The sequence below is a fragment of the Neltuma alba genome, unplaced genomic scaffold (assembly GCF_004799145.2).
Source record: "Neltuma alba isolate B1F8T4 unplaced genomic scaffold, ASM479914v2 tig00002800_pilon, whole genome shotgun sequence".
Taxonomy (NCBI): domain Eukaryota; kingdom Viridiplantae; phylum Streptophyta; class Magnoliopsida; order Fabales; family Fabaceae; genus Neltuma; species Neltuma alba.
The window spans coordinates 1-51,987 of record NW_021633017.1 but is presented as its reverse complement, the minus strand read 5'-3'; the positions used below and the strand labels follow the sequence as shown (position 1 = coordinate 51,987).

At 35.0% G+C, this 51,987-nt stretch overlaps 4 protein-coding genes and 2 pseudogenes across 5 annotated transcripts; 2 read left to right on the top strand and 4 right to left on the bottom strand.

Moving 5' to 3' along the window:
- Positions 1–6: 6 nt before the first annotated feature.
- On the bottom strand, positions 7–4,301 carry LOC114737812 (U-box domain-containing protein 5; the record flags this gene model as incomplete). Its single annotated transcript, XM_028925795.1, has 7 exons — positions 4,181–4,301; positions 3,613–3,857; positions 2,923–2,997; positions 2,344–2,529; positions 1,951–2,058; positions 536–1,707; positions 7–205 (listed from the first exon to the last, which is right to left on the bottom strand). Coding segments are annotated over exons 3-7 (1,722 nt in total), but the record flags the coding sequence as incomplete, so codon positions are not given.
- Positions 4,302–21,700: 17,399 nt separating this feature from the next.
- On the top strand, positions 21,701–23,454 carry LOC114737820 (late embryogenesis abundant protein 19). Of its 2 annotated transcripts, XM_028925814.1 has the most exons (4): positions 21,701–21,910; positions 22,114–22,202; positions 22,380–22,762; positions 22,850–23,454. In XM_028925814.1, the coding sequence occupies exons 1-4, from the start codon at positions 21,714–21,716 to the stop codon at positions 23,108–23,110; spliced, it is 930 nt and encodes a 309-aa protein (XP_028781647.1). In that variant the 5' UTR covers positions 21,701–21,713; the 3' UTR covers positions 23,111–23,454. The 2 variants fall into 2 exon arrangements, with proteins under 2 accessions (XP_028781647.1, XP_028781640.1); XM_028925807.1 differs by having other exon boundaries at positions 22,380–23,454.
- Positions 23,455–25,531: 2,077 nt separating this feature from the next.
- On the bottom strand, positions 25,532–26,703 carry LOC114737806 (zinc-finger homeodomain protein 5-like; annotated as a pseudogene).
- Positions 26,704–35,458: 8,755 nt separating this feature from the next.
- Positions 35,459–40,478, top strand: LOC114737788 (sugar transporter ERD6-like 6). The gene is made up of 18 exons (XM_028925765.1): positions 35,459–35,757; positions 35,842–35,904; positions 35,988–36,077; positions 36,162–36,221; positions 36,336–36,401; positions 36,497–36,562; positions 36,658–36,733; positions 37,267–37,331; positions 37,475–37,567; positions 37,706–37,786; positions 37,905–37,989; positions 38,421–38,467; positions 38,560–38,622; positions 38,707–38,766; positions 38,850–38,915; positions 39,004–39,063; positions 40,003–40,117; positions 40,200–40,478. The coding sequence occupies exons 1-18, from the start codon at positions 35,572–35,574 to the stop codon at positions 40,310–40,312; spliced, it is 1,455 nt and encodes a 484-aa protein (XP_028781598.1). The 5' UTR covers positions 35,459–35,571; the 3' UTR covers positions 40,313–40,478.
- A 1,289-nt stretch (positions 40,479–41,767) lies between these two features.
- On the bottom strand, positions 41,768–44,947 carry LOC114737797 (putative aminoacrylate hydrolase RutD; annotated as a pseudogene).
- A 4,229-nt stretch (positions 44,948–49,176) lies between these two features.
- On the bottom strand, positions 49,177–50,678 carry LOC114737838 (GATA transcription factor 19-like). Its single transcript, XM_028925825.1, has 2 exons — positions 49,976–50,678; positions 49,177–49,858 (listed from the first exon to the last, which is right to left on the bottom strand). Exons 1-2 carry the CDS (start codon positions 50,396–50,398, stop codon positions 49,565–49,567), a joined length of 717 nt encoding a protein of 238 aa, XP_028781658.1. The 5' UTR covers positions 50,399–50,678; the 3' UTR covers positions 49,177–49,564.
- Between the last annotated feature and the right edge of the window lie 1,309 nt (positions 50,679–51,987).

Genomic DNA, 51,987 nt, shown 5'->3' with positions numbered 1-51,987 from the left:
GATAGCTTGTTCTTGGAACCCTCTGCTGTCAGAGTCCAGGATCTTTAAGATGGAAGTGAGCACACTGGACGTTGCACTTGTAGCTTTGCTGTGCTGACTTGCAGATAGTTTTTCCATTATAGAAAGAGCTTCACCTATCACTTCTAAATCAAGGAAACTTCCCAACATGCCAAATGTACCTTCTCTTAAATAAGATAGATCCTTTCTGCATGAAAAAACACAAACTTATTCAGTTGGACAGCAAATTCATGTCTCCAAATAAAGCAACGATAGCAGCTTTAAGTCAGAAAGATGCTCTGAAGGAATATGAAAGTAATATAGCAATGTCATAAACTAAGCTCATCAAATACGTTAATGCATTGTTTACAAGGAATATAATAAAGTTCTAAACACGAGTTTTTAAAGGAAAATAAATATAATCATTTTATGGATTAAGAATTGTCAATCAATTGGGTTTTACCGTATAATCATAGAAATGAACCAAATTAAATTAATTAGCAATGTAGCAAGCACCACAATGACGGGAAATTCATACCCGCAGTTATTCACAAATTCCATTAACAACTGAGTTCCAGTTCTAAGAGCTTTCACATCTTGACGTTCATATGCACTGCTCAAAAATCTGTTGAGAAATTCAATAAAACGTTCAGAAGACACAGAACAAGAACTTTGGCAATTGCATTTCAAACGATCTTTCAGATCTTCAATGGCCTGGCATTGAGAATCCCATTCAAGGCCATGGGATTCAGACAAAATTATCAGATCAGTGTCATGCACATGCACATTAAGTTGATGACTCCAAGAATTGTCATTGACCTTCTTCGACATCAAATTTAAGTCGTTAGAGTTCCGAGCATGTGAGGAATCAGAACCTTGACTATAATCTAATGATCCAAGTGACATGTTGCTAAGATCTACTGGTAAGTGCAGATCATCCATGGAACTGCCAAAACTCCTAATGGAAATTGAAGAAACCTCCCATGAGTGAAATTCTTTTGCTTGCTGTTGTGGTTCAGCAAGTATAACTCCATTATTTCTGCACCACTTGGATATTAAGTCCTTCATAACAGTGTTTGGAGTCAATGACATATGGGCCAGTCTCTTCTCGGTTTTTGGACATGTATCATTGCCCTCGTCAAACCACTTTTGTATCCACATTCTTTCATATGTTGCTCCAGAAGCAATAACAACAGGATCATACATTAATCTTGAAGATATTGGACATTTGTATTCCTCGGGCGGTTCTACTCTACCCATCTCACTGTTGCGAGTTTCATACTGATCATGATTAAGGCATCTTTCTGATTCAATATTATGGATATGTCGAGAATGATGACTGCAGTTCTCAGGTACAATCGATCCTTCACTATAAGGATAGATCATTTCCATCTGTTCTCCTGTGATATACTTTCCATACTTCTTCAACAGATACAAGAGATATCTCAAGATCGTCTTTTTTGTCTGATCATTTGGCCCAACTTTATCTAACAACTTCTTAATAGATCGTTTCTCTATTAAGATGGCCTTCGGGGATGAGATATTAAGTCTTGCGGCCGCAAACTGAAGAGCTTTAATCTCAGAATTTTCAACAGAGTCTGCGGTTGAAGCACCTTGCTGAAGTAATTCCTTTACAACCCTCCCAGCCTCTTCTTCAGCTGAATCCAGTACAATAGTCATGCATGCAAGATTATCAATTATTTGAGAAATCTGCAAAGAGAAAACAAGGAGTGTTAGAGCATGAAATAAGGTTCCAAGTTGTAACCAAACACAGATCAAAATAAGGAGAATTGTACAGGACTAGTTATTGTGTCAACTCAATTCCATAATAGTAAACTTCAGCTTCGTAGAGAAATGAAAATAAATGAGACACAACTAGGTCAGAGTCAGTTTAAAAAAGAACTTCAGGATGGTGTACAAACGAAAATAAACAGGCAAGGTAATTTGACAAACCTCCGCAGCCAACATAACTGGAACAATGCTCTGAACTTGACCTAAGCTTTGCTCCAATGATTTTCTTGCCTTTAGGAATCTTGAGAGCACAGTATCTCCCGTCACCGCCTGAGAGTAATAGTAAACCCAATTAAATAATCGTGCAATCAGCTAGAATAATCCATTGGTAAAATTTACATTTTTGGTAGCTCAATTTTTTTCCAATGCAAACTTTTCGACTCTTGACATAGCTTTGGTATAATAGAAAAAAGATAACCTACATCCAAAGTTCAAAGTTCAAACTTTCATAAAGAAACGATTTTCCAATTTTTCTTAGTTGCATGAGGTTTTATTATTCTAGATTACAGTAATCTATACCAACAGAATAACTTAAAAAATAAACAACCTACATACCAGGTAGAGTTTGCTAGACTCGCAGCAATGCTGCAGGAGAAGTTTGGCTTTGTCAACTGCACTGTTTAGCAAGCACAGAGATTGTATTCCTGATGAGCATCGAGGACGTGCTGCCTCAATATCTGGGAATATCCTAGAGATTCTATCAACTAATTTCATTAGCTCTATGCACATTTTTCGATGGACCTGTCATCATGAAGAGCAATCAATTGAACATTTGATTTTAATATGCCAAACTAGTTGGAAGAAGATTAAAAGACAATCTAATGAAATATGAAAAATAAGAACCATACTGCTCAATTGCAATTTTAACTCAAAATGATGAGTATTAATTATCGTGACATGCTGGGAACAATTCCCCTATGGTAGGCTTCAAGATAAAACTTCATACACTATGAAATCAATGTTCAGGCCCATCTATTTCTTTCTATTTTTCCTTTTCTTAGCTACTTGCACCATAAGGGTAGCAGATCAGATTAGATGTATCTATAATTTATGCCCCGTAATATTTTGGTACTGCATATACAGTCAACTAAAATCCTAAAACACAAATTGTGGGATTCCATTATTTTTGCGTACCTTAAAGGAGCGGACATTTGGTAGTGGCTCCACTACTTCACCACGATCAGTTCCCATTCAGGAAGTGTCCTGAAGCTGTAGATTAGAAGACAACAGAACATGATTTTCCTTAACTCACTTGCATAAAAAAAATGCATACTGATATCTTGAAAGAAAATGGTAACCCAGTCTGCTAGATGCGGAGCTATATGCAATGAAGCTATGAAGCTTATTAAGCAGAATTCATCTCATAACATACCAACACAAAAGAAAGCATAAATATGCCATACAAGATCTAGACTGGTCTCTATCTCACAAGATTTGAAAACTATCCCCTTGCCGCAGACCGCCAGAACCCCTCAGGGAACTTCCAGGTCATAAGTGGGTATAGAAAAAAAACATATTTGCCTAATATTTCCTCAGTAAGCTTCAAATATGAGAAATTGTTATTTTATCGCTCTGTTTCTGTAACAGTCGAACGAAGGCCAGATTTCCAGAGCAGAAGAGCAAAGGAACAATCCTTTCTAAGAAATGAAAGAAATTCCGTATAACAGGCATGCATGGATGGTTCAATCATACATCAAGGTTGAACCTAACATGACAATAGAGAAGGCTAATATTTAAACTAAGCATACTAATTAGACAATAGCTAACAAATGACACATAATCAACATGTATGCAGTAAACAGAACGATGATTAGAAGTAAACACCTCGGCTTAAGGCGACAATAATTACAACAGAACCAAGTGTCTTTTTCTCCGTTCAAACGATGATACTGTGAATATGTCAAAGCAGCCGTCAGTCTGAGTAGTTGCAAACAGAATTTGGAGCTTCACAGCGTTCCCCACGGAGCTGTCCCGTAAATTAGCAAGGCCAATAGGAAGCGACGGATCCAGACAATCTTGAATAAGGAAAAGGACCAAATACCAGGGCTCATAATCCAACCCCCTATATCCTACACCACATGAACACTCAGCGCCTGAGAATGAAAAAGGACAGAGGGATACAGAAAACCCCAAGCCAAACGTGATGGAAGAAGAAAAAGAGGAAGCGGCACACACAAAAACTATAGTTAGCTTCAAAGTCTCTCAGAAGACATTATTACAGTTACCCCCCAGATGGTCGAAGATTTGTTCAGTGAAAGCAAAGCAAAGCCATTAAGAAAGGAAAAGAAAAGAAAAAAGGCAGTTTTTCTCAAAACAAAAGCCTTGGCCTTTAGTAACCATTAATGAGTTTTCAAGGAGGAGGAAGAAAATATCCGTCAAACCGAATATTTACCTTGAGAAAATTATTGGTAATTCGTTGACGATATGGAGGGTCGGGACTCGGCGGACGAAGGAGGGAAGAAATAGCTTGGCAATCCCGGTGGCTTTTGTTCGAGGGAATATGACAAAGCAGCTGAAGCACAGTGAGCAGTCATCATTTTAGAGTAACGTGCCTGTGAAGTCTGTGATCATTGTGCACCGTTCTTTCCAAGGAACAAAGCATACTCTGTGGGACCCATGTTTGGATCTACCGGTGATTGAGGCGTCTGTGAGTCTGAGAGGTGTTTGCCCGTTGTTGTTGACTGCAACAGCCGATGTTTCCACTTTCAACTCGCAGACTATATTGAACCGAAGGGGCAGTACCGTAAATTGGCGGGGGAGAAGTCAAAAGGCAGAAATATTAAAGAGAAAAAAAGTATCCACAGTGGTACGTGAAATAAAACATGACCAAAACGGAGAAGGATAAGGACAAACGAAGCCCCCTGCCGCTCCGTCCCTGTTTGGCCCCAAAATATTGTTTAAAAAAAACAAAAAAGGTGTCACTGTCAACTTTATTTATAAATTAATGAGAAAACCATATTGAAAGTATCTATACTTTCTCTCAATTTTTAATTTGGTACTTATGCATTTTTTTTCTTTAATTAAACATTTAATTTTATCTTTTTAGCAACATTAGCTCTTATAACTTTGTTCTATTGATATTTTTAGTCTCTAGATAAGGATTAATGATGTTAATAGAGGAAAAATAAAGATTTAGTTAATAACAAAAAACACATAGGTACCAAATTGAAAATTAAAAAAAAGTATAAGTACCTCCAATATGGTTTTCCTTAAATTAATTTCTAATTTGTTTCTGGTGGATAATTTATGAATATTTCGTGACTCTTTCAGCGTCAACGGTAAGCAGCTTCCATCGTGATATGTATTATTTGTTGCCTAAACCCATCAACGATACAATTAATCAAACACTAACTTTACATTGACATGGTGGAAATGGCCCAGACAAAAACATTTACATGGTGAATTATTGGTAGTTGCATTAAAAAAAAAACAGAGATAAAAGATTTCCACGTTTTTGAATAAAAAAAAGCCATTTTTTCTGATCAAATTAATTGGACTGTGTCTACAGTCCACACGCACACAAAGAGGTCATCTTATATGTGACTTTAATGAAAATTATTTAAATTGAAACTGTTACTATTTGTATATACGAAACATACATCAGTTTTGTATGATGCATAGGTCGAGGTCTGATTTAAATGTGGTGAAAATATTAGTGGACAGGACATGGTTTATTAGGTCCTTCAAACATTAGTTCATATTACATTATCATGCCACTAAGTTATGAAAAATATGCTATTACCTCCGGTCCTAATTATAAGAGCTAGTTGACTAATTTGAAAATATTAAGAAAAGAAGTTAAGTTAGTTATTTGTCATAAATAGGTGTTGTCTTTCTTAAAATATCCTTGCTAATTAAGTATATTAGCTAAAACTAGCATTATTAGAATGACTATCTTGAAAAAAATACATAAATATTAGCGACAAATTGGATTGGAGTCTTATATTTATTATCAAAATAAAAATCAAATGAGATCATATGTTAAGAATCAGAGGCAGGATGTAAAATATGTAGGGAATTGAAAGACGACGCGCAGCGGAAAAATTTTAAAACTTTCAATCCCTTTCCGGATCTACCGTTCGCGTTTAAGTCAGGTAGTAAGAAGCATTACCTTTAGGCGTTCGATTCCCTGGTGACTTGATGATTCGGCCGTTCAGGATGCTTCTGCTCGCCTCCTGTGTCGTTCGAAGTCGACAACTCCGGTCGGCTTCCTCTACCGGTATCCACACGAGTAGCCCTCAACCTCGAACGGCGTGCCAGCGCCTCTGTCCGTCTAGGGTTTTAGGAATCCGTCCTCTCTCCTCTCTTTGCCGTCTCTTAGGTGTTGGTTCTCTCTTAGTTAAACCCTAGCTCCTCATATCAAATATATAGGATGCTATATAGGTTTAATTAATAATATTTAATTTCGAAATTAACTCTAAATTAATTCTGAAATTAATACAATATCAAATATTGCCTAATCAGATAAGAGAACAATTAAATAAATATAGTTTAAATTAAACCCGTCTCACAGATTTAATTCACTTATTTATTTAATAAAGAGATGACGGAATTAATTTGTATATATTTAATTTATCCTTATAAATTAAATCTAACAATTAATACCTTTTATATTTATATATATATATACGAATTTATATATATATATACACACGTCCACCCTATATTATTCATTGAATCTGGACATATCTTAGATTCAATGAATCTGGACATCATAACTCGTGTCGGGCTATTTTGTGTGCGACCCTGTAGGCCCATATGAAGTTGGCAGTGGGCCATTAACTATAATGACCCACAAGTCGTAAGCGGTCTCTAGCAAGACATCACGACTACCCAAAACATATGAGGATCATTGAACGATGCAACCTTTCATACAACCATATCACGTCCCTTTTGTCACACGACATTTTGGTCATGGATGAGGCATGGAGAATGTCATCCTCCTATTCATGACCGTTACTTTCTCGATCCCTGAGTAGTCTGAGTATAGAAACGGAACTACCTTTCCATTATAGTATGGCCATACATTTCTCAGACTCACTCATCGAGGGGCCCAGTAATGTCTCTCTACGAATGTGAGGGACAAATTCCATCTTGACCATTCACATTCCTCCGCATGAAAAACCACTAAGCCTGAACACAGTCTTTATGATCACTCGGTCAAAAGTGACTTTTGACTAGGTCAAAGCTAAGCGTTTCTCATGTAGGAATCCATGATGATCTCAGGTCAAAGGGCATAGTGACGTGGTTTGTATATGAGAGAAGCTTATGACTTAACCCATGCAGCTCTCTCATAGCGGGTCGGTCCAACACCTTGTACTCTTACATGTGCCTATGACTTTAATTTATATCTCTATATATCTTTAAAGTCATACTGGTCTTATTTCATCTTTGCTCCCACATAGATGACCGACCAGGGACATTTAGGATAAACCATGAGTTATCCAAGGATAGTTACCACAAAACATGCAAATAATATGATAACGTAATTGATAAATTCATAAATTAACAATGTTCAAAACATAATGATTGGCCCCTAGGGCACAATTTCCAACAAAAATATGCTCAAGACTTGCATTTATATAGATATGTGAGAGTTTGAAATTATTTATAAGAGTAAGTATTTAAATGTACACTAAACGTTACTCTTCTTTTCTTTTATTGTTTCCTTTTGGCCTCGTACGTTTACTTTTCAAACCACGGAACCATCAAGCATACAATTAAGGGGTCAATATACTACTATTTGATTTGGTCTGATATTAAAATGTCTTAAACCGTGGCATAATAAAGCCCTTGATTTTTTTTTTATATTGCAATTTAAGTATTAGGCGTAATTGAGAGTAACTCTCTTTGAGGAAAGAAGAATGTGTCCACTTGCATTCCTCTTCACTTTCTCTCCACTTGTCACAACTTTCATGATTGACTTGTAATATATTATAACGATATTATTATAATATTTTTTTTACCAGCAATATTATTATAATATTAAATAATAAAAATAAATGTAAGTAAATTTATTCTCTAGATTTTTAATTTAAACATGTCAATTCTCTAGATTTTTATTAAAATATTTCATAATTTTTTTAGGTCAAGTTAAATTTATATATATATATTAATTTGATTGGAAACAGCCGCTTTAAATATATTTAGCATTTATATTTTAAAGATCTCATGCTTGCTTCTGAATTTATCCAATACTCCTCTACTTTTATTTATAAGTCATTTTTAACATGTTTTACAGAGGTCAATAAAAATTTTAAACTCCGTTAACTCTTATTTAAAATTCAACAATTTTTTATTTTTATCCCTATTTAATATATAATATACCACATAAGAATTAAGTCAACACAATAATAAATAAAAGAATAAAATTCATATGAAATTGTTTCTCCCTACCTTATAAATAGCACTAGAGAAGTAACTTATTTGTTGTTGTAACAATTCAAGCTAAGGCTTGAAAAATGATTTAGGCGGCAGGCAGAAGGTATAACTACAGCTAAAAAGAAAAATTGTATGCTTATTATTTACTCCTCGTTTTGTAAGTTTTTTTAATTATTGTTATTGATGATGAAATACACACAGCCTAACACTGCCCCTTATGATCGCTTTATAGGAGTTTAAATTCGTTTAAAAAAATTTTTACGCATATTAAGAGAATTTTTTTTTATTTTTTACTGCGGTCTTCATAAAATCAAGGTAATCCAAACCTCCTGTTAAAAATTTTTTTTATCTAAACTGAGACAAAAAATTTTTATACATATATCTCATATGCTGTAAATTATTTTTTAAAAACTTAATTTAAATAGCCCTGAATATGCATGGTTCATTCACGTGACCTACTATGCCAAGAAAAGCATTTTAGGATTAGCGAGGTGTCGTTATACAACATGGCGATGGTAGTCGATATTGTACTTGAGCAAATAAAAAAAATGGAAGCAAATACAAAACAAACACACATTAATAAATCTAGTGAAAACAATATTACAATTAGAATATCTGCATGTGTGCAGTGTATCAAATGCTGCGAGCCTGAGACACATTATAAATAAATTTCTATTTCCGGCAATCCGAGAAAGCAACGGATGCCCCTCGTATTGATATATCAACTATTAAATTGGGGATAATCGTAATAAAAAATATATATTTGGTAATTATAATCAAATATATGCGAAGGCAAAAAAAAAAATCAAATACGTTGCGGCAAAATATAAATTCTCTCGTGTAATGCACATCAATAGATAATAGCTTTAAGAAAATTTATCCCGATTTTTAATTTGAAATTATTTAATTAATTTAGATAAATTAAAGAATTGAATAACTTTATTAACTATGACAAATGTGACATAATTTCTTAAAGATATTCTATACAACATTAAATTATATATTAGTTCATAGGTTAGATAAATCATTTTACCAAAAAAAATATAATAAACAAAGTAGAATAAATACTTTTCCTTCTAAAATTTAAATTTTATTGAAATGTGTCGAGATAAAAAGTTGTATGAAGTTGAATAAAACATATGGATTGAATTTAGTAGTATATTGGTATTAGTTTTTTTTTCTAGCTTGGAAGTTTTGCCCGTGATTCCTTAAAGATTAATTAAAATAGATGATTGTTGGAGAAGTCTGATTATGTGCTCCCCGTCTGCGCATGAGGTTGATAGCAGCCGTGCCATCAAGGTAATGTCATCCCTCACCATCTTGCAAACTAATAATGCCAATTAAATGTTCAGCGCGTCCCACAAACTTCATTAATTTTCTTGTACTTTTTGTACATTATGATTGGTCATATAATTCTTATTACTTATATTGTAGGGCCAGAATCTTATATAAATATAAAATAAATCATACTATTTTCAGTCTTAAATATAAGACCTATTTTAAACTGTAAACAAGATCTTATATTTAAAGGTAATATTGTTTACCACTTATTAATATTATAACTTCTATACAATTTTTTGCCAATCAAACTTTTTCATCAATTTTATATGATATACAAATATATATATATAATTAAAATTACTATCCCATTTTTAATATAATATCTAGTTAAACATTAAATTTGATTCTGAACATAAGTCTTCATTCTAGTACGTGTCCCAATTTTCTAATACATTCTTTAAAATATTTTTATTGATTACATATAATAAGAGAGTTTCCATTTAAAGGTAGCCATGATTAAAAATTAAAATGATGTTTTAAGAAAATAATTCATTATTATAAATAACTAATTTAATTAACAAATTAGTCAAATAAGTCTTATATTAAGAATTATTAGTACTCTTTAGTCCTAATATAAAACCCTTATATTTAGGACCGGGGAGTATATTATACAGAATTTATGAATAGTTTGATCTAGTATAAATTTGGTAACTACAGCTAAAAAGAAAAATTGTATGTTTATTATTGGAAAAATCCCCAAAAAAAAAAACCCTTAGAATATAAGAAATTCTTGATTGGGTCATGGAATTGTGTAAATGACAGAAAGGATCAATGACCCAATCTGTCATTTGTAAAATCAAGAGAAATTGACAACTTTACCCTCGCTAAGCAAAAGTGAGTAGTTATTCTCTAAATGAATATAGATAATGCTTACACTATTCTAGTGATTATATGATTAGCTGTAGTTAATAACAAGACACCTTCTCATGGGGCATTCCTGACTACGAAAAAATGAATAGCTATTCTCTACACGAATCTAAATAACGTCTAAACCCTTATAGTGATTTCTAAATTATTGTAGTGCATGGATACAAATGAGAGTAATTTGTCAATTTCTCTTGATTTTATAAATGACAGATTGAGTCATTGACCCTTTCTGTTATTTACACAATTTTAGGACCCAATCAGAGATTCATTATATTTCAAGAGTTTTTTTTTTGGGATTTTCCCCATTATTTTTACTTCTCGTTTGTAAGTATTTATTATTATTATATATTGATGATGAAATACACGCAGCCTAACACAACCCCTTATAATCGCCTTATAGGAGTTTAAATTCGTTAAAAAAAAATATTTTTACGCATATTAAGAGAATTGTTTTTATTTTTACTTCGAACTTCATAAAATCAAGCTAATTCAAACCTCCTGTTAAAAAATTTTTTATATAAATTGAGACAAAAAAATTTTATACATATATTTTATATGCTGTAAAATTATTTTTTAAAACTTAATTTAAATAGCCCTGAATATGTTCATTCACGTGACCTGCTATGCCAAGAAAAAGGATTTTAGGATTAGCGAGGTGTCGTTATAGCAACATGTCGATGGTAGTCGATATTGTACTTGAGCAAATAAAAAAAAATGGAAGCAAATACAAAACAAACACACATTAATAAATCTAGTGAAAACAATATTACATTAGAATATCTACATGGGTGCAGGGTATCAAATGCTGCGAGCCTGAGACACATTATAAATAAATTTCTATTTCTAGCAATCCGAGAAAGCAACGGATGCCCCTCATATTGATATATCAGCTATTAAATTGGGGGGTAATCATAATAAAAAAAAAATATTTGGTAATTATAATCAAATATATTGCGAAGGCCAAAAAAAAAATCAAATACGTTGCGGCAAAAATATAAATTCTCTCGTGTAATGCACATCCCAAATAGATAATAGCTTTAAGAAAATTTATCCCGATTTTTAATTTAAAAATTATTTTATTAATTTAGATAAATTAAAGAATTGAATAACTTTATTAACTATGACAAATGTGACATAGTTTCTTTAAGATATTTTATACAACATTAAATTATATATATTAGTTCATAAGTTAGATAAATCATTTTTAAAAAAAATAAATAAATAAACAAAGTAGAAAGAAATACCTTTCCTTCTAAAATTTAAATTTTATCGAAATGTGTCGAGATAAAAAGTTGTATGAAGTTGAATAAAACATATGAATAGAATTTAGTAGTATATTGGTATTAATTCTTTTTTTCTAGCTTGGAAGTTTTGCCCGGTGATTCCTTAAAGATGAATTAAAATAGATGATTGATGAAGAAGTCTGATTATGTGCCGCCGCCTGCTCATGAGGCTAAAGGTAGCCGTGCATCAAGGCAATGTCATCCCTCACCATGTTGCAAACTAATAATGCCAATTAAATGTTCACCGTTCCCACAAACGACATTAATTTTCTTGTACTTTTTGTGCATTATGATTGGTCATATGGTTCTTATTACTTATATTGTAGGTCCAGAATCTTATATAAAATATAAAATAAATCATACTATTTTTAATTTTAAATATAAGGCCTATTTTTAAACTGTAAACAGGATCTTTATTTAGAAGTAATATTGTTTTGCCACTTATTAATATATCCTCTAAATATAAACAGGATCTTACATTTAGAGTAACTTCTTTACAATTTTTTGCCAATCAAACTTTTTCATCAATTTTATATGATATGCAAAATATAATTAAAATTACTATCCCATTTTTAATATAATATCTAGTTAAACATTAAATTTGATTCTGAACATAAGTCTTCATTCTAGTATGTCTCCCAAATTTCTAATACATTCTTTAAATATTTTTATTGATTACATATAATAAGAGAGTTTCCATTTAAAGGTAGCCATGATTAAAAATTAAAATGATGCTTTAAGAAAATAATTCATTTATTATAAATGACTAATTTAATTAACAAATTAGTCAAATAAGTCTTATATTAAGAATTATTAGTATATTACACAGAATTTATGAATAGTTTGATCTAGTATAAATTTGGTATTACTGGTGATGTTGATGGGAAAGGATGTTCAACATTAAATTAAAATGGACTCTGTTTCACCGTAAGGCATAAGTTTGCGCGTGTAAATGTGAATGGGTGATTTCGTTTTTGTTTTTTAAAGAGGGATGAATAGGTGATTGATGGCCACATACAGACCGACGGCTTGACTAAGGAGCAAGTGTCTCCCACTGCAAGTAGAAAATCCGCTATGATGACATCACTGCTTCTACCATATCTAATATAATTTTCCAAAACATCCTATTTCTTTGAATTTGATCATCTCGTCCTTGAAATTAACCCACGTCTCAGTGCCAAACGCAAATCCCCACTTTCACTCACTAAAAACGGACCCTTGTGGACCTCATCATCATGGCCAGTGCCAATAAGGCTCCTGCACAAGCTTGTGGCCGAGAGAATGCGACGTTTCCACATCTCTTTGAAATTTGTGACCCTAAAAATCTCAAGGAAAGGTCCAGACAGAAGCATGCGTCTGGATTTTGGGAATAGCGTGATTGAGACAGAGTGCGACCGTGGGCTTCTTTACCTTCTCGAACGCACAGTACAGTGTTTATACTTGTAACTCGGGACGAGGCGGCAGTAACTACACGACACAAACTTCTAGTCCCTCCTTCAAAATGGGGAATGAATAAGCGAGTGAAGAGTTTGGGAGCCCAAATTTCAAGTTAGGTTTAATGAGAGGGGGGCTACCGTTTATTTCAAAATCCTTTTGCACGAAAAATTACAAATATCTAGGACCAAGATTGAAGTGTTTTTCGGGGGACAGAGGAAACATTTCGTTCTCTTCTCTTCTCCCTTCCGGGCAGCCATTTGTCCCTCTTTTTTTTTGGCTAATGAACAGAGAACTTCATAACATCAATTAATCAGCGTGACAACACAATGGAAAAAAACCTATCCGAAAATAATGAAATAGTGGGAAAACGGTGGGACTTTCTTGAGTGACATTCCCACAAAACTCCTCATATTTATAACAATTGAACTGTTAGGGTTGAGCCCACACTGCCATCACAAGGCCAAAAACATGCATGAACCATAAGAAATAGTGACCGGTTCGTTTACCAGGAAGGAACGTTAAAAAACAATGACTGGCTCATAAATATGGTAATAAAATCGGATTTGAAGAGTGGCTGGGGCACACGTAAGTTGTATTTATAGCTATATCCTTTTTTTTGGGACAAAATATAGCTATATCTCTAATTAAGAAGAATGGGACTCATACGTCAAAAAGTTCACTGATGAGTGATACAGAACAAACCCCGCTAATTTAAGGGTTCCAAATTATAAAATTGGAAGAAATATATAAATTAATGAAGACAGTGTCTGTTAAATCGCTCGCCACACGACAGAGGATATTTTGGAACAGCAAGGCTCCGAGGGAATGAACTGAAGTGAAAAACAACTGTTTTTTTTTTTGGGCCACCGAAGTTCAATGAGTGTGAAATGCATATAGAAGCCATGTAATTAAAAGCTGCATGTGTTTACCGGGGGGGGGGGGGGAAGATGCATGTGGAAAAGGAAAAAGGCTGTATTGATGAAAACAAATTTAAAAGGACCTGTTGTCATTCTTATTTCTGCAAACATAGTATCTTTACGCGCCATCCTGTAAGTGTCGCCTCTACTCCTTGCCAGTATTTACATCTCCCAAAACCAAGTTCTCCTTCTTCTTTTCGTAGATTGATACGTCATATGGTCACAACTCGATTATGATCACCTTACTTGAAACCGTCTATAATTTTCATAATCAAGTCTCTTGCTAGTTTGACGTCGAGCGAAAAAGAAGAAAGAAAAAGAAAAAGTTAGATTCTTTAATTCATAAAGTATCTTTATTAAAAGAGAATGGGCCCCCGGGGGGCGTTTACTTGTCATCTCAGAAGCATACATCAAGGTTCTACAGAATATCTGCCCTGACCACTCCATATATTCAAACTTCAAAAAGATTCCTTTCCTGATGTTAGGGCTGTAAACCGGTCGACTTGGGGCCATGACTCCCTGTATTTTTTCCCCCCCAATTATGTTAGGGCCCAGGGCAGGCTGAAAGGCGAAATGCAATGTGATGGGAGCCCGAATGCTTGGGAATTGTACTATTCTATTCGGGTCACTGTGGATGCCCTCGATCTCACGGAATTCAGGGAAGATTTGCAAGATCACATCACATCTTATAATGGGGGAAAGTCATGGAATCCATTGGGCCTTATTTTTTGGTTATTGGAAGGGGACGTAAGGCGATAAGGATTCCATTCTCGAGTTTTGGACAATATCGTGCAACAACAATCACCACTCACTCAAGATTCCCCACATATTTCCCAAGTCTCTCTCACCCAATCATGATTCTGTCCTCCGCCCACCACCCAACCCGCTGGATTGAGCCCCAAATCTAATCTTATTTTAGGATCAGCATCAGCATTAGCACAGAAACAGTGCACAAGAATATGCGTATGACGTGCTCGCGTCATGCATATGCGTGAAATAGAGCACAAGTAACAGAAAATTTTCGGGCCAGCTTGTGTCTTCATTGCTTTCAAATTTGAGAATTTGAGGTGTGACAATGGCATATTAGGAGACGGTTTTTATTTCCCAGCCTTAAGTTTCTTACTTGACCCAAAAAGCATTCTCCTAATTCCCAAGATCAGTGCACAAATATGCCAAAAATCCACTTGTGAAGTGGCAGTCCCCACAACCACAACCTAAGTTGTTAGCATGTAATTGTTCTTTTGGTATATAGCAACGTAATATCTCTAAATAAATTACTCAAGCCCACTAACTAGGATAATATCTTCCGGAATTTCGGTTAAAAAAAGTTGCTAGTGGAAGAATCAAACGACAAGGAATATATTTATATCACTTACTCTTTTCTTACCTGAAATAGATAGATAGTAGAGACATACGATGACATCGTACCTTTACCCTGCCGCATTTACCAGCGAAATCACGACCACGAGAAAAAATTGTTCCCGTTCTACGCGTCCAGTTACTATTATCCACATACTGCTTTCCATTTACACTGTCGGACGTTGTAATTTTGGCACTTATTGGGGAAGTACAAGTTACCAGGGACAAAATGAAAAGAGAATATTACATTATGGCGATGATGAGAGGCATGTCCCTTGATCCTGATTCTCTTCCACTTGCTGTCCCTTGTCTGAATTCATATTGTGGTTCCCTAAGGGAACGGATCTCTTTATCTTGTGTCCTTTTGAAAGATATATTCGCCCAACAGGCTTAAAACCCACCAACACTTTTCCTCCTACTTATAAGGACCTAGCTTGGTCATCTCTTCCCCATACAATTCCTTGCTTCTTCACTCCCACTGTCATCCGCTATCCCTTGGTACATGCTAATATCTCCATTGCTCCAAACAGCTCCTTAATCCATAACCCCTGCCTTCAGATGGCTTCATCATCTTGGACACCGAGGCAAAACAAACTATTTGAACGAGCTCTGGCTTTATACGATAGGGAAACCCCTGACAGGTGGCAGAATGTTGCCAGAGAGGTGGGAAATCTGTGGAGGAGGTCAAAAGGCATTATGAAATCCTCAAAGAAGATGTCAAACGCATAGAGCATGGTCAAGTCCCCTACCCCCACTACAATAATAACACGTAAGGCTTCCCAAACAAACAGCGCAGGTATTGCTCCACTTTCTCCCTCGTTCCTCACTAATTAACCAGTCTTTGAAATTTGGACCTCCTTTTCACTAATTCCAAGGACGAGCAAGAATTTTGGAGTAAAAACACATTATTAGTTAGGTCTGAAGTACTGTCGGACGTTGTAATTTGGAACTTATTGGGGAAGTACAAGTTACCAGGGACAAAATGAAAGAGAATATTACATTATGGCGATGAGAAGCATGTCCCTTGATCCTGATTCTCTTCCACTTGCTGTCCCTTGTCTGAATTCATATTGTGGTTCCCTAAGGGAACGGATCTCTTTATCTTGTGTCCTTTGAAAGATATATTCGCCCAACAGGCTTAACCCCCAACACTTTTCCTCCTACTTATAAGGACCTAGCTTGGTCATCTCTTCCCCATACAATTCCTTGCTTCTCACTCCCACTGTCATCCGCTATCCCTTGGTACATGCTAATATCTCCATTGCTCCAAACAGCTCCTTAATCCATAACCCCTGCCTTCAGATGGCTTCATCATCTTGGACACCGAGGCAAAACAAACTATTTGAACGAGCTCTGGCTTTATACGATAGGGAAACCCCTGACAGGTGGCAGAATGTTGCCAGAGAGGTGGGAAAATCTGTGGAGGAGGTCAAAAGGCATTATGAAATCCTCAAAGAAGATGTCAAACGCATAGAGCATGGTCAAGTCCCCTACCCCCACTACAATAATAACACGTAAGGCTTCCCAAACAAACAGCGCAGGTATCGCTCCACTTTCTCCCTCGTTCCTCACTAATTAACCAGTCTTTGAAATTTTCACTAAAACGTGTTTAATCATTTACACGATTCCTTTAGATATTATATGCATAATTAAATCACCATCTAAGAAGAAATAAAAAGTATTCCATTCCCTGTTTCATAAGAGTTAGAAGCATAAACGGTTGGGGTACTACTGGTTGTCTACTTAACAGTGATTCAAGTTTTCCTAAGCGAATTTCATTTTTATTTCGAGAAGCCTTTGTCCAGCGGTACTTGAAAGGACTAATCGTAGTGGGGTCAATGGAATAATATAGCGAAGCGTGATTTGACAGCCTTGAAATGCCAGTTCATATGGTCCACAGATTCCTCTGCCAATAGGCAAATATCATGCATGGGCATCAAACTTGTTGTTCACATGTTATGCATGTCCTCCTCCGACTTCGTCCATGGTTCTAAGTCTGTTCTGCCCATTCAAGATAATTTATTAACCATCCTATGCCACATGCTTCAAACTATATCCAATGGTAGTGAAGCAAGCCACAACGTTTATTCCTTTTTCATGTGTCCATGAAGATTCTGTACCATCCTCAATAAGCTATTATCGTTCATCAATTTATCTATTAGTCTACAGTCTAGACCATCTATTCTCAAGGGTATCTGAATATATTTTCGTTCCCTGTAGTTTTTGAGTTTTAATGTTTAAACCTTTCTGGATGCATTTAATACTAGATTACTGACATATGTTCTTTTCTCTGTGCGTGGCAGGCTCTTAAGCGTCCTAACTCCAACTTAAGAAGCTGCAGCATGTTACTGATGATTATTAAATAAAGTTAAATAAACGAAAGTATCGTCAAACAACACTGTACAAGAGTCCAACTGCACGCTGCCATGTGATTATTATGGTCTTCTAGCCTGTTTTTCTTCCTTTCCTTGTAAAACAATATCTGTCCACGTTGAGGTCTTGTCCAATTACTCTATGTATGTAAATCAATATTATTCTTTGTCCGTAACTCCGTATTAATTAATGAAGAGCTTATATCCCTACCTACGAATAAATGCTATCCATCAAAAGGTGTCGACCGTACAAGATTCCTATCTTGGCGTGGTTTTCAACAGTAACAGTAAGGTGATCCGTGAACTCAAAACATGAATGGTGAATTACATAATGATTGTTTAAGCAAAGACCGCATTGAAACAGCAGATTATTGAACAGCATATCTTCTGAAAACCAAACAAACTACTCATTATTACTATAGATAAGAAAGCGAAACGCTACTGAGCTTGTGAGAGATTTTGAAGCGCATTATCACAACAGTCACAAAGAAGCTATGATAATGAAGTGATAGCAGCAATCAGGGCAAATAACCACATAAGAAAAGAAATATAGCAAGGAAGAAATAATGGCGTCGATTGAAGTTTAATGCAGCATTAAAAGACAGCAACTGATATGAACCTGAAGAGTGAAGCGCAATTGCCTCTCAAGAAGTTTCCGACGAAACCGTTTGGCGCATCTGAAACCAAGGATGAAGATTTGTGTTATGCAGTGGGAATGGAGTAAATGAAAATCATGGTGCTGAATCGTCGAGGTCCATCGCGACGATGGGAGAAAAGAAACGAAAGAAATAGAAACAGATGGAACATGAAAATTCGAAATGGTTTTGAGAAGTAAAAATGATAAAAATGTGAGCATTCGAGTGCGCATAGGCGGTGATATTTCCCGGCACCGGGCAGTATGATTGGCTTTTTATAAATCTTTTCTTTCTTTTAAATTAATTAAGGCTCATGGTCTAAATAAACTTGTAATAAAAGTGTACCCACCACTATAATTTTTTAGTACAAAAATACTTATAAACTTGTAAAATCAGAATAAAAATAACACTACAGTTAAATTTGACTAGCGACAATTACTTTTGCAGTGAGGCTCATGCTAGTGTTATGAAAGCACCAAAATGCCATTAACTCAGGGAAAAAAAAGGGGCAAAGATACAAAAATACTTATAAACTTTTAGTTAAAATTCAACAAATACCATGAGTTTTTTTCTCAGGTAAAAAGTACCACTTACCATGCAAATAAATTAATACTTTCAGTTTTAGTAACAAAAAAAAACACTATTAAATTTTATTATACTATTATAATACTAATAATTTTATGGTTAATATATATGTTTGGTCTTCTAAATTTACATCAAGTTTTAATTTAACCCCTTAAATTTATAAAGTGTATTTTTTGTTCCCTTAATGTTAACCTTGTTAGTTTCTTTAATTTAAAATTTGTAAATTGAAAAATATTTTTAAAAAAACTAATAAAGATGTGGTTTGATTTTTAACACCAACAACCCATCGCTCAATATATAAAAACATTAATGGACTAAAAATAAACTTTATAATTTTAAGAAATTAAATTAAAACTCGACGCAAATTTATAGGTCTTAAAGTATAATAGTATAATACTTAAAAAAAATAAAATAATCAATTTATTTTCACATTCATGACACTTCTTAATAAGGCCAATAGTGTTAATATTTATTACTGAAAATATATTTTATATATTTGAGAAACTGAATTAAAACTTCCTGAATTTAGAGAACCAAATGTACAAATTAATCATAAAATTATTTGTATTATACTAGTATGATAAAACTTAATAGATTTTTTTGCTAAAACTTAAAGGATTAATTTATCTGCATGGTCATTAGTATTTTTGCAGTTGTAAAAAAATATATGGTATTTGACGTACTTTGGCTAAAAATTTATAGATATTTATGCACCTTCATCCTCTTTTTGTTTCTTTTAATTAGGGACATTTTAGTACTTTCATAATATTAGCATGACTCAACCGTAAAAAGTAACGGTCGTTAGTCAAATTTAAAGGAAATGTCATTTTTGCTCTAATTTTATAAGTTTATGAGTATTTTTGCATTTCAGAAGAAGCTTACAGTGATAGATGCACTTTTGATATAATATTACCTCTCATCCCCTGCCATGCTCTATAAATATGTCGTTACAGTTCATAGAGTCATTCAACTTGGGAGCGCAAACCAGCAGGTTCTGCTTATACCTAGAGTGGCCTCGTGATGCCAGGGGGAAAAAAAAAAAAAAACCTTTGTGTTGCACAAAAGGACAAGCGAAGGGGCATAAAGTGTCGGTTTGTTAACGATATAAAAGGATCGGGGATGTTCATTCGTTGGGATAGATTGGATTCTCCACTCGCTCGTTTGATCTGGTATGATATGATATGATATGAATCATCTTTACTGGCACTCACCGCATGAAAAGTTTCTTTTAGAGAAAAGAACATAGCAAGAGATATTTTTATGGTATTAATATATAACAAAACACTAGTTTTACTGGAAGAAGTCAAAAATATTTTCTTCTGATAGAGATTGCAACGATATACAATCTAGACAATTCAAAATCTAATATAGATAATTTAAATTTAAAATTTTTAATGTACAATTTTTTTTAATAATACATTTATTTTTTAAGAGATGTGTTTGTTATAAGATTATCTTTATTTTAAATTATTTATGTATTAAAATAAAAAATTATTTAAAATGTATAAAAAATTTGAATTCAAGACCATCCAAAATTGAGTTGAATAGCCTAAATTGCCATAGACACTACATGCTTATTATTGTGATGAGCATAAAATGTGCTCCTTTATTTTTCTTTTTCTTTTTTTTTTTAAATTTCCTACCTATACTAAAACGACTCCTCAATAAATAAATAGTAGTAAATAGCTTTTTGCTCCATTACATGTGGATATGTTCCAAAAACATTTAATCTTGGGAGAATTATTATTTAAACAATGCAAATTTAGAAGCAAAAAATGGGTATTTCCAATTATAATTAGCGGTCTTTAAAAATAAATAATTGATAAATTTTGTCCTTAAGCATAATCCTTTCCGTTGATTATTCATACGCAGCTCACACTTTAAACCAGATTTTTTTTTTTGGGTAAGAATGATTCTCAAGTTCAAATAAAACAATTTATTTATCAAACTTTGTGTGATGCATGGGTAAATATGTCTAGTTTTAATTCAAATTACTCTTTTTTTCAATACAAAAGGCTAAAGTGAAATTGGGATCTGAATATTAGAGTTAGAGGCCTAGGGCAACCCTTAAGGCTAAAAAAAAACGCTAGCATTAATATTCATACTTTGCCCAGCAAATCACAACCATTTTACTTGCTTCGTTAGTTTATAAAAATGTTTATGCGTGCGTTGGATTAAACTAGGCTGAAGAAGGAATACTACTAAATGAACCAGAAACAACCTAGCCAGCTCATGCGCGCGGGGTGGGATTGGGTTCATAGCTTGGAAATATTTGACGGCATACATCAAATAATATGTAAATTAGATGTCAGGCATATTTATACAGTATTGAAAAGGTATTAGCATCAAAAAATTTACTAGATACTATCTCTGTGTAGCTTGATGGGCGAAGAGATGTATGCGTGTCAAAAACTCCCACCCCCCCCAAAAAAAATGACACTCTTAATATCGGTAATAATATGTTTTTTACCAAAAAAATGAATGGAGATACTAAAAAAATTGAACGCTAGCAGTGACACGACAAGGGGGGCTATGGTGGTGATGAATTTGAGGTTGGGGAGCAAGACCGGTGAAGGCGCGTGAAAAGCGGCGACATTCGATGCCTTTTGGAACACTTGTCAAAAAATCAAGGTTTCCACTTGGTCCACGTGGACCCCTCCCCCGGGGGGAAATCTTATTATAATAACACGAAACGGAGCAGAAAGCAGAAGCAGGAGGAAGAGGAGGAGGAAGAAGAGGAAGAAAAAGATGGGAAACGCAAAGGTGTTGCTGGTGATGTTGGTGATTGCAGTGAGCGCAGGAACGTGCAGGTGTGGAGTTGAAGAGGTAGCTGACGCAGCCCAACAGAAAGCAGAGGAGGCCCAGCAGGCGGCCCCAGCCGTTGTCGAGGATGCCAAGGAAACCACCGAGACATGGGCTAATTGGGCTTATGACAAGTTCTCCGAGTAATTTCTCATTTTTATATCCTCTAATCAAACCCCTCTTAGTATCCAAAAAGAAAAAAAGCAAAAGAAAAATCTAACACCCCTTACTAAGACCTTTTTGTTCTGCTTCACAAGTATTCATCATGCGGATTCATCATGAGTTACTCATTTTAGGCGAAACTGTATGACTTTGTTTATTGATTCACACATCGTTCTTGTGCCAGAACTATCGGCTTGAAGAAGGAGGAAGGAGATCAACAAGTGGCTCAAACCCAGAAAATTTCTACCGATGATACTACAAACAAGATCCAAGGTAATTAATCGGGGGTTTTCTCATCCATTGTCATTCCAGCAACATTCTAGAATGTCAGATAAGATATATATATATATATATATATATATATATATATATAGCTGAACGGACAATGAAATAGAGAACAAGATTAATGGCAGAAGAGATTAATGTCTGTGTGCATTCTTGCTTCCACAGACGCAGCGACCGAAGCCTACAACAAAGCTGGTGAGCAGATGCAGACGGCGAAGGCGAAAGCTTCAGAAATGGCGCAAAATGCCAAGGAACAAGCAACCAATGTGATGGACAAGGCATCCGAAACGGCTTCTGACGCAAAAGAAGGCGTCAAAGGCAAAGTATCACGGGCTACAGAAAACGTGGGTGAGGCAGCCAAGATGGCCAAGGACACCGTCATTGAAAAGGCCCAATCTGCGGATGTAAAAGGCAAAGTATCACAGGCTACAGAAAACGCCGGTGAAGCAGCCAAGGCGGTCAAGGACACCGTCATTGAAAAGGCCGGATCTGCGGACGTGAAAGGCAAAGTATCACGGGCTACAGAAAACGCCGGTGAGGCAGCCAAGGTGGTCAAGGACACCGTCATTGACAAGTCTGCAGACGTGAAAGGCAAAGTATCACAGGCTACAGAAAACGCCGGCGAGGCGGGCAAGGTGGCCAAGGACACCGTCATTGAAAAGGCCCAATCTGCAGACATGAAGGGCAAGGTATCACGAGCGACAGAAAACGTGGGTGAGTCAGCCAAGGTGGCCAAGGACACCGTCATTGAAAAGGCAGATTCTATGGACATGAGAGGCAAAGTATCACAAGCCACAGAGACCGTGGGTGGGACTGCCAAGATCGCCAAGGACACCGTCACTGAAAAAGCCGAGTCTTTCAAACAAACGATGTCGCAGCCCGCGGCCAATCTCTGAGCTGGGTAAAGAGTTATGAATTGAAGGTGCATGTGACAATCTTGATGCTTAGTGCTTGCTATAGTATTTAGTTTTTTTGTCGGTGGTGCGTCTAGTGTTGTTTGATTGAGATATAGATGCAACACAGCATGTCATGTTACGTTAGAAGGCCTTTTCATTTCGCTTCCTGTGCCCTATGGTGCTGGGAGCTCACGGTCTTTGTACGTTATGGTTTGTGTATTGTCAAGTTCTACATATATATCCTTATTCGGCCATGTTCAAAGTGGCCAGTAATTTTCCTTTTAATATTTAATGTACTGAGAAAGGCATTATGATTTGAAAGCGGGATTGTTTAATAGGTTTAAGTTGCTTCCCGGTGAATTACTGGTATGTTTTCTGTTATTGGATTAATTAATTCTCTTATTTTCATTTCATGTGATTTGGTGATCTAATTGCAAGGCCAAGTGCTATTTTTTAGACAGCAACTTGGATGATTTGTTCATACGTACGGATGAAGAGAATATACAGCGGAATAACTGTTAATTAGAAGCATTGTAGTCATATGTCGTCCCTCTCACAACGGGTTGGGCAAACCAACGATAACATTTTCCCAACCAATTAAACAAAGACTACTCGATCAATTATGGCGAGGTGGTGAGCTGCGAATTCTTTTCTACCCTGGGACGATTCTAGTCTGTTTCCAAAAGAAAATCCTAATTTTAATATAGGTTGAATAATTCCTTCCTCTTCCCAGTTTCCATGCCGCAACGTGAAACTTGTTTGAAATGTGATTTCTAAAGTTTATAGAACATTGCAATACTTATCCTTTTGCTAAAAAGTATTTTTAATTTCTGGGGAAAAGTGAGTGTTTCATCGCTTCAGGATGAGGGAGACTCATTTAATTTGCTTGGTTTCCCAACTTTAATTTATTAGAGACATTAGGGTTTGTTTTAATTATCTTCTTCCCTCAAATTTAATCTTTTACTTTTGATCTGTTTGATAGCATTTAATAGCAGATAGATGCAGCAACCCACAAAGATTGTACTACCTCCGATCCTAATAATAAGACCTCGTTTATAGACTACAAATAAGTTCTTATAATTAAAACCGAAGATAGTATTTTACTTTGTATTAATGTTTAAGCTATATATAGATATATGATCAAGCAATAAAAAATGACTTGGAACAAAAAGAAAATCATTTTCTCTGGGGGTGTTCATAATTCATATATGTTGATTCAGGGTTCTATTCATGGGTCTGTCATCTGTGTGGCCTTCGCGGGGCACCAATTGGAGAGGTTGGACAGGCTTCTATATTGTGCCACACAAAAGTTACCACGCAGCTATTTAATTTCCTAGGGCATTGTGACTACCAAGATTATTTTGAGTCAATTTTCTGTGGATGATTTGAAAGGATAACTAGTTCTTTTTCTGTAAAGGACGAGGAAAATCATGGTTCATTAACATTGGTAAAATGATGGGGGGTTTTCTCTTTTGGTTCATAGAATAAAATTTTAAATTCGTTAATTAGATTGATATATAAGAGAATAATTCCTGAAATTATTCAAGTGAAAATGCAGTTTAGAGAAATCTAAAGATATCTGACAAGTAATTAACAACAAACAAATCCTTAAGAAATAAAAACCTCCCCTATAAAACCATTTGCATTTTGTTGAGTTCAACTTCAATGAATAAAATTTTAACCATTGCCCTAAATTATTACACAGTCGGAAATAACAACATATATGTACAACCTTTTGACTTTAGGGAATTGAATTGGCTTGTTGTTCTTTGAGTCTGCCAGTGCTATGGATTTTTCAAATTTCTATCTCTAGCCCTTATACTCTTTCCCTGAGCAACTAAACGTGCGAATGTCTTCTAAGGTTTTGTCCCTGGCTCGTTTGGGTACACAAGACACAATATACACAACCTCATACAAATCAGAAAGACAACATGAGATAAAAGCGGGCTACGATGTCCGCTAATTCATGTGTCGGTGTCCCTATTAGAGGACCAGATAGCATGGTTGGGTGGGATTTCTTTGTCCCAAAAATCTGCAAGAAAGTGTATGGGTTTACAGTGGAACCCAGTTTTCCATGATTAAAGGGTTCATAAGACATGACAAGGAAAGGCCTTCTAAGGAGATTACTGTCACTGCTTAGCTTTTGCTGATAACAAGGTCTTCTAAGGAGATTAATTTCCTAAGTAGCTTTTCACCCAACAACAAAAGTCCAAAGTAGCTAGTTGTGAAAATTGTCCACACACACACATATATATGTATATATTGTTTTGTTAAATCCTTGGTCAGATGGGGAGGAGAAGGAAATGCATATTTCTATTACCGTCTATTTTTAGTCAAAGAACACGAGTTATTTCAAAGAAGACAACTGTAAACTAATTCTTCACTCAGAAATTCTGATATTGTTGTTGTTATTTTTTTTTTTTCCAAACAGCATTATTAATTTGGGAGATTGAGGGTTCTTGGCTTACACTTGCTGCTGCTTCGTCCTTTGCTTATTGTTGTGCATCCAAACCTTGAAAACCTGCCTGTTCACTCCAACCTGAGAACAGAATTGCCGTACTTCTTGTTCATCATTTTCTGGATCTTCCACCCAAGCTTCTCAGCATATTCCATCATCCTCCTCTTCTGTTCTTGTGTAAACTTGGTCCGAAACCTCTTCGTCTTCGAGAGTGATGCCTGCACTGCCAGCTGCCCTCCGCTATTAGGCCGCAGAACATGGAGATCTTCGCCGGAGGACTCCACTGGCACCCCTCCGAAGGCCACCATCATTGGTGGAATCAATCTGTTATGTTGCTGATGAAGAGAAGAAGGGACTAAAGGAGAAGCAATTCTATGTCGTTGATCGTTGCTTTTGTTGGAATAATAGCTGTAATAATCAGAAATATGTTGTACTTCTGGCTTACCTTCTGTTTCTTTCCGATGAAAATTCCGGTGGCATCCACAAGCAGCACATCTTAAAGATTCCGTGGCGTCTTCTTCTCCGCTTGGCATGAACTCTCCACATCCATCCACAACATGGCTCCCCATGCTCGCTGCGTGGTTCTTCAAACATTCTCTGTACTTAACGATCGTCAAGCTTGGATATGGATCACCTTGTAGATGATTCGATGGAGGAGGAAAATAAAGATGATGGTGTTCTGAAGAATTCCTTTTGGGGTGATCGTCATCATAAATCGGAGTGGTTGTCATCTCTATTTTCTTATCTTGGTCACTGAGTTCTCCCATCTAATTAAGCTGTGTATTTCTAAGCTCTAAACCTTGATCATTTTCTTCATGATCTTGCTCTAATTAGAGCTATTGTGGCTGTGGATCCTCCTGTGTGAGCAGCTCGACCCTAATGAAATGCATCCCATCTTATGGAAGAGAAATCTTTAATTAATCAAAGATATAATTACTAGCTAGCAGACACAGTGCACACCTACTATTATTCTTTTCTTTCCTTATTCTGATATTGACGTTCTGGGTGCTAAACCCACCAACTGATTTTACTAATCAACCCTACTCCCAGAGACATAAGTGAGTGATTATACTGTTTTATGTAGAAAAAAGTAGTTTAATTTCACTAAAGCAAAAAAGATAACTTCGCACAAGAGACCAAAAACCAAAAAGAGAAAGGGTTCAACCTGGCATAGTAATTTATTGAAATACAAGCCTAGGAGCTGGGTCCCTAGAGAACCTAAAGAAGAGCCTGAAGAGCAGAAAAGCTTGATTGCACCTGCAAAAGCTGGGGAGAGAGAAAGAAAGAGCAAAAAGATAGAATACAGAGAATAACTGGAAAGATTTGTTAAGATAACGATTAAGATTTAAAGGAGAAACCTCGGATCTTAATATTAAATTGAGAGAGAAAAGGGCTACGAGAAAGAAGATTCCAAGGTGGGAGGGAGGGCCAAGAGTGTAATGTTTCCTACCAGCCATCCATCCCCACGGAAACCAACTATAGAAGGAACAGGATACGGTGGTTTACACTCAGAAATCAGAATGAGTTTGTCTTGCAGAACAACCGACAAGCTCATGTTAGTCCTCTGCCACACCCTCCAACTTGGTCCTGTTGTTAATAATTGTCCCTTCTCAGACCCCTCTTGAATCCTAGGGCAACACTTGTCTGACAAAAATGAGCAAATATTTCTTTATAAGGAAGAGACTAGGGAGCTAAGGATTGATGTTGATTATTGATCACGCTTATCACCTCTCCTAATTATATTTTAGCTCTGAAAGTAAATGAAGCCATGCTATAATTAGTATCAATAGAGAATGGAGAGATCAGATGACCATAACGGGTGAAAATCTGAATTAAGAGGTTCTGGAAGGGAGGCCTTTCGATCGAGTTAGCTAGTTATCAGATGGTTAGGAATTCAGGGTAATTAAATTTCAAGGTTTACAAAGTAATTTTTGAAGTAGGAAGAATAATGTACAATGGTTGGGGCCACTGTAAGCAAACAGAAAATATGGTGTTACTGCTACTGTTACTGTCAGGTTCTTTAGACATTAACATTATTGTGCGGCTGCATTATGATTTAGGTGCATGCAATCCCCATCCTCCTTTCCGCTTTCTCCTGAGGCTAAATAACTTCTTTAATTTTACGGCACCCTTCTCTTCTAACAAACAATAAGCATCACTTCACCGAAAAAAAACACACACACATTTAATGTACGAGCACACACTCTTGGGTATGTACATATGCACTGCGTGTATACATCAGGATCTTCCTCCCAAATGATGTCAGATTACCATGCCTGTTGCAATAAAACATGACTTGTTCATATGTACCGGTTTATTAACTTCTAAGACAAGGTACTAGTACCACTCAGGCCGGTATTTCCTTAAAGTGATGTTTATGATATTTTGTAAATTATTTGAAACTTTATTATGCCATTTTTTTTTCCGAAAAAAAGAACCATCTGGTTACTTGATATTTAACATGGCACACGGTCGAAAACCTAGATACTAATGATCCACCTCACTCTCACATAATATAAAATTAGTTTGGCTTGCTAATCGTATGTACAATTTTCTCACGCTTTGGTACACTTACCCTCAATCGCACATGCACTTTAATTTCTTGCTCTCTATGTCCTATAACCTAATGTCCTGCCATCTGCCAGACAACATATGGGGAACAAAATATTTTGTGGCGCCCATAATCAATGAATGCAATATCGGATAGGACCTAGAGACCTAGCCGCTTGTTCAATCCAGTTCATTGCCTGAACCGGAAAGATTTGACCTGATATGAGCCGGTCTAATTAAGTAGTGTGACTTGGGCATAATCAAGTTATGAATTTTGTTTTTGGGCTTAAGTAGAATAAAATGACATGGTTTTACTTTTTTGTAATGAAAATAAAAAGAAAAATACCAACGAGAGTTAGTCCAAGTGGTAAGCGGTTTGGTACCGCTTAAGTGAAGTCTCTAGTTCGAGCTTCAGGGTATGCAGAAATCCCTGTTGAGAGACTCAACCACTACAGCCAAGTGCACGACGCGAGTCGGATCCAGATGTAGTCGAAACAAAATTCCAGTAAATTGGGTTGGGCAAAAAAAAAAAAAAAGGAAAAATCATGACTTCACTCATCTAACTCCGTAAGTCATCTATGCTCTTCACTTCGTTCTTCGCTCCTGCTCTCCTCACCCTGTAGTGCTCTAGATTTCTAAACTCCCAGATCCGAATTCGGAATTCCCAAATCCAACTTCATATATGCTCATGCTTGTGACTTCGCCTTCACTTGTGGCTCTGTCATTGTTGTGCTCTGAATTCCTAAACCTTGTCGTATTCGTCTCAATCAACTGTACAACCGTTCCCCGATCACAATTTGATTTTTTGTTCAATTATATTACTTTTACTTCTTAGTATAAAAACTAACTTGACATTCATGAGATTCAATTTGTTTTTAAATATAATATTTTAATTCATTTTATCTTTTATTTTTATTTATTTTTTTAAGATAGTTCTTATAGTAATTGCACATGCTAAATATTTTATCAAATAGTGACTCTAGCTAAACAATTTCTATCTATTACCAAATAACTAACTTAACTATTTTAATTTACTCAAATTAATTAACTAGTTCTTATATTAATAAGTGGAAGTAGTAGTTTCTATCAAATGAATTTTATGCTTGTACTGTTTTATTATTCTAACATTTGATTTGTCTTTGTTGACGTTGGATTTGTATCTGCTGTTGGATTCGTCAAATATGAATATTTTTAATTAAATATTATTATTTTAATATCATCGATATCCCCTCAATTGATTCCAATATGACCTATTGTTCCATGGGTTCATTGTTTGTTCCAATTTTTAGTATCTTGCACATAATATCAGTGGTTGTTCGTAAATCATGATAAATACTACCTCTAGTCGTTTATAAGAGTTTATTTGATTTTTATTTTGATCATAAATATAAGATCTTAATCTATTTTGTTTGTCATATTTATCTATTTTTATCCTCAAGGTAGTCTTTATAATAATAGTAGTTGTAATCAATACACTTAATTAGTAAGGATATTTTAGGAAAGACAGCCTATATTTATTACAAATAACTAGCTTAACTAATTTTTTTTAATTTATTCAAATTAGTTAACTAATTCTTATATTAAAAACAAAAGGTAGTACCATTTTGTATTTTTAAAAAGCACCTTGAAGATGTTCAAGGGAGGGAAAGTAATTTCACTTGCATTAACGGTCACTCCCTTTGACTCTATTTATAAGCTTCAAATCTAAAGAGGAGGTGTGAACATGTGGTTCATTTTAATTATAAGCTCTAATTTAAACTTATCTTAACATTTAATATATTTTTTATTTTTCTATTAATTATATATTTTTTTCATTTACTATACTTTCTCTCATCACATTTTTCTATACATTCTTTTTCATCATTTTTTATTTATTATAAAAGTATATTTAAAAATAAAAATATATCTCTAACTTATTATTATTTTTAAATAATTTTAATTGATCTATAAATTAATTATTTAAGGTTTATAATAAATAGATGAAAATGGAGTAATAAACTTAATTATTGATGAGACGGGAAAGAAATGCCATGGGGTTAGGGCGTCACGTCAGAAAGCGCACGCGTGTGCGTGGAGTTGGCGCCTGAATAAGATCCCACTTCCCTTCACACCACTCCATCAAATTTGGCTTTACCATCTCATCTCCTTCTCTTTATGCCTTTCTTTCTCTTTCCCTTCCTCTTGCCACTCTTCTCTCTCCCCTCTTCTTTGACATTCTACCACCTTCTTATTTCAGTTGCCACGCTGTTTCTGTGTCCATAGGTAACTTGTGAGAGACAAATTTGATTCTTAATCTAGGTTACTTAAAAGTCAATTAGTGACATTTTTTTTAAAATTTTACTCTTATTGAATAGAATAAATGAAATATAGGAGAAAAGTGTACAACATATTTCTTCAATGCTCCCTTTTTTAATAAGGATAAATGTAAAATTTTTTATCTCAAATGAAATGCAAGCAAATCATATGTGCGATCAAAGTGTCCGACTAATTAATTCCTTGTCAATAAACTCCTTGGAGTATCACTCTAATCTTTATTATTTATCACTTCTATCCTTTTAATGCTTCATTTCTAATTATACTTTTATTAATTATAGTAAAGATAAAAAGAAAAGGAATGGATGAGAAAAAATATACTAATATTATTAAATGTTTTCTTTAATAGGAGTAAAATTTAACGTATGAGAAATTGTTATAAATAATAAAAAGTTAAGATGTATTCAGTATCTTGAAGTATTTTCTCGAGTGCATCTAGTACCTTAAAATATTTTTTAGGTGCATCTAATACTATAAAATATTTTTTGATGCATCTAGTATCTTAAAATATGCTTTTTAAGTGCTGAAACTATTTTTTGATACATCTAACACTAAAATAAAAAAATATTTGAACGTGCTGAATATATTTAAAAATAATTCAGAATGCTGAATGTATAATAAGATATGGTTAAAAAAATATTTTAGATGCACCAATGATAAATAATAAGAGCCGGAGTCAACTTTTGTTTTTTGTTTTTTTAACTTTCCAAGCCGCAGGGTTTACAGCCCCTGGAAGATTTTTGTCCTCTTGTTGTTGTCTGATAGCGGCGGGGCATGTTTGTAAATAGAGAAAAGCTGCTGATGCCATATCAAATATATGATTCTGCCTCTTGTCTTTTTTCTCAGGCGATAGTGCCCGGATTCTGTAGTCATTCGTGCCGTACCCTCCCCACGCTTTTTCCCGTCAAAATTTTCAGGGAAAATGACACTGCAGTCCCATAAAATATAAAATATTGTAAAAAAATCTTTAAAAACTTAATTATGAATTTGAAATCCCAAAAGAACTTGACTGTAATTTAACAAAGTATAAAATAACCTCTATGCCTTGTTAAGACACATCCAAAGCTGTTGTAAAGTTGTTCTGTCTCAACCTGAAAATCAACACCCTATTCGTAAAAGGCAAGAGGAAAAAAATACCTAAACTTCATCTTATTTCTTCCTTACTCCCATATGAAAATCTTACCCACTCCACTGATATTAACCATTGGCAAAAACTGCTTGTGTTTTAAGTTTGATGTGTGTTGGTCATTTAAATTAGGGTTGTATTATGGGTGGCTAGGATGATAATAAATGCTTTATTTCTTGGTATATTATGGGTGAATTGGGAATAAGTTTGTTTTGTTTCGACATGATTTAATAGGAATTGATAAAAAAATAAAGTTTGATATGGGTAGAAACCCTTGCTATGAAATAAAAGAATATGTTACCAATATGGGCCGTGATATTTTTTTTTTAGTGGAAAAGGAATATATTGATCAAATATTTACAGTAAGCGGTTACAAACTTTTAAGCAGTGCAGCAATACAATCTAAGACACCTTTTGCATTATAGGTGTGGTTAACAATAGAAATAACATTAGTGATCATATCCTCCAGAGACAAATAACTCCTTGACTTGTCAATGATCTCTGTGTCATGCAAGTATACATTAACTGCTTTTGTCACATTTTTTACACATAAGCCATGATCTTCTATGCCTTTAACTCATTGGTAGAGGTTATAAAGGGAGGAAGAAGATGCAATAAAGAAGGGCCAGCAGTCACATGAGGCAAAAGAAAGAAAAGGGTAAAAAGAAATACCATTTTGAACTAATACAATGATGGGAAAAGTTTTTTTTTTTTTTAAGATGGAAGTGATGACATGAGTTTCTTTGTAAATGTTATGATATACACAAATAGTTAATTTGATATTGGATACATGTAATTGTATGTTTTATTTTCAATGGGTTGTGAAAATGGTATAATTACATCTATATGAAGTTGTGAATAAAAGTTGGTTATATATTACATTATAATATATAATCAATTGTCATTATTCACACCTTTTATTGTCATACACCCTTCATCACTTGTCACTCATAATATTATCAATTCTCAATTTATGTGCTGATATAGGTTTGAAAAAATAATGTGATTTTAAACTACATAACGTTATACAATGTTGTATAACATCACAAATTCTTCTAAACTAATACATTTTTTTTATAATGTGATATAGAATCATTATTAAAAGTCAGTTATCATTTATATGAAATTTTAAAATCACTTGTCATTAATGACACATTCACCCATCAATGGGTTTAGTAGAACTTGTTAATGGTTGTACTATCACTTATCAATTTATCTATTCATATAAGTTTAAAAAAATGTGAGCTCAAGTTACATATTTTTTGGACTAATATGTGAGTTTTTTTAACTAGCCTAGGTTACTTTGTTTGCTATGGTTTATAATAAGGACCACTCCATCCTTACATATTGAATTTTTTTACAATGATTATTGTGGTGTTTATGTCATCTCGTGATTATATTGTTTATTTTTTAAAAACAAAAAGTAGACCAATTCTATAAATCACTATATCAGCAAGAAAATTATCAAGTTACAGTAACACTATTAACAAATCAAGATATAGACATTAACAATTGATGCAAGGAACATTGATTTAAATTTATAATTCTAGTATATTTCACTTAAAGTAGAAATATTATATTATCTTATATCACATTATAATAAGAATGTATTACTAAAATTTATGCTAATTAAATGACATTTTTTCACAACTTAAGTAGATTCCCATGAGCATATAAATTGACATATCACAATTATGTCATTGACAAGTCATTATGCCATCATTAACAAGTAAAGGTGTCATTAATGACAAGTGATTTCATAATTTTTATCAGTGATAATTGATTTTTAATAATAATTCTATATATCATATTATAACAAAAATGTATTAGTTTAGAGGAATTTGTAATATTATAGGACGTTGTACAGCATTATGTCACTTAGAATCACATTTTTTCCAAGCATATATCATCACATAAATTGATAACTGATTGAATAATGAGTGACAAGTATTGAAGGATGTATTGACAATGAAATGTGCAAATAATAAGAAGTAACTATGTATCAGAATATAATACATAGCTGACTTTTATTTACAACTTTATATAGATGTAATTACACAAATTTCACAACTCATTGAAAATAAAACATACAATTGCATGTATCTAATATCAAATTAACTATTTGTGTATATCATAAATTTACCAACAAAAAAAAAACTCTTGTCATCACTTCTATCAAAAAAAAAAAATCTTTTCCCATCATTTGTATAGGTTCAAAATGGTTTTTTTTTTTTTGTCCTTTTTCTTCTTTTGCCTCACGTGACTGCTAGCTCTTCTTCATTGTCTTTTCTTCCTCTTTTTGTAACCTCTACCAAATAATTAAGGGCATAAAATGTCATGGCCTTTGTGTCAAAAACGTGACAAGTCAAAGAGCCATATTAATAACTATCATGGCTCATATTAATAACATATTATCCTCTTTCGCAACAGTGTTTCTATCCATATCAAGCTTCATCTTTTCCATCAATTCCTGTTAAACCATGTCGAAATAGAACAAACTCAATCCACTCACAATACATCTAAAAACAGAGTATCCATCATCATCCTATCCACCCATAATAAAACCCTAACTTAGATAACCAACACACACCAAATCAAAAACACAAGTGGTGTTTGCCAATGGTTAATGTTGGTGGAGTGGGCGGGATTTTCCGATGGGAGTAAGGAAGAAACAAGATAAAGTTTGGGTATTTTTTTTTTCCTCTTGCCTTCTGCGAATAAGGTGTTAATTTTCAGGTTGAAACAGAGCAACTTTGCGCCACCTTTGGGTGTATCTTACCGGGGCAGAGAAGTCATTTTACACTTCATTAAATTACACTCAGATCCTTTTGGAACTTCAGATTCATTACTAAGTTTTCTAGGACCTTTTTGTAGTATTTTATATTCCATAGGATCCCAATATCATTTTCCATAGAAAGAATGTGACTATGCAATGCACGAACAGCTTGAGATATATTTATCAAAAGATAAAACTGAGTCACCTTAATTTCCTTTTCTTTTGCCAATAAACCACTCTGATTTTACACATGGGATTTGAATTATAAAACTTGAACTATAGTTTTAGAGTTTGTCTGGATTTAGTCTTAGACAATGTTTATTTTCCATCCAATCCAATTTAATATGACTTTTCACCAAAGCCCATGAACACCCTATAGATATTTCTTTGACTCACTATCAACATGTTTTTTTTTGGATTAACATCACTTTCAGCGTTTTGAATTTGATTTTATTTTGATTTTTTTCTTTAAAATTTGAAATGAAATTTGACTTGACTTTGATCTTAAGATTTGAAATTTAAAATATGTAATTTTGATCTTTAAAATTTGATCTCACGTTGGTTTTGTTTCTCATTTTAAGAACCAAAAATATTGTTTCAAGGACTAAAAATATTTAAGTGAACTAAAATGAAGTCTAATTTTAGAGATCAAAATGAAAATAAGGTTAAATTTCAAGAATTAAAATAACTTATTTTAAATTTTAAGCCCTAAAATCAAAATTAAATTAAATGTTAAGGACCAAAGGTGATAATTTTTTTGGTGTCAGAAAGGCTGATTGATCTCACCGCAACTTGAGACTATTGAGGGCCTGGTTCTTTTAAAAACGTTGAGTAGTTACATGCATGAAATCTGATTTTCAATCGACGAGAAAATTCTTTTTTTTTTTAATCCTTGCGATGCAATATATAAATAATCATGGAAAAAGTAAAATAAAATGAATTTTCCAGGAATATCTGAAATCATTTTTACATGTTTAACATGGAGCCTTCGATCAATGCAAGACTAATAATAGCCAAGAACAGAGTTAGAGGGAAACCAGCAGGTCTTCCAAAATCACCGGATCCTCTGACACACAATTCTATAGCATTGCGTTTTTCCGCTTATCAACCTTCACCTCAACACTCCTAACCTATCATTATGAGTAGCATTGATCCACCTCTGAGAAATTTTTTCAAACGCTTGCAATTCAAGTTCCTTTTGGAGGTCGTTTTGACTTCGATCCTCCCAATCTGCAGCAATGAGTTCGAGGGACGAAAACGATGATCTTAGGCGGCCCCTCCGTCATGCTGGTAGCTGGTACAAAATGGGTTCGAGGCAGTCCAGCATGATGGGTTCCTCTGTTCAGTCCATGCGAGAAGGCTCAATCTCTGTTCTGTTCTGTGTGCTTATCGTAGCATTGGGCCCTATTCAATTCGGTTTCACGGTAATATCATATCTTATTACTTCCCTGGAATTGGTCAGGCGAAATATTTCGTTGATTTTTGTTTTGTTTTTATTGCAATTACAGAGTGGGTATTCCTCTCCCACGCAAGAGCAAATTATCCTTGATCTAAATCTCACGATATCGGAGGTTTGAAACGTATTTGAGCAATGTCATTTACTTTCATCTCTAATCATTACACCCGGTTTTGGTGAATTTAATATTGGGAACAGTTCTCTGTATTTGGATCTTTGTCCAATGTGGGTGCGATGGTGGGAGCTCTAACAAGTGGTCAGTTATCAGAATATATGGGACGTAAAGGGGTATATGATGTTTTAGTATGTTTTCGTCTTTAAGGTGGCCAACTGTGAATGAGGTTAATGAACCTTTGGCATGTTGAATTGCAGTCGCTAATGATGGCAGCAATCCCCAATATAATAGGGTGGCTTGCTATTTCTTTTGCCAAAGTAAGTGATAGCATAAGCAGTTTTTGTTATTGTCACTGTTCCTATTATATCAGTATTGTCATTCCTGATATATCCAACTTTCTTACCTTATTACAAGTATTCCTGCTTTTGCAGGACTCATCATTTCTGTTTATGGGGAGATTGTTAGAAGGCTTTGGAGTTGGGATAATCTCTTATGTGGTAATCCTGAATTCTTGATATGCCTTTTATCTCCCATTCGTTGGAATAAAAAGAAAGCTCAGTGAAACTCGTGTTCTGTCCTTCTTCCTGTTTAGGTGCCTGTTTATATAGCCGAGATAGCACCTCAGAACATGAGGGGGAGCCTTGGATCTGTTAACCAGGTTTCGCCCTTGATCCGGCTTCTTGAGAAAATGTGTATTTGACTTTCTGTTGTATTTAGATATTAATATTCACATCAGTGTTCCTCTTGTTTCAGCTCTCCATTACAATTGGAATCATGCTGGCGTATCTGCTTGGCCTTTTTGTCAACTGGGAAACGCTTGCTGTTTTAGGTAAATTCCCAATTATTCAGTTGGTTGGTGTTCTTTGAGGGAGAACAATTGAATTTAGTCTGAGTAGTGGGAAACAATTGTCAGAGACATAAATACAGGTACTGGTCAATTCACAGAGAAACGGGAACTTGATGGGGGAGAAATTTAGGAATAATTTGTATATACAAGGTTTGCTAGATGTTATCATGCTACTTTTTGGCCAAAAAAATCATGCTACTTGACTGGATAAGTTTTTTTTTTATTTTTTATAAATATTCTTATTCATTTATTTTGATGGGGAAGGAGGAGGCTTGAAAGGTTGGCTTAGAAATGTTTTCAACTTATCAATGTAGACTGTCTTAGTTGGCCTTGCCTAAAAAGTTGATCTTGAACCCAGGCAAACTGTTTTTAAGTTCAATAAAAGTACTGTATAACTTCAGTTGTTTCATAGTTCTCCAAATTTGACAGAATATTATGTATCCAATGGGTGTTAAAGCATTGAAGTTGAGGGAGCATAAATCCAACAGAATGAAAAATGTTCTATTTCATTACAGGTGCTTTGCCTTGTACAATATTAATACCCGGATTATTTTTCATACCAGAATCACCCAGATGGCTGGTATGAATCATTCGTTGTGTTATGTATTAAACTAATTTTCTATCTTTCAATTTTATTAATTTATACACTCTTTTCAAGAGACGAGCAAAATAATCAATAACTTTTTTATTTTCTCTGGCTTGGGGGCACTCTGGAAAATTCAGGCCAAGATGGGGATGACAGAAGAATTTGAGACTTCATTGCAAGTTTTACGAGGGTTTGACATGGATATAGTTGTTGAAGCAAATGAAATTAAGGTATTTAACTCATTATTTTGTTATATCTAAGTTAGAGCCAAGGCTTACACGTTAACAGAAAGTATATGCAAATTATGTTTAAAGTACGGATCCAGAATATTTGTTTAAAATCCATACGCTACTAAGTGTTTTCTGTAGAGATCTGTTGCATCAACAAGCAAGCGAGTGACGGTTCGGTTGGCTGACCTCAAAAGAAAAAGATATTGGTTTCCTTTAATGGTATGCTCGAGTCTATTTTGATCCTTAAGTTACTCCCATTCTCCTCCCAAGCTTCTCCAATTGTTATTTACTGAGAAAATTTAAAACCTAAACCTTTCGGATAGTTGATTGCCTGCAGGTAGGTATTGGATTGCTTGTGCTCCAGCAATTGAGTGGTATTAACGGAGTATTGTTCTATTCAAGTACCATATTTCAAAATGCAGGTAAAATCTACCAATGAGATGTTAACTTTTCAGTTATTTTTTTCATGAAATTTTGCTGTATATTAGTTTTGTTTTTTGAATAATTTTGGAGATGTAGGAATTTTAAACCTTTGAAATGCGGATTTCGATATCATTCGAGAAGATTTTGAATATGAGATGCTTGTCCAAGGGGACATGATCTCCACTTTATTATCTGTTAATCTGTCATTGTTCCATGGCAAACATAGTTATTTTACGGTGATAATGATGTGTTGAAGACACATTTGAACTTCAGCTGTTCTGAACTTCAGTTTAACTGGCTAGTTGACTTCTGTTCTTGGTAATTTTGGCTTGTACGATCAGGTTTGACAAACAGTAACGGAAGATAAATTGAGGTTTTGAAATGACAGTTTTAGTAGCTCTTAGATTTTATTTGACTTCTTGTTGAACAGGAATTTCATCCAGCAATGTTGCTACATTTGGACTCGGAGCTATACAGGTTAGGTACTAGATAACATGCATTATATTATAGCACACAATATTATAACCTCGTTTCATCATTAAAGTCTCATCATTAAAATTCCTTTTCAGGTCATAGCAACTGGAATCGCTACTTGGTTGGTGGACAAAAGCGGACGAAGACTGCTTCTGATAGTATGCATCAAGCAAAATTCAACCATTTGTCGATACTTGTCATTTTAAGGATACAAAATATGAAATCCATGATTGCTTCTGCAGATATCCTCATCATCAATGACAGTGAGCCTCATTCTTGTTTCAGTAGCATTCTATTTGAAGGTTGGTACTTGTTAGTGGCACAGGCTTAATTCACTGCCAGGAGCTTAGCTCTGTTTATAACTCTAATTATGTATTTATACCAGGGAGTTGTACCGGAGGATTCTCATCTATATAGCAATCTGGGAATACTATCTGTTGTTGGTCTCGTGGTATGTTATGTGGATTAGGTTTGATGCCTTTGTTCGCTTGCCTTCATGGATTCAGTCCTTACCAGTTTGATCAACTTTTCCTGTCCAGGCTATGGTGATCGGCTTCTCTCTTGGACTGGGACCCATTCCATGGGTTATCATGTCTGAGGTATGCAAACATATTACTACCTTTGGTTCTTAATATAAGTGCTAGTTGACTAATTTAAGTAGTTTAATGAAATTAGTTAAGTCAATTATTTATTATAAATAAGTATTGTCTTCCTTAAAATACTATTGTTAATCATGTGTATTAGTTAGAACTGTCATTTGATAAAACTTTTAATATGTGCACCTACTATAAAGACTACATTGGGAAAAAATAGATAAACATGAGAGACGAAATATATTGGGGTCTTATATTGAGGATCAAATTGAATGGTAAACTAGCTCTTATATTAAGAATCAGAGGTAATAATTATTTTTCCTATTCCAAACAAATAAACACAAGATTTTCCCTTTAGGCCAGAAGAAAGAGTCTCAAGATGGATCACGTAGTTGTAGGACTAATGCATGTCAATTTCCTGCTGTTTTCTCAGTTCTTAATGTTGATCCACATCTATTTCTTAGACATGAGATAGTAAGGCACAAAGTAAATTATAAAAAATTTTATTTAATTTTTATTGAAATCGTTGAGATTTTTTTATTTTAAGGACACACTCAAATTTTTCTATAAAGATTATCTTATAATTTAATCCAAATATTTTTGACAAAAGTTTCTTGTAGGGCAATTTTTCTTCTTCTTTGGGTTTACATGTGTTGAAAAAGACAACTTAGAGTGTGTAACATTCATGCCAACAGGGTTGGATGGGGTTAATCCTTTATAATGTGACGAATTATAGTTCAAATCCCCATTAGGAGAGATAGCCACATTTAATTCTTAACAATGCCCGGAATAAGATTGCTACAAGCAAAAAGCGGAAAAACAAAATGAAGAAGAAAGGGAACATCTTGTTGAATTTACCTTGCTCGGATACTATTAAAGAAGAGAAGATCAATACGGCAGTTTTTGTAGAAGGAATCACTGAGTGGTTTGGATGGTGCTTTTCAGATCCTTCCGATAAATATAAAAGGACTTGCAGGTAGCGTGGCCACGTTAGCAAATTGGCTGATTTCTTTTCTGATCACAATGACCGCAAACTTGCTTCTAACTTGGAGCAGCGGAGGTCTGTTCTCTGTTGTGCGTGTTTTGAGTACGTGTTGTGATTGTGCATAATATAGTTAGTTAATGTTGTGTCTTCACCGCAGGAACCTTCACAGTCTACGCAGCAGTATCTGCCTTCACAGTTGCTTTTGCGGCAATTTGGGTCCCTGAAACTAAAGGAAGGACTTTGGAAGAGATTCAGTCATCCTTTAGATGATCCTCTTCTTTCTTTTGTCCAGTGAATGATGTCCACGAGTTTTCTTCTTCCTCTTTTTGACGTCATTATTCTTTTAAAAATACAATACAAGGGATGAATTGGGCGATGGGTGTAGAAGCAACATTTAATAAATCTTCAGATCAGAGCAGTCTGCCCTCTAGATCACAAATTGTAAACTTTGTTTCTCTTATCTGATGTCGGTCACAACTGCTGAATGAATTCAGAATCAGAACACTGTACATACTAAAATGTATGGCATGCCAGGTGAATTGTATGACAAAATGCTTTTAAGTTTTAATCTTAACTAGGGCCAGGTTGGATTAAATAAGTTTAGTTGAATGAGATAGGTTAAACCAAAAAAAGCTGGGTAGTTTTCAGCCCTTAACAGGTTAAAGTACTAGCCCATTATCAATGACCGAGTTAAGAGATTAGTCTTTCACAACATAATGAATTAATAATCGAAACCTTACTAAAAGAGGTATTCATATTTAGTATCTAACAGTGCTTAAGGGCATATAAACAAGTTGAAGCAATCCAATGCTATTTTTCACTTCAATCCATATGGGCCAGTCCAATGGTATGGTCTGGCCCAATTTCCTCCTCATACTAATCTGGATGCTACTTTAGCACGGCCCCAAAAACTTTGTGAGGTGCGAAGGATTTCCCAAGTTCTAGAATATTGGAATGTGAAATCATCTTCTTTTTTACGACAAAAGAATCATCCTCTGCTTTTTTAACAATTAATATATTCTTGTTTTTATAACATACGATTAATATATTCTAAAATTGTAAAATGTAGAAGACCAATTGCCAACCTGCCTTAGTCATCGTAAATGTAGGATGGAATGTGTGTGTGTGTCTCAGTGATTAATCTATCACCTGATTTATTTTTAAAATTAGAAAAATCAATCTTTTTAATTCTTATAGCTTAGTTTAGTTTTTAATTTTTAATTTGGTTGTATCCTTCATTTTCTTTCAGATCCATCCCCATAATTTCTTTAGTCCTTTTTTTTTTTGGGGGGGTGGTTTAACTTAATTTCCTTAGTTCTTGCCATTAAACCTTGAGATACAGCCATGTAAGTTGCAGCTATAACTCCAAATTATTTGGTCTCCCCACAAGCGGCGGTTGTGAGTTGTGACCCCGAGGGAGACTGAAAAGCATGGTGGCCATGTCCTTAGCCAAACCCACAACTAATTTAAAGACCCCACTTCATCTATCTGGGAGCTTTATCCATGGATTCTTGCTCTTTTTTCAGCAATACTTTTATTCATAAGAAGTTTCTTGTCAGCGGTGATCATGAGTGGAAGAACGAAAACGGGATAAAATGAAAAAAATCGTAGAATAAGTTACTTACTCTGTTCTTCTGTGCTTTTTTCCTCTGAAAAACAGAGCATTTTGATCACTAATTAAGAATTCATCTTAAGGAAACGGGTTTTGCGCGGGTAGGTAAAGACGTGGATCAAAGAAGTACTCCACAAAGAAGTACTATGTTTCAATTTTATGGGTGTGCGTGTGAAACAGAAGGAGTAGTCCATTGAGTTATTCGAGCAGAGGTTACATCTGAAGAATATAATAAAACAGAAACAGCAAATGGGTTTATTGAGAAGTGGGAGTGGGGAGCTGCAGAGAAGACAGAAAGTTCTTGAGGCGCCTGTTGTAAACGCACGGCCTCTCCAGGTGCACCAGGTGGCCTCCCTTCTTTATCCCTTCAAATGTTGCATTATCCCCGAGTTGCCTGCACCCATGAATTACTATTTAATCTTATTATATGCTTGCTGCTCTTAATTAATATGTTACTTTTGGTGGTTCGAGGTTTTGGAATCATTTATTATCAGCTTAATACCATTGTTAGTCCTCATAAGCTATAGTTTAAAACTACAGGCGTCGGAACTAGTATTCCATCAAAATGTAAGGACTAACTGATATTAATTCTTAATTATGTACTTACTCTTTCATGTTGTGCGCGAACTCCACCTTGAAGATCTGGTCATTCTCCCCCCACAAAAGATGTATTCTCTGCAAAATGAAGGCTCAAGTTATCTATATATATATATATATATATGTGCATATATAAATGGAAGTCCAGAGCTTAATTTTGGAATTATTAATTTACAACCTGAGGAAATTTTGGAATGGTGATGTCTTTGTTGCTGATGACTAAGCTCCAGCAGCTCGCGTCGCTCTTTCCTGTTCGTGAACATCACCTGCACACTTAGAATTTCTCTTTCATTCACCTCACTTCTATATTTCAATTATAAAATATAAATTCCATACAAAACTACATTATTTATGACCAATCAGCAATCAGCAATTTAATTAATAACTTATTCTCGTTCACCATAATTACCCCTAGGGAAGACATATCAAGATTTAAAAAAAGAAGAAGAAAAGAAGCTCATCAAATCACTACCGCGGACTTTTAGATCACTGATGTTAAGCTTATTTATATGCATTTCACAATTTAATAAATGAAAAAAAGAAGAGTTAGTGTATCTTATGTATATTTAAGGCTGTCCAATGGCTAATAACAAACAGAATAGCTTTATTAACAAGACACGCTAACTTTTCTTCTTTTTTAAGATTAAACGTACCGAGTAGAAGTACTTGCCAAATTAAAGAGAAAATGGGCGTTGAGTTGATCCTTAGTTTGAATGAATTATGTATGTGGTTGGCTGGTGAGTGACAGGAGAAGTCAGCATTTGGGTTGTTTAAGGATCCTAAAAGTTAAAAATGCTGATGGACGCCTCAGCTACTTGGGTATATATATCTTAGGAAGTTAGGTATTGTTAGTTGAGCTAACCCATTGTTTAATTTGTACTATTATGTCTTCTCTTTCTTTTGCCCCATTTCTGGTCTCCTTTTCCTTCTTATTTACCTCTCTTCTCTGTTTTCTTAGCTTCTTAATTTCACAGTTGGTACGTATTATTCTTTTGATCTTTAATGTAAAACATAATTAATTAATTTGAATAAATTAAAAGTATTAATTAAATTAATTAATCTGATATGTTTTTTAAAACACTTTAAACATCTTCATTAATTTTCTCCCTCCATCTCTTGCTTAATTATTAGTAGTAAAATATCAATAGGATTAATTTGGAAAAAAATGATAAACATAAAAAATAGATCTTATATATACAATCAACATTAATTCTCAAATTAGGCCCTACATTAAGTATAGGAGGAGCAGTAATATATATGGACACGCTTATACATCTCATTTGGTGACTCTAAAAGTTTATATACATCTGAAACAAAGATTAACAGGTAGAAAACTATATCTGTCCATTCATTTTGGTCTGTTCTTTTTTTTTTTCCCTCTCAAAAATAACATCAAACATAATATCTAGGCACATATTTGCATTCCTCCAAAAGATATTAAGATAATTTTCATGATATATATACCCCTCTTGACTGATTTTTTTTTTTTGGTTGGCGTTGTGGGTCTCAATTGATAGATATTATACAGTTCTCATATCCCAAAAAAAGGTGACGAACTTCTACTGGTTTCTCGCGAAACACATGCAATGGAAGAAGCTAACATATACTCAAAACCCAAAACTAGTCAAAACCAACAAACAAAAATACACAAAAACCCGGTCAAAACATATATTTTCACGATCCATTCATGATCTACCTGCCTGATACTTTTATGATCCATTTATGTTATTTTGAGGAACTTTATGTTAAATATTAAGGCCTAAAATAATGAAATTAATTTTTTCAATTACAATTTTTTCAAAAAAGCAATTTCCGTCAGAAACAAAAGAATTAAGTAGAAATCTAAATCGTCATTCAAATCCCATCTGAAATATGTAAAGTAATGTAAATGAGATGATGAGCTATATATGATTGGGTGAAAAAGAAGGTGTGAAGGGAGGACCTCGAGAAAGTCTTTATGGAGGCGATCAGGGAACCAGAGGTTCTTGTAAGTCGCCACAGACAAAAGAGCCTTCAGTCCCTTAACGGAAGTCGGCAACAACAGCTCGACGACGATGAGAACCCCAGCTCTTTCAACGTACTTTCACTTATGTTATCCGTCATGGCCAAAATGGAGCCTGATATCACCAGCCCTCTCACCATCTCCGGGCACATCTCCGCCATCTTGAACCCCACCATCCCTCCGTAGCTAAACCCCGCCACCACACACTCCTCCACCCCCAGCTTCCTTAGCGCCCTCACCAAACACTCTGCTTGAAACCCCGGCGACCGGTCCGGCTTATCCGTCGTTGAACCGCCAAAGAACAGCAGGTCTGGCACGTAAACCGCGTATTTTTTGGTAAGCGCTCCCACCTGGAACTGCCACGTCACTATTCCCTCTGACGCGAAACCGTGAACCAGTACTACTACTGGTTTTGTGGGCTTGCCGATGACTTTGGGTGTTTCGTCGGATTTTTTGGGCTTAGAGACGGTGTTGGACGGAACCCAGAAGGTCATGACGGTGCCGGGCTCTATCTCCACCGTGTAGGGTCTAATGCCCGCCATCTTCATTAGCCCATGCAATAATGGTCTCTGTGCTGCTACGAGGTTTACCATGTTGTCGTCGTTGTCGTCTCTGATGGATCACCCTGGAGGTGCAGGCTATGCGTGTGAAGGGACAATAGCGAAATTGAAGAAGATGGCATGAGAGAAAGAGAGAGAGTGATTAAGAGTGTTTTTAAACTGAGGGGAAGTTGGGTTTGGTGCTGGGTTGTTATCGCTTGTCGCAGAGTTGAAAGCTACATCCGGGGATGAATTTCAAACAAGCCGCCGCCATTGGTGAGCTACATGACCTCTTGACTTTAGCAAAATTAATGATAGCCCAACTGTGCACCGCAGTCCTCCATTTTAGATTTTGTATTGAATCAACATTTTCCCACTTTAATACAAAGATACGCCCCCTAGCCCTTGATTGGCTGGGTGTCAGTTGTCCCCCGACATGGTTTAGTTTTTTTTTTTTTTAAATAAATTTAAAGTGCGAAATCTTTAATAAGAGTACTTGATGATAAAATAAATAAATATTAGAGTTCGATTCTTACATCTAAAAGATCAAATTAAGTTTTTAATTAGTTTTTATATTAAGAATGTAAAGACAGTAAAACATTTGTGTATGGGGTGCAACGGTGTGTACTGTTGAAGATAACATGGGGTGGTTAGGGTCATATTTGATAACGTACTCTGGATAGGATCCTCCGTCTCAAAATCCTATAGGATAGGAACGACATAATATATGCCGCTCAGAACAAAGGAAATGCTTCGATCCATTCTGCTCAATAATTAATCTCATTTAATGTTGATACTAAAATAATAATCTTTTTAACCAAATAACTCTCCATTCCTTTACTATATTTATTACAGACAAATCATCCATAACCATAATACGCGTCTACCACCCGTACGCGGTGCCAATTTAATACTATTTCTGATTCTTAATATAATAACTAGTTGACTAATTTAAGTAGATTAAAAAAATTAATTAAATTAATTATTTATAATAAATATGTGTTATCTTTCTTAAAATATCTTTGCTAATCAAAATGTATTGGTTACAATGATCATTATTACAAGAATTTTATTGAAAATAATAGATAAATATGAAAGACAAAATAGATTGAGATATTATATTTAAAATCAAAATAAAAGTTAAACAAACTAGTATATTAAAAACTAGAAGTACTATTATAAAACAATATGTTTATTAGTTATGTACCTCTATGAAAATGCATTTATTACAGTGAAATATAAAATCTTTAACGGCAAAAGATTTTATAGCATTTTATTTTTTTAAATTTTTATTCCTTTTGTATTTCCTTCTTGTTATTAGAATTTAAGATTTTCTATGTAAATTATATTCATCTATCTTAAGTTAAAAAATCACTATCTTAGGATCTACTTTTCCTTTCAATCCACATAGACATAGAGATAAAACACAATATTCAAGACCAATTAAGCAAGTATATTACCCAAGTGAGGAGCTATTATTCTAATTTTAAGGGTTTGAATCTTATGCATGATGCATACCTTCGCGTTATATATACGGAAAAATATTCAACAACTTATAACCTGCGTATTATTGATAGTTAAAGATTTTGGAAATTTTTATAGACATGCATGTTTGTTAAAAAGAAATGATTAATTTATAGTATTAATAAAACAAGAAAAATGAAATGCTAATTTTAATTAAGAAAAATAAGCAATAAGCAAGAGTGGAGGGGGGTGGTTGGTTGGGGAACACGTGGAAGGGTAAGTGAACGAAATCGGATCAAAGGATTGCAAACGATGAATTAAGCTCTTAGAGCACGTGTTAGAAGCGCAGAAAAAGGTTAATGAAATCTAATCAAAGGATTATACAGTTCTCTTGCACGTAATCTCGTTCACCAAATATTTTAATATTATTTGTTGTGAAACTTTCGTTGTCACGTACAATGTTGTTTCAGTTTTAATTCATCAGCCACTTGGTCTGATTAACCTTCTCCACACCCTAGCGTTTTGCTGCTATTTCACACACTTGCCTTCATGGCGTACACATTTAGTATTGTTTTAAATTATCCATCATTTATTTCTTATAAATAAGTTTAAAAGCAGTAACATGTCTGTGAATTTTAACATGAACAACTGCATCTCGTAGTTTTATATTATCTTATTAACACCTCTCTTGGAATAATAATAATAATAATAGTAGTAGTAGCAGTAATGTACTTCACATTGTCTCCAAGAAAAAGAGATATCCAACATAAACTGGGTTTTGTATTTGATCATAATTTTGGTTTTGTTTTGTGTATTCAATCGGATGGATGGCTTATATACGCTCATTACAGTCTCTTTAGTTTGGACTGTTGTCTCCCGGGGACCGTTTGGTACCAAGAAAATAGAGAGAAGGAGAGGAGAGAAAAATTTTTAATGAGCTTAATTTAAAAAAATAAAATAAAAAAGTGAATCTAAAAATTTTTAATTAATTTTTATTATTTTGTTATCTTGCATCTTTTTTTTAATTAAAATTTTAAAACTCCCACGTCTTTAATTTTTCAAAACAAGCTCATTAAAATTTTTCCAAACCCTTCTTTCCCCAGGCCACCATTTCTCTCATGGCAAGCATAGGGTTAAACTCCATCAATGAGGTTGTTTTTTACGCGTCAAAGTGATTTGAAGCCTGGCATGACAGAAATTAAACCAACAAATATATTAATTTTCCATGCGAAACGTAAAAAATAGGAGGACAGTTTTGTAGATGTTTAGTTGACAATCAATAATGGATGTTACTCTAAATAAGCAGCCCATTATTAATTTTCCTCTCAAATTTCACCGATGCAGATTGAAGTAATATCTCAAATTTGTAAAGAAACAATGTTTTAATTAAAAGACTGAACGGAGAAGTTTTATTTTTGAAAAATAAAATTATTTTTTCAAGAATTAGATAATTAATTTACTTTTATAATTTATATTATCAAAAAGTTATCCATGAGCCTTTTTTTTAAATAAAAATAATGATCAGCCATAAAATTAAAAACAAATGTAGAACTTTGGTAATAATGGGTAAACACATTGTATTACTTCTGGTTTCTAATATAAAAACTAGTTTAGGATTGAATTTAATCCTAAATATAATATAATATATCAATCTATTTTATCTTTCATACTCATTATTTTTTATCAAGATATCTATATTGATTTCAATGTATGTTAAAAAAAGTTTGATAGTTTCAATACAAAAGATTAAAAAGGATATTTAAGAAAATTCAGACATATTTTGACACATAACTAATTTAATCAACAAGTTTCTATAATCTATATAAATTACTTAAATATATATTTTTATCAGTAGTATATATTTTTATTCGAAATCTCTCCCGAATATACTTGTAATTAATAATGCTTCTTTAATTCACTGGCTTGCAGGGTCCAAAGCGTTGTCAAATCTTTATGTAGGAAACGTTCTAAATTTTGATTGAAACCAAACCATCATCCGCCAGATTCTGCTTCATACCCAAGTCTCTAGTGTTCAATGTTAAAAGTGCCGAAGTAACAAGGTAGTTAAACGAATAAAACGTTGGACAAACATCTATATGTATGTCGTGGTCTGATTGGAGAATATCTCAACCAATTCGTAGCAAAGCCGTTGTCCTACCGTCCCATCAACCCAACCTAAATCTCCATATAATCCTATGATCATGAAATTAACAAGCGACGAGGATACGATATTAAAATCTGCATGCACGTAATATGTAGAAAATGTTAAAAGTTGCTGATCATCGTCATATGAATATATATATATGTATATGTATATATGCTACTCATTTTTATGTTTTGCCATTAATATATAGAAATAAGCATTTCGATCTAGTGAAAAGAAAAAAGAAAGATAAGCAATCATGTTAGATTGGATATTTATGATAAAAGTTGCGCCAGTTCTCACTTCTCCCACCCCAGCTATGCGCATTTTCTTGCTTCCTGGAACTGTTAGATTCGATGATGCAGTCCAAAAAAGACAGTTCAGTATTTTTTTTACTGTTCTGAACCGCACAGTGCCGGTTCAGACACTGCAGTGTGATCCGATCCGACATTATATAGTCATTAATTCATTGGCCCAGAAAAATATTTATTTTACTCTTTCACAATCAAAGAGAATATTGATTTATCCATTTCTGAAGGTCCATGTCTGCTCTGTGGAATTCGGCAAAATGAATACAGATCAACCATATTTCTTTCCACACATACATGTGGGGGGGGGGAGGAGCTTAAACTCTCAGTTTTTGTGAGCTGTTATATATATATATATGTATGTATGCTTTTACTTGAATTGAGCAAAAGGTCCATACATCCATCTATAAGATCATGTGTTCATCATAATGGTTTTGAAAATAATAATAAACATTGGGAAACAAGAAAGGAAAGCGAAGCAAACAGAAAGGTAGGTCTATATATGTAATTGATTGACTGAAGAAAGAACTCAAAAGAAAAAGCAAAGTAACTAACAGCAGCATAGATGTCCCATTCTAACTCCATCTTATGTGCGAGACGGAGAGAAGAAGCAAGCAAAAAAGGGGGGGAACGGTCAAAAATCAGACACAAGGGAAACAAAAGGGGCAAAAAAATTTGATGAGACCATAACCATCGCCATCAAAAACATCTTCAACAACATCATCGTAAACGTTGACATAGACCCGCGTGATCTTGACCGTCCAACTAGTAACCAGCTAGACCCTCCTGTCATTTCTAGTTTCCAGTATCAATTATAAATGAAAATGTCGCTCCTGTTATCATTCACATTCAAATGTTTATCCTGTGAAGTCATGGACGAGGCTCGGCCTGTCTGTTACGTTTAGTCTCCAAGAGAGAAAAGGCATGCCGTTGTCGGATTCTCCATTGCCGTCTTCCTCCATTCCCGGCGAGTAGTACGGCATTCTGTGGGCCTCTGAGTACGACTGCCCATACCAGTAATTGTCTTGGTGTCCGTACATCGCCTGGGGCTCCATAACTCCGCCCGACGCCGAAGCCGTGGCGGCGGCTGCGGCGGCGCTGGCTCTCCTCTCTTCTTTCTTGTATCTGATCCCACAGGCATTGCATAGCGACTGCCATTGCCATTCAAAAAAGACATTAATTCTCGTAATGCAGAGCATGAAAAGAACAACAAAAGGAAATTAAAGTGAAAGCCCAGCGAATAATTAATTAATGAAGCAGGCAAGAACCTTTGGACCTCTGGGGCCATTTCTCCAGAGGGGCGTGGAAGTGGTGTCGCAGTTGGCGCAGCGACGAGCGAGAAGGGGATCATTGGAGGAGGAAGAGCCGCCTCTGCTGGACCTGCCACTGTGGGATTGATTGGACTGTAATAAATCCCAGCACATGTTGGAGACGGAGCGACGTCGTTCGTTGCGGCTGCGGCGCCCTTCTTCGTCTGGAGTCAAGCGGGTGGAAGGGGTGCCGAGGGAGAGCGTGCAGTCGACGGAAGAGGAGGAGGGCGTGAGGGAAGAATACATGTCGGATTCGTCGTAGTCATAGGCATAGGAATTTTGGTCGGTGTATAGCATTGGGAAGGGATTGGCTTGGCTGTGATACATGCCACATGCGCACGCTCCCATCACGTGCCCCTCGTAGCCGCCGCAACCAGACATGGCTCTTAGCTTCTTAATGCTTCTTCGATATATGACTCTCGCTCTCTGCTTCAGCCAACACCCCTCGTCACTCGAGATTCAAATGAAGAGAGATCGAAAGGGGCTGTGAAGAAGACGAATTCAATGGATGGGAACAGAGGACAAGCGGCGACAATGAAGTACGAGGACTACTTGCGAGAAAGTGGTGAGTGGTTGGGGAATATAGTTGGACAGAGAAATGAGAAGCGGATATTGTTGTGTGATGAGAGCTTGGCGAGCGAATGAAATGGAGGGGCATATATATACCAGTCAGCGACTCTGTAGGCCACGTTGTGGATCGTGAACAGCAAACAAAGACTGAGGGACTAAAAAGACATGGAGGGAGGGACCCAACATGAATAGTTTGAAACAGGAGGAAAAAAGAGTGGCTTCGTAAGTAAGAAAGACAACGGAAGACCAAGGGAAGCAGTCAGAAGAGAGGGGATCAGTGGTAGGGTAGGATATGAGGCTAGGAGCAAAGTGTTGGAGTTTAGATTTGAATTTATATAGGAAAGACCAGGAGAGGAGGAGTACAAGTGAATGAGATAAAATTGGTCATGGGGTTGGTCAAAAGAGAGCCACGTGACCAAGAGGCAACAGTGTTCCAAGGATCTGCCTTCTCCGATCACGAGGCTTTTTTCTAACCCTCCAAACTCAATCCATTCATCTCCGTATAACTCTGCCCCAAAGCCATTCTGCAATACTTGTGTCTCCGCACTCTTTCATCCCAGTAATAAACCCCCTCCATGTATATCAGTTCTATCCCCATTTTCAGTTCCCTCCCTTCTCACATTAGTTATAGTTAGTAAGCCGTAAGTACACACAATATATATGCATATGCACAGATATATAGCTGTTGTGTCTGTGTGTATATATCTGCTTTAAATACTACCGATTATAAAAGGAAAACTAGGCAAGGCGCAAGGTTTTGATTTGTGTGTCGCGCACTTTTATGTGTGTGTGCTGTGTGGGGCATACATATCCAGTGACCGCACTGTATTTCTTCCCCTACACTTGCCACCCTTATTATTACTTGTTACGTTACATTGCATTACAGAATCTGAAGGGGAGCGATTATAATGAGTATTTTGGCATCTGAGGGATCGTACCGTGGGGTCACGTGAAGCATACACAACAGGGCTCATCAGCTCGTCATGGACTGATGAAAACAAACCCTGGTGGTGCTTTATATGGTCCCAGTTGCTTGTTGGAATAGTATTAGCAGCAGGGAGAATTGTATGTATCGCAAGATCCGGCTGTGTGTGTCTGTGTGTGTATTTTATTATATATATATTGATATTTGGATCACAATAAGGAGAAAAGCGAAAGACAGGGAGGAGGAGGAAGATAAAGGCGGGTGCAATCATCAAAGAACCCCTTATTCTTCTGTTTGTGTCTTCCACCTCCAGCATACAAACTCCATTGAAGTTCAAAAATTATTTAAAAAAAAAAAAACGTATCTAAAAATTTAAGAATTCCATTGGGGCGGGGGTGGGGAGGGCGACCCCACAATCATGATGGCCAAAGCACAAACAAAGTACCATGGGAATATTGACCCCATTCGATCGAAA

Coding starts and splice junctions, on each gene's coding strand:
- LOC114737838 (XM_028925825.1), bottom strand. CDS start 50,398: ATGTCTGGTTGCGGCGGCTACGAGGGGCACGTGATGGGAGCGTGCGCA. Junction 49,859..49,975: donor ATGGCCCCAGAGGTCCAAAG/GTTCTTGCCTGC, acceptor TGGCAATGGCAG/TCGCTATGCAATGCCTGTGG.
- LOC114737788 (XM_028925765.1), top strand. CDS start 35,572: ATGAGTTCGAGGGACGAAAACGATGATCTTAGGCGGCCCCTCCGTCAT. Junction 35,758..35,841: donor CTATTCAATTCGGTTTCACG/GTAATATCATAT, acceptor TTGCAATTACAG/AGTGGGTATTCCTCTCCCAC. Junction 37,990..38,420: donor TACCATATTTCAAAATGCAG/GTAAAATCTACC, acceptor CTTGTTGAACAG/GAATTTCATCCAGCAATGTT.
- LOC114737820 (XM_028925807.1), top strand. CDS start 21,714: ATGGGAAACGCAAAGGTGTTGCTGGTGATGTTGGTGATTGCAGTGAGC. Junction 21,911..22,113: donor GCTTATGACAAGTTCTCCGA/GTAATTTCTCAT, acceptor TTCTTGTGCCAG/AACTATCGGCTTGAAGAAGG. Junction 22,203..22,379: donor TACTACAAACAAGATCCAAG/GTAATTAATCGG, acceptor TTGCTTCCACAG/ACGCAGCGACCGAAGCCTAC.